We start from the raw sequence: 72,089 nt of genomic DNA on the forward strand, positions 1-72,089 counted from the left end.
TTAGGTCTCTTAGTGAAGAAAACTAGGAACTATTTAAAACACTATATGAGTATGAGTTCATATTGATATTTATAAGTCAAATTAAGGCTACAGATTTTTGCTTCTTTTGTGTGTATGTACTCATGTGTGCATGTGTATGTATGTATGTATGTATGTATATTTTTGTATTTTTTTTTTTTTTTTTTTTTTTTTTTTTTTTTTTTTGGTTTTTCGAGACAGGGTTTCTCTGTGTAGCTTTGCGCCTTTCCTGGAACTCACTTGGTAGCCCAGGCTGGCCTCGAACTCACAGAGATCCACCTGGCTCTGCCTCCCGAGTGCTGGGATTAAAGGCGTGCGCCACCACCGCCCGGCATATTTTTGTATTTTTAAAAATATTTTTATTTAATTGTACCTTGAAGTATTAACACACACTGCAAAACAAGGTCACTTCAGAAAATCCTGTGATGTCTATCATGTTCTCTCTGTTGTATTTTTCTCCCTGCAGTAATTTCTCATTTATTTAATTATTTTTTACAAAAACAAGCAGACGTGTGTGCTTTTCCGGTCATACACACTTCCTGTGCTTGGGCTGCACTTGGAAATGACTCTCTCTCTATGTCAGTACAAAGAGAACTCCACTCTGAGTGCTCTAGCTTTCCTTCATTCAGCCAGCCCCCTGCTGAGGAGACTGGGAGATTCCTGGCCTTTAACACTCCACATCAGCAGGAAAATCCTAGTGTGCATGCCTTTCTTTTTTTGAGAGGATAATTTTTGGAAGTGATTCCCAGTGGTGAGAATGCTGAACCAGAAGGCAATGCATGTAATTTTGCTAGCTATTTCCAAATTCTCTGAGAGGCCCGCACTACGGAGCATCCCACCAGCAAAGAGAATGTTACTCCACTTCTGGGTTTTGCTTCTCTGAGAAGTGAAAATTAGCACTTCAGTGAGGATTCATCTCCCTCTCCACATATGAACTGCAACCCATATACTAAGAAAGGACTCCTTTGGATATAACACCATTGGGTTGTAAAAGAAGAAAACTTGCTCCCTGGCCATGCTGCATATTGAGTAGGGAGTTTTTTCCCTCTTACAGATGGACTTGAATGGTTAAGTCCTCATTCAGAGTAGCTGAGGCAGGATGAGTTCATGAAAATGGAATATCCACCATTCATAAAACAAGATACTTTGCCTTTTTGCCGAAAGCAAAGAAGGAAGCTTCTGCCCCTCCCAAAGCTGAAGCCAAAGCAAAGGCCTTGAAAGCCAAGAAGGCACTACTGAAAGGCATCCACAGGCACAAGAAGATCTGCACATCACCCACCTTCCAACGGCCCAAGACTGTGGCTCTTGAGGCAGCCCAAATAGTCTGGAAAGAGCGTGCCCAGGAGAAACAAGCTTGACCACTATGCCATCATCCAATTCCCCCTGACCACTGAGTCAGCCCTGAAGAAGACAGAAGACAACACACTGTGGATGTTCATTGTGGATGTTGAGGCCAACAAGCAACAGATGGAATAGGCTATGAAGAAACTATGACATTGATGTGGCCAAAGTCAACACCCTCATAAGGCTGATGGAAAGGAGAAGGCATATGTTGGGCTGGCTCCTGATTATGATGCTCTGGATGTTGCCAATAAAATTGAGATCATCTAAAATGAGTCCAGCTGGATAATTCTAAATATACACTCTTTCACCAAAGGAAAAACGAAAAACAAGATGCTTCAAAGAGCTTTCTTAAGCAACATCTGCCATTGACTGCCAACAGAGGCATCCATACCCATCAAGTAGTCAGTGGATGTTCTTTAATAAAATTGAATCAAATTCTGGACTCAGAGGCCCTTGATGAAATCATGAGACTCTAGTGCTTGATAGCAAAAGATGAAGCAGCAAAAAGACATCATAACTTTGGTCAAAACCATGGGAATTTACTTTGGAAAGTCCTTTCTCTTCCTGCCCACACAGAAGGAATGTTTGCACGTTGTTTGTGTAATCTGTTTGTGTTTCAACAATGAAAAAGGTGTTTGAAAAAATTAAACTGTCAATTATTTTGTTTGATTTTGATAAAATTTAGCACTTTAACATTGTAAAGTGAGTCTTAAAATTGTTTTCTAATTATATTTTTTAATCTATTTCTCTGTGTGCTTGCACATACATGAGCGTGTGCAATGTTGCTGTGTGGAGGTCAGAGAACAATTTGTGTGAGTCCTTTACCGCATAGATCTGGGGAATCAAACACACACTGAGCCATCTCACGGGCCCAGACTGTGGGTCTTTTGTGTGAGCCGTTGCCTTTACAGAAGCAGCCAATGGCATGTGTTTACAGAAAGCACTTGCTCAGGATTTGCTTCTCCACAACACAACGGGCTAAGAACTGTGCTGGTGGCTGGAAGTATAAAGAGGACAACTCGGTTCTGTTCTTCAAGGATGTAACATGGCAGTCTGGTGAGGAAGCACATACATCAATGGAACCTCCTCCATGGGACCAGAGAGATCACACTGCAGTTGTTCAGTATGTTTCTGCTGGCAGCTCTCCTCTAAGGAAGTGTGCTGAGATGAAGTCCACACGCTGGATAACCTACACATGTAAAGTGCAATATGGTCGGGGTTGTATGCTCACACAGGCATAGAGCTATCGCCGCCTTCAACCTGAAACCGTTCATCACTCCCAAAGAGGGCATGCTTCTGCTACCATGACCCTCTACCTACCTTGGCCACCCCAGATCCTCTGTACTCCCTAAACCTATCTGTTCCTAGGACTGCGCAGTCTTCCATGGCTTTCTTCTCTCGGTGAAAACCATTTTGAAAACGGATCAGTGTTTTAGAGCACATCCTTTCACTCCTTATTGTAAAATCATATTCCATTAAATGGATATAGCACATTTTCTCTTTGCTATTCTTTCATTAGGAGGCATTTACAAATGACAAAATGTATATTTCCTCTTAAAATGTGACTGTGCCACATTTTTAACCCATTCACCCACTGAACACTTGAGCTGTTTCCCTTTGTGTATGTGTCTGTGGTGTATGTATGTGCACATGTATGTACAGCTGTATGTCTATGTGTGTGCATGCATGTGGAGGCTGGTGATCAACATCAAGTATTGTCTTTTATTGTTCTCTCCCTTATATTTTCAAATGCTTTGAAATATTTTACATGTGTGTGTATGTGCATGTACACGTGCATGTGTGTGTACAGGTACACACTGAAGTCAGAAGAAGGATGACAGATATCTTGGAGCTGGAGTTACAGGTGATTTTGTGAACTAATGTGGGTGCTGGGATCCAGGCTTTGGTCCTCTGACAGGTCTGAACTTCTGAGCAGTCTCCCTGGTCTTGTTGTTTGCGACAGGCGCTTGTCACTGGAGCTGGGGTTCACGAGGGACTGGAGCCTGCCTCTCTCCATCCCTCCCTCGTCCTGCGAGCTGTGGGGGATGGATAGACACAGCCACGCTTAACCTTTAATGTGGACCCAAGCCAAGGGCCTCATGCCTGTCTGACAAGCACGTTGCCCATTAAGCTGTGTCCCCACCCTGCTCCTCTTTTGTTTGGCTGCAGAGCAGTGCTACCGTGACTTACCAGCACCTGCTCTGAGCAGATTCGGTGAGATTCCTGGATTTCATCTCGTGGAGTCACTCAGGAGCACAGGCCTCTCTATGTACGCCCACCATCAAGATCAGGCATCTCTATGTACGCCCACCATCAAGATCAGGCCTCTCTGTGTACACCCACCATCAAGATCAAGCCTCTCTATGTATGTCCACCATCAAGAACAGGCCTCTCTATGTATGTCCACCATCAAGAACAGGCCTCTCTATGTACGTCCTCCATCAAGCACAATCATTGAAAAATTTCAACTTCTCAGCCTCCTGCTGAGAATTCATATAGCATTGATTTTCCTGTGTTTTGGAACTGGGAAGGTCCAATACTGTCAGTTTGTCTATGCTTCAAGTCAGGTACTGCCCAACACGTGGCTATAACATCAAGTTATCCATTTCATGTTTCCCTATCCACAGACATGATCTCTTTGAATCTCCCCTCTAGTAGTAATCACACAAAAAGACAAAATGTGTTTACCTTGGTACCATCCACTTTTTTTTTCTTTTCTTTTTTTGGTTTTTCGAGACAGGGTTTCTCTGTGTAGCAGCTTTGGAGCCTGTCCTGGAACTCACTCTGTAGACCAGGCTGGCCTCGAACTCACAGAGATCTGCCTGGCTCTGCCTCCCGAGTTCTGCCTGGCTCTGCCTCCTGAATGCTGGGATTGAAGGAGTGAGCCACCTCTGCCCAGCACCACCCACTCTTAATGCTTATACCCACAACTGCTTAATGGTAGGCTCCAATATTTAGCCAGGAAAAAACATCAACTTGTCTGGCCTTCCCAGGTTCTCCCTGCCTCTGTTCTTCAGACATCAGATCGTTTGGAGATGCACCTCTTCTCCCGTGGTGCCCTGCTTCCTCCGCTGAGCCCCCCCACCCTCCCACTGAGCTCTGTCAGACTGCTCTCACTATCTCGGCATTTATCAGAATGTTAAAGCTGCAGGGCTTCCTCTCTGGTTTCACATCTCTCCAAGTTTCTTTTTATTATACTTTCTCAGTAAGAAGATCATTTTCCCGATAGAGAACAAAAGCATTATTGAGTGATTCCGTGTTAGGTATTTACACGCCACTTTCCTCCCGCCTGGGAGTCGTCTTCCTGGTTCCCGGACTCCGGTGGGAAAATAAGAGTCCTTTAGGTTGGTCTCAACATTTTTCACAATTCCTGATCAAGAGAGCTTCCTCAAGCGGTTCTTAGGGGTCCAGTTCCGTGTGGCTTTTGTTTTGTTTTGCTTTTCGAGACAGGGTTTCTCTGTCTAGCCCTGGCAGTCCTGGAACTCACTCTGTAGACCAGGCTGCCTTCAAACTCAACAGAGATCCACCTGCCTCTGCCCCAGTGAAGGGATTAAAGGCGTCCGCCAACCGTACCTGGCTCCAGTTAGTGTTTTTCAATAGCTGGCTATAGGGCCACTGACCTTGGGCACTATGCATCTTGGAACCATTTCTAAATGTTAAAGGAGTCCTCTTGTTTCTCTGTGGAGAGCTCTAGGAATTGTCTAGCTGAGGTCTCTTACCTTCTCCTTCCACCTCTCACACATCCCAATTCTCCACTCCATTTCCAAATCTGTTGAGAAATACTTTTGTAGTCATCAAGGCAACGTAGTTCTGATTAGGGTAGAGAAACAGACAATGGGCGAAAAATCATGAGGAAATTATTTCGAAAATCTTTACCTTGTCTAAAGGTCAGTCCCAAAACCTACAGTGATGCAATTGACCTTTCTCATTCACCTTAGAGATGGACAGTGTGCTCCTCCCTCCCCTCAGTTCTGTGGGTGCTTGTAGTGAGGGAAAACAGTTTTCCTGTGGGGGACCTTGTTAGTATTCTGAACCGCCCCTTGGGGACCTGCCCAGCGTCCTAATATCATCTTACGTAAAGTCCCCTTTAAGAAGAAACCCTTCCCCTTCTCTCTCTCTCTCTCCCTCTCTCCCCTCTCCCCCTCCCCCCCATCTCCCCTCTCTCCCCCTCTCTCCCTCTCACCTCTCCCCTCTCTCCTCTCCTCTCCCCTCTCCTCTCCCTCTCTTCTCTCCTCTCTCCCATCCAATCTGTACCTGGCTCTCTCTAAACAAAAAATGTACACGCTTTAACACAATTCTGTAATTTTGCTGGGACTCAAGGGTATGAGTCTACTCCTGATGTTTTGCAGATACCCATTGCCTACTTTTCTATGATATGGAGTTCAATACTGATTGGCAATACTAATATATCTAAAACTTTTTTGTCCTTTATAAAAAAAGAATTCTGCCGGGCGGTGGTGGCGCACGCCTTTAATCCCAGCACTCAGGAGGCACAGCCAGGCGGATCTCTGTGAGTTCAAGGCCAGCCTGGGCTACCAAGTGAGCTCCAGGAAAGGCGCAAAGCTAAGCAGAGAAACCCTGTCTCGAAAAACAAAACAAAACAAAAAAAAAAAAAAGAATTCATATAAGCTTCAGAGGATCAAAAGAAATCATGAAACTTGGATCCACTTCCCAGAAGTCAAAAGAATTCCAGATAAATGAATTTTCTTCACTTGTCTATTCCTGAGGATGGCATCTTTCTCTCTCCTGGTCTCTGCTTCCTAAATACTAAGACCGTGAGCCTAAAAGTTCCAAATAAGTTCATGAATTTTAACTCTTGTCTCTAGTCTATATCTGTTTCAGCAGGCTTCCATTTATCTGACTGACACATCCAGGCATTGGCTACTAACTTCAACCTGTGAGCCATAGACTTACTGAAAGCTGATATGGACCAAGCCAGCCAATATGAATGCTCCTTGTTTCCAGCTGGGTCAAATTAGATGTTTCTGGTTAATGCCCCATTGCCTAAATTCCCTCCGTACCTTTGACTAGTCTCTCAGTTTTGTTGGGCTCTGACCACCTGTGCCCCATTTCAGCTTGAAGCAGTTATGGAAGAGAATACATCGTCCCATGCTCCCTGCCCCCAAAACAGGCTAAAAGCCTAAGTCAAAGGTAGACTCCTGGCACAGGGGAGAAAATGGTTACCTAATGCCCATTGATGTACCAGAAAACTGGACCTAATATTGTCAAGTGATAGATTTATTAACTAAAATGTTTCTGCAATAAGATAAGACACTTGGCCTTCTTTATGGCCTTCTTTACCTAAGATATGACCTTAAGAAATTATTATTTCTATATAAATTATTCAGAATTATATAATCTGGATGTACTCAAAGATCAGATCAAAACTACAGGGCCTTAAAATTGTAACAGATATAGATATCGCTGCCAATGACTTAAAAAATGTCTTTCCTTACTCATGGTCTATTCAGGCTTAAGAATGTAAGCCTCCTTGTCCTTGCTAATTTCATTAAGCTGTAACTAATTGGGAAAATTATATGTCCACATTTAATTTATGTTCTCTCAAAATTAAACCTAAATAACATTTGGTTTTGTTCCCCTGACCCCATCATGATGTAGACAGCCACGTGGCTGGCAGCCATCTTTTACTGAGGTTAACTAAGGTTTAAAAAAACTACATTTAGTCCTAAGGGGCTCTCTGTTCATTTTATCTCCTTCTAGAGTAAGGAAACAACAAGCCTCAGATATCTTAGATTGGTATGAAATTTATCTGTTCAGATTAACAAAAGCTAACTCAGAGATTTACACCTATGTCTTTGCCAAGTGTTCAACACCAAGCTCCTAGAAAATTTAAATAAATGATAGCATATGTTTGATAAATAAGATATCTTATAAACAAGATATATATGATGGAGTTTCTGGTCCCCTGAGAGGGTTCTTTTCTCAGAGGGTCTTTTTCTCAGAGTTGGGCCATACCCTGACTCATAAGTCCCTTTTCTCCTGTTCCCATTCTGCCCTGGGATCTTTCCCGTCACTCTTCTTTGTCTTCTCAGGAGACAGCGAGTCCTAGTCTAATGAAAGCTGCTAACTTATTGGAGACTTATGGAATACTAGTTAATCATTCACACCTAATGGAAGACAGTCCTCAAATGCTCAGAGATCTGCAGAATATGGCATTTAAAATGTTTAATTAAAAAGCTTATTGTGATAGAGAGACATGCTGGTTTCTGGCAGCATTCTTATTTCCTCCAAAGAAGACGGCTGGGCACAGAAGAGCCTCCACCAAGAACCTGCTCCAGAGTGGCAGCACCAGCCACTGAGATGGGCAGAGAACCTTGACTGCTGCCAGGGCCTTCTTCAGACCATGGACAACAGGACTCTGGGAGCCCACTGCCTCACTTCTGCCTAGGCAAGGTAGGCTGGTCCTCCCCACAAGTTCCTACCCCACAGCCATTGGATCTTCTGAGGCCTGGCAGGTCTAGGTCAGGCAAACAAAGACTGATGCTGAGACCTCTGCCCTCAGTGACCATGGAGGACCCCGGGGTGGCTGTCTAGGTGGCCAACAGTCAGTCTCTGTCACTCTCAATCGCTACCTCAGGTATAATTCATCCTTCTCAGATCTCTGATGCCATCTGACAGCCAGGCTCTGCTTCAGCTGCCTTCTCAGTTCTCTGTGTAAAATTCACAGCCTCGTTCTCTTAGGGATAATACCGCTCCCAGTGTCTCCTGGTGAATTAGATAAAAAGACACAGTTTTAAGGTTTGTTTATGTGAAGACAGGAAAGCTGTCTCACTTCTGTTCACTTACTTATCTTTCTCAGACCTGATGATGTTTGCCAGTTCTGTCCCCCAACTCCAAGGTTTCTGTTGACTTTACTGGTCCCAGGTTTAGAGACAGGCTAGCATTAGAGAGGGTAGGGATGCCTCCCTACTCCTTCTTCACTTACTCAACCACTTCCATTCAGTAAATTTCCTCTGGTTATAGATTGAAAGATGTGTTCCATTGGGCTGAAATGAGGCCTAAAAAAAAAAAAAATGTTCATACCTTTTTAATCCAAAGCCAGAGTCTTTTTCTATGACATAAAGACGTAAATCTGTTCCAGTTGTTTTACACACTTACCCCTCCTGCCAGACTTGTGCCAAGGCCAATCCATAGGGGGTCCTCCAGATATGCAGCCCCTGCACCAGCTCTGAGGATGCCAACCACCAACAGAGGATGCCAATGGGGGCATTTCCCACCTCCAGAGAAACAGCAAAAGTGTACTCCTGAACACATCATCCCTCAGTTTGACGTGCCATCCCCCCAAGCTCATGGAACATCACTGCTGGTACCACCACCCCAGACTCAAGGGCATATCTGCTCTTCCATCTGGCTCACTCACCCTTGCCTCTTCTGTACACCCAGGGCACTTCTCTATCCCATTCTTTCTGGCAGCCCCATGGCTAGCCCCACTCATGGGGCTGATGATAACAATCTAATTTTTCTCCTAGCAAGATGCCTTCTCAGCTCCCTCAAGGAACAGATGCCTGAGGTCTCCAGGATGGCAGCTAACTGAATGCTCCTTCACTCACACTTCCTGCTGTGTGTGACACAGACTTCCACTTTACCTCAAAATCAGCAGGAAGCAGTCTCAAGAATTCAGTGCCCTTATTCTCCCACTTGCTATCCATAACTCACTTTTCTATAATAATCAAAAATAGAAGAATGTTATGTCCCTTGGGGATCCACCCAGCATCCTGACATCATCTTATGTAAAGTCCCCTTTAAGAAAAAAATCCTCCTCCTCTCCTCCTTCTCTGTCTCTCTCTCTGTCTCTCTGTCTATGTCTCTGTCTCTCTGTCTTTCTGTGTCTCTCTCTTCTCCTCTCCTCTTCTCTCTCCTACCCCCCTTTAATAATAAACTTTCCACATGGGCATGCGTCTGCATGGTGTGAGTAACTTTTCACCGCTCCATGCTACAGTCTGCCTCCGCCACCACCACATCTGCATGGCATGTCTCCCTCACCCACCATGGCACCTTGGCCCAACCTGCCAAGGTCTCCCATGCACCATTTCATAACAGTCCTCTTTCTCTCTTGGCCTGTTGGCCATCAGTCTGAGAGAGGAAAGAGGCAGAAAGGGAAACAGAAAGCTTTGTACATGGTCCATGAGCACAAACTGAGACAGCCCTCCAGGAGACAGGTTTCGGTGAATCACCTCAATTGTATTCTGGAGTATAAAGAATATATATTACTGGGGGGCCTGGGGACAAACCCTAATTCACATCAAGTGGCACGCTCCTATCACAAGGGTCCGACAGCAGAGCTCCTAGCACAAGTCTTCTTAGCAGGAATCTATGCCAAGGGTCAAGCTAAAGATAAATCGGGCTTCCAGGCTTAGAGACAGCTTTTAGATAAGGTTAGCCCTCCGGGCCCAGGGACATTCTCCAGGTAAGGGCAGGTGGAGAGCAGGGAGCTTTGCTGGAAAGGAGGGATTTTCCATTTTGCCAACCTTAGAGAAAACTTCCAGGCCACGGCAGACTGTGACCTCTAACTGGCCAACACTTTCCTGATTTCCTTCCTCTCCTTATTTCTACCTGTGTCTTCCTGCCTTATATGAAAGATGTCAATCTCGGCGCATTTGGACTACCAGTCAGAAATCCCCTTCCATATCCAGTAACTTCTTTCTTCCAAGCTTAGTGGCCTTATTCCATAAGGCCCCTCCTCCTCCCTATGTGCATGTGACTCATTGGAGAGCTCACCCAGCTGCCACGGGGATCTTACGTCCATGGCAGTCCTGTTCAGGTTCATCTGCAATCCTTCTCATACTCTAATTTATGCACTCGAGGGTCACTCAAGCACAAACACAGAGTCAGTGCTTGCTATTCACAGTAGCCATCAGTCACCATGAAGACTGGCAAATATTAAATCATTGCCCCAAGGGAAGCACAGGTTGGACTCTGTGATCCTTTGGTCACGCTTTCCTTCATGTACAGTCGACACACAGCCCTACTTTGTGTGTATTTTCCATTTAAAGACTCCTCATTTAATACCTGTTGTTATTCACTAGCACGGAGCTATGACAAATCAGCACCACTTAACCCCTGCCTCCACCAACCTTCTCTGGCACATATATTTTCTCAAGAAGACACATTTCGGTCATCCTGGGCTTTGACTCATGAGACAGCATTTAGCATTATAAGCAGCAGAATCATTATAAAAAATATAAAACTGTGGTACTAAGTGGACTGGAGAGATAAATCAGTTAAGACTTGAAAAGTAAACTGAGAAGACAGAATTGGGCACATCAGGTGATTCACAATTGAGCCATTCTGTGTTTCAAATGACGCAGAAGAGCCGCAAGCACTGATTCTGAGATCATGAGTTCATTTCTGTGAAGAGGCTAATAGGGAATTTGCAAGCAATGAGAACTGATTGTGCACGCACGCACGCACGCACACCTTCCCTCCAAGGACCTACATCATATGTTTGCCACATACTTACCATAACGCAGGCCATGGTGTGAGCAGGGGGCCTCAGCCTTTGGTTCATTGGTACATACACCATGCCTAACACAGGACAGGGCTTTGGAGGCCGACAGTGATGTGTGTTTGGTAAGTAGATGAATCTCTGTGTCCAACAAGGTTGAGTGTACACTCACAGACTGCACACTCCAGGCCTGTAGTCTGTAGAGATTAGAAATTAACTTACAGAATCTACCACAGCTTCACCTGGATTGAGGTGAATAATAAATTATCCTGTGATGATGATGACCATGACCTTGGTATGGTTCTTTATGGGTTAAAACTGTATTGTGTATCAGTGGATGGCTGGTTCACTATCATCTACAATCTCTGTGGAACTATTTTACTTTTTATAAAGCCCAGGGAAACACTCAATAGCCCCAGCTGTGTTTGTCTGGTCTCCTTCAGATTCTATTTCTGCAGGCTATTTGGGCTTTGGAGGGCCCAAAGACAAACCAAGAGTTCATTAACTGTTTTGAAGGGCTGAAGATCTTTTGGAGAGAAAATTGGCATAGTGCCATCTAGTGGTCAACAGAAAAACATGTGTGGGTAAGTTTCATGTCAAATTGACAAAAGCTATAATTATCAGAGTTGAAGGAACTTCAGCTGAGAAACTGACTTTGTAAGATTGGGCTGTAGGCAAGCTATAGGGCATTTACTTAATAAGGGATGAGGGAGGGCCCAGCCCATAGTTGGTGGGGACACCTCTGGGCTGGTGGTCTTTGGAGCTATAAGAAAGCCTCCCCTGCGGGAAGAAGCCATCCATGAGGAGCAAGCCCGCCCACATCACTCCTCCACCGCCTCCACATTCCTGCCCTAACTGCTTTTCTCGATGAACTGTTGTGTGGACGCGTCAGTGAAATAAACCCTTTCCTCCCCACGCTGCCTTTGGTCTCAGTGTTTCATTGCCACAATAGAAACCCTGACTGGAATTAGATTCTCCTTATGCACCTAAACTTAGGTCGCTTTTCTTGTAAGCCAGAGGTTTATGGGTGCAGGAAACAAAAAGTGGGGAGGGGGTTGGAGATGGCTGAGTGGGTGAGGGGGCTTGCTGTGCAAGCCTGAGGACCCAAGTTCAAATCCCCAGCACTCAACCCCAGAGCAGTTGAGGGATGGGGATACAGACAGGAAGACCATTGGGGCTTGCCAGTTGCCAGCTTGTTAACAGTGGTCGAGTGAGAGAACCCCTGGTCCCCAGCTTCTGTTCAGGCTTTCTTTTTGGTGCTCAGGAGGAGTTTGGTTACTTAGGGGCAGAAAATGAATGTTTCTCTGCTTTGATTGATAGATTAGATCATATATTCACTTTTCCTACTGGATAGGTCTCTTCCCAGAATGCATCTGATTTTAATCATCTGCATCCCAATTTTGCATAGGCAACAGAGGATTCTGCTGAAAAGTTTACTGAAGAACACACCCCTAAAACTAGTTCAGGCTGGATGAGCCCTTCTGTTTTCCATATCCACATACATTGGAAATACACTTGAACAGAAACTGTTCAGTTAGACTCTCACTGGGGGTGAGGAAGATTATATATGGAAGTATATGTAGCCCAGTGCAGGTAGGGGATTGAGAAGCCCTGAGGTTGCTAGGTGTGTTGCCTGGAGGGTGTATGTGTGTACAGTGCCTGCAGGTGAAGGAACTGGGCTGCCCCATGCATTAATACAAGAGAAAATTTATGTACACAACCAAAACCCAGTGGGGTCCCAAGCTCAACTCTTTTCTATGCCTGCCTGCCTCAAACCCAGGTACAGGTTCAGTGAGAGACAGTGTTTCAAGAGAATATGGTGCATACATGTACAATACACTACACACACACACACACACACACACACACACACACACACACACGCGCAGGGGGGGTTGGTTAGTGACTGCAGAAATCATTAATAAATATATTTTTGAGCTTTACAATCATATATGTGATTTTAAACCCCAGCTCTGTTACAAAAAGCTTTGCAATTTGGGGCAAGATGCCTAGTTACCCAAGTCTCAGGTTCTTCCTTTGTAAAATGGGAATAATAATCATACCATGTTTATTTCAGGGATTAAACCAAATACTGCACACAAAGCAGCTAGCACCGTAGCTACGCTTAAGGAAATAATGAGCGAGGAACAGGTGATGCTTGAGCTGCCGCGTTCAGGGAAGAGTGCGATGCTCCCTAAGGAGGGGCTCACTGTTGCGTGCACGCTTGAGCCCTCAGCAACAAGGTGACACCGACTGCACAGGGTGTAAGCGGTCAGAGTGTTGCATGTTCAGAGCAGCTTCAGCTGAGCCATCTATTGAATAGATAATGTGTCCACAAAAGAGGAGTCCCGGATAGAGGGGCTCAGAGGACATGCATTTCTGGTGGGCTGTGTGTCAGGAGAAGCAAAGGGGTAGCGCTGCTTTCTCCACACCTGCCAAGCACATCAGGTAAATGTTAGGGACATACACACCTAAAGGTGTCCCCAAAATAACAGGCCCCAACAGCCTTCTGAGGAAAAGCATCTCTCGGGGGACGCAGAGGTGGCTCGGTGGCTAAAAGAGCATTTCGTTCTTGCAGAGGACTTGAGTTGGTTCCCAGCAACCACGTCAGGCAGCTCACAACTGCCCTGGAACTCCCACTCCAGGGACTCTGATCCTCTTTTGGACGCTGTGGGCACCTGCACCCATGTGTGCACATCCCCACACACTGACATACATATATACATGTAATTTAAAAACAAAATAAATGATAACTATCTACACTTTTGCGCCATCAAAGGTCAGAGTGGGACATTGTTCTCCTCTGGCATGCCTATCGTCCACAGTGGTCCATACAAACGGAATGTGGGAACCTGCACTGTAATCGGGTTAGGATCTGTGGCTCGTGACCTGTCCCTCCCTATTTCTTGTGGACAGATGTGTACGTCTTAACCTCCAGTTCTTCTGAAGGAAATGGGATCTTTCCTGATGCAACCAAGATGGAAGTTAAGGTGAGGTCATGGGGAGGAGTGTGGACCCCGATCCAGGATGAGCAGTGTCCTGTAAGAAGAGAGGAAGGAACGTACAGGCGAAGACGGATGTGCACAGAGGGAGACCATGAGGACATACACAGGACACCACGTGACCCGTAAGATTGGAGGAACAGGAGAGATTGCCACCCACACAGAGACAGAGACAGACATGTCTCCAGACAGAGAACAGCCACAGTGGCACCTTCGTGTCAGACTCAGGCCTGCGAGCTGTGTGACGATAAGACTGGGCTGTGTCCATCTACCAGTTGACACTGCTTAGTATAGCAGCTACAGGCAGGGACCTAGCAGAGAAAAGTTACTGCACGGATGGGCAGTGGATGTTGACCTGAGCAAAGGTTTTGTGGATTTCCCCTCACATGTTTGTGTACATATTCATGTATGTGCATGTATGTGCATGTGGTGTGTATGTGTGTGGGTGCACATGTGTGAACATGCAGTCATGCATGGGAGGCCAGAGGTTAACAGTCTGTTTCCTATTAAGGGAAGGTTGTTCATTTGAACCAAGCTTGACGATTCAGTCATCCTAGCTAGGCTGCATGCTCTCCAACCCCCTCCCCAAGTTCTGGGACTCCAGGCTGGACTGCTACCCTACCCCTGCTGGGAATTTGCATATGTACTAAGGATCCCAACTCACTTGAAAGGGCAATGCCTTAGCCACTGAGCCAGATCCCCAGCCTGCCGAGCAGTTTTTATTTGTATGGTATTCTAACTTCATGAGATTACAGCAAGTTGTCTCTAAACGGGAGGGCTGGAGGCTGAGTGCCCCTGTTCGGGCTACACTGAGCAGCTGTTAAAGTGGGAGCTTTGAGGTCCTCTGCAATACTGGCCCCACCGGAGTGGAGGAAGGTGGGGTCCCTCTGTTTCTGGGGCTTTCCATTGGCAGCCCATCTGTCCTCTGCTTGCTTGAGGAGGACATTCATTAATCTGACAGTGCCTGATCTCTTATGGAAACTTCCAGTCGCTTGACTTCTCTTTCCTCCTTACCTGGCTTTTCCGGGTAGCCAGGATCTCCATCCCAGGATACACTCTCTTCTTTGAAAAGTATGAACATTAAGTTCCTGAGCTTTGGAATACCCTTGCTCAATTAGCACGCACCGCCTTGCAGCCCAAGGCTGGAGCTTTGCCTTAGGAAATGCTCGCTCATCTGGTTGACCCAATGCCGAAAATCAGGGCTCCCCAGCCCAAGGCGCTTGTATTTAAGAGCAGCTCCACCAGGTGGCGCTCCGTCGAAGGTTAGGTGCGGGGCTCTTGAACCTCCCTCTCAGTGTCTGAAAATAATCGCAACAAAATCCCAGATCCAGGGAAGCTTCTAGAGGCTGATTTAGGAGACGTCACTTGCCCTTCTCTTCTGACTCGGTCTTTAGCGGGCAGAACTTTCTGTCGCTTCCCTCAGTAACAGCTTCCTCTGGATCAAGTTCCTCAGTAGGCCACAAGTGAAAACGTTCATCCAGGCTCTTGTAGCCAAGAGATGACATCGGAGGTGGCTGTCAGTGGGTGAGCCTGTCACTCTGGCAGGGCCTCATGGGATGCCATCTCTCCTCGGTTGCCACCCGGCACTGGCCAGGCACAGAGAACACTCTGTGCTCGCTGACACCCTCGGAACACTCAGAGAGCAGCCAACCCAGAAAAGGAGGATAGCTCCGATTTTACACCATGACAGGATGACTGCATTTCCAGTTGGACCTCAAATGCTCAAGACAGAAGAAGGAACCGAAGCCAGCGTCTCCTGTCAGAATCTCTAAGTGGTTCAGCATGGAAGCAAAGACAGCCCGCCAGCAAGCTTGGCCCGAGACCGGGGACTGAATAGCAATGAAACGAGGAGGCTCTCCTGGCTGCTGAGTGTGTGTGTGTGTTAAAACAGACATCCCCTTACGTCTACAGAAAGGTTTGCTTTTTATAAGTGACGCTGGCTTTGTGAGCGTCCTTTGTCATAAATTGAAAAAAAACAAAACAAAACATAGTTCCTTTTTCATTGTCCGTGGTTGAAGCTTGCAAATAAAAAAGAAATTTCTTAGCAAAGGGAAAAGCACACATTAGATCTACTATCAATAACCCTCACTCATCTTGTTGCTGACATTCAAAGAAGTTTGTGGGACTTCCTCGGAGACAGTGGCATAATTGTCACATGTTCAAAACCAAATCAAAATCCTGGTTCGTGAATGATGGAGAAGGGTACAGGTTCTGTGCTGTCTGCCAGTGTGCCTGCTGGGCGATCACAAAGAACGGGGGGCACACCCTCCAACTGGAGGAGCCCTTCAGTGCCTCAAAGGCAACTGCATTCTCTGGGCCTTCCCAGGAACTGTGAAACAGGTGGATCTGACCTAAAGTGGCGTCAGGTTCCCTTCGTGCGTCTCATTCTCTCCTTTGGCCCCAATATTGCGGCCCCCAACTTCTTTTGTTTGTTTCCTTTATCAAAATTTCATCTCAGGGGAAAAATTACCAGCAACTTTAAGACAATGAGAATTTGGAATTCTCTTGATTGCCCTCCCGATTCTTCTTTGTTTATTCATCACCAAGAAGGTGGTGGAAGCCTCTGGAAACACAGGGATATTCAGATGCCCTTGAACTCATTTCAAAAGACAAGATTGCCCTTTGCTCTATTCCAAAGCTCAGCACCACATCAGAGGTGTCCTGGGAATGATCCAGTTAATTCTCAAGTGTCACTCTGGTTAGGAGAGTTAGGAATCACCGTTTTCTGCTTTATATCTCTTGAAGCCCAGAGTTTTGGGATAAAGACATTCTGTTTGTTCTCTCAACAACATGGCTATGAGAGTCAGGGCAGAGAGCGACTCTCCAGAATTGTGTGTGTAATGACCAGCAGCAAAAGTTCACATATGCAGTCAGCATTGTACATTGCCCTGGTAAGCAGTGCTCGATGTGGCTGGCTGGGACTCCCAGAAGCCTGTCAATAATCCTTTTCACTCCAGGGTTGGAGCGTGCTAACTGCCTGTGCTCTAGCTTCCTGCCAGGAGAAAATCCAATAATGCCTGGAAGATAATAAAACCATCCCATGTCCATTCAGAGTACTCACCATAATGCTTTCAGTCCAAAATTGCTAGGGCTGCCAGAGTACAGAACCAAATGACCAAGAATCAAGAGAAAAATAATACTAAAATAAGATGATAAATGAGCCCTAATATTGGAGTTATCAGGCATGAACTCAAAAATAGATGTCTATGGTTTTTAAAACACCAAGTAGAATATTAGAAGAAGAAGAAGAAGAAGGAGGAGGAGGAGGAGGAGGAGGAGGAGGAGGAGGAGGAGGAGGAGAAGGAGGAGTAGAAACTAAAATTAAGAACTTGGGGGCTGACAAGACGGCTCAACAGGTAGAAGAGCTGCCATAAAGCTTCGTGTCCTGACTTTAATCCCAGGATCCGCGTAAAGGGGGAAGGACAGGATGGACTCCGTAAAGCTGCATGTGCTCAGTGGCACCTATGTCCTCTCGCGTGTCCTGTACACTGAATACATTTTTTTTAATTAAAACATTTAACCTTTGTTAATTGTAAATCGATGATGGCAACGTGCTTTTGGGACATGCTGGGGCTGCAGATGTTAGATTCAGGGGCTCTAACACATGCCTGGCGTACAGCAGAAAAGGCTTCTCTTACTGCTGTTCCCACTAACTAGGGTGGGGCTGATGAAGTATTTAATGGAAAGAGTTTACAGAAGAGTAGACACAGAAGAGCATTTGTGAAGTGCAAATTGTTGTCAAAGTAAAGATATCATTATGAAGCACTTTGATAAATGATAAATATACATTCACATAACATATGATGCATGGTAAGCATGTTCAACATATGTGACTGGAGTCCCATAAAGGCAGCAAACTGAGCATATGAGATACTTAGTGCTATGTTACCTGAAAAAATCATGAATAGAGGTATTAAATCTCTGGTTTAAGAATCCTTAAAATCTTCAAATATCAGAAACAGAAAGAAATGGCACACCAGGACACACTGTAAAGCAGATGGATTAAAAAGGAAACCTTGTGAGCAGCCAAGCAGGAAAGATTCATTACCTCCAAAGGATCGATGGTAAAACTAACTGTTAACCTCTCTGGCAGTAATGAGATAATGGAAGAGTGTGTTTAAAACACTAAACAGAAAAATATGTTCATCTATAATTCTGTTGGGATAAGAATCCTTTAAAATAGAAGGGAAATAACATTTTAGAAAAGCACAAGGTAAGTTTTCATCTGCATAGCTATACTAAAATAAATGCTTAAAATACTCTGAGAAAAGGAAGGAAGGAGAGGCCCAGCATGTGAGCTGGGGCAGTGGGATCCGAGCACTGTGCGGGCCGACCCTGCTTAGCTAAGGCCGTCAGAGGACAACAACAGCTACAAAGACCACAGCTGCTCATTAAGCTAACAATAATACGGTGGCACACGCCTTTATTCCCAGCACTTGGAGGCAAAGGCAGGGGGATCCCTGTGAGTTCTAGGCCAGCCAGGACTATACGTACAAACCCTGCCTCAAAACAAAACAAAAAACCATAAAAGACAGGTGCAAAAATAAACTCTCTTGTGCAGCCTGGACCTCATTGTTCAGTGTAAGTTTTGATGCATAAGACAGCTCAAAGTGGTGATGGCATTGAGAATGCCATCGAGAATGAAGAGCTGGTATTTTAAAAGCAGTAAATAGAGAGATGCTGGCTTCTGGGTAGAGAGCAGGCCGGGAAGTGCATGGGTGAGGTGTGCTGAGTCTGGGGGTCGTGGTTTGGTCTTTGATAGGCTCCATTGTGTGCAGGAAGCTCCTGGTCACTTCCTGTCCTAGTTTGCACATCTTCTCCAAGAGACAACTGGGAACTTGCTACTAGGACGCCTAAAAAGCAGCAGCAAGCACCCATAAGTGCATATTAGAAGCTAAATGCACAGCGCCTGGATTTAACCTGCTTCTGAAACGCGCCCGCCAGCACCTTTCCTCTTCGCTGTTGCCGGCAGCTCTTGATAATTTGGCCTGGCCCCACTTCTCCAACTGATTTCCGCTCAAAACAGCCAATTGTTATATTTTTGTTTGCTTAAATTTCCAGATTTTGTCCTCAGCATGTGCCAAGGCAAAGGGGAGCCTCAAGGTACCAGACACCACTCTGCTCTGATAACTGAGGCAGAAACAGACCCTGCAACGAGGAAGCCCGTTGACTGACACCCTTAGGTCCTTCTTCCACAGCAGGCATCGCTGATGGATCTGAGCCCTGGTCCTCACAGCCTCAGTGCAACCGCCTGGCAGGGGCACTGTTAGAGGGAGCCGTGGGCAAAACTCTGACTAGAGCTTGGTGTAGATCCCTAAAGACTGGGCCAAGGCCATGAGCCAATTGTTAATTCCTTGAGACCATGCAAGGCAAGTAACTGGTTATCCTTAAAATCCCTCCCCAGTCTACGCTGGAAACCTTGAGACTGAGAGAGTGGGTGGCTTAAGATTGTTTACCTAGTGAGTGACAACTGGAATGAATGAACTGAGCCTACTCACACCCGAGACCCTGCTTTCTCCAGTGCATCACACACACAGACTTCAGAGCGAGACTGAGAAGGAGCCAGGGTAAGAGGGTTCAGGGGTCAGACATACAGACAGAAATTTAATTCCTAGGCGAATGGAGAAGAGACAGAAGGAAGATGTCAAAATAAGACACTCTGCTTCCCCAGTCCAGCCTGGGCCTGGGCTGAAACAAGAGAACCCAAACGTGGAAGTCAGCAGTCTCGCCAGAATCCAGTGACTGCGCCGAGTGGGACTCAGGAAATCCCTTGTCAGCCGAGAGGAGAATTCGGGGCACAATAGCTGCTGTGTGGTAAGGGTAACCAGGACTCTGTCAACACTGGGGCTAGTTTTTCTAAAGGTTTATTCCTGTTTCTACGTAGGTATGTGCCTGTGTACTGTGTGTGTGACACATGAATGCAGGCGCCATCTGAGGCCAGAAGAGGCCACTGAAGCCCCTGGAGCTGCAGCTATAGGAAGCTGTGAGTTTTCCTACATGAGTCCTGGGAAAGGACCTCAGGTCCTCTGTAACCACTGAGCCACCAGCCCAGCCCGTGTTCTGGTGGTATTTTTAATGTAAAATTATATGTTGTTATTATTCTCATGAAAGGAGTGATATCACCCTTGATGGGCAGAATCACTCCCCAGTCTCAGAATGCTGTCTGTTCAAGCTAGAGTAGTGGATACCAGAATGGACTGGATTTTGACACCTCTTCTACCATATGACTAAATCAGCTTTATCAATACTTGTAAAATGAATCCAATAACAATAATGACAGGAAAAGAAGGCAATGAAAAATTGTCTTTATTAAACTTTCTTCGTACATATAACGATGGCAGGTAAGTAGTCCATTACCAGGGAAGGGGAGTGAATCCTTCTTTTCAGACAGGGCCTTACTGTGCACCCTAGGATAGCCTCAAATTCTAGATGCTTCTGCTTCTGCCTCCCCAATGGTGGGATTATAGGTGTGCGCCACTACACACAGTTTTAAGTGTAAGTAGTTTAAAACTAAAATGTTATTTAGATAATGAGAACAGTGTGCCTTTTGGTTTTGAGACTTCTGCAAATTTGCTAATATTTTCTCAAAATTGATCCGCACGTATTTGCAGTCTGTTTATCTTTAGTCACTATTGAGCAAGTGAAAATTTTCATCTCCTGTAACTTCTGAAGTTTTCTTTCCTTGTGGAGTTATGAAAGTCTTAGACGGGGAGATAAGTTAAAGCCAGACATGGTGGTGCATGCCTGTAATCCCACCCAGCACGTGGGAGGCTGAGGCAAGAAAATCACAAGTTCAAGACCAGCCTGAGAAAGACTCTGTCTCAGAAAAAAATTCTTGCAATATAGTTCAGTGGTTAGAGAGCTTGCTTAGCATGCTTAAGACAGTAGGTTCAATCTCTAGTAACACACACACACACACACATACATACATATAAATACACATATGTATGTATGTATGTACATATGAGATCCATTAAATCCAGTAAGTCTCACATCACAACAAATTCTGGAAATGCAGCAGCACCATTCATGAGTTTATTTCTTCTGAATTAATCCTAGAAGCTTTCTAATGCCACCACAAATGAAAGTTTTTCACTAGAAAACCCACCACCAGGAAAATGTTCATAAATTTCTATGCATTTCCTGGGGTCACACACGCTCACGTTGCTGTACCTGGCTCTTACATGGGTTCTGGGGCTGTGAACTCTGGTTCAAGCTTGCACAGCAAGCACTTACAGCCAATGATCCATCTCCCCTCCACTCTTTTTAAAAACCAATTGTCCACCTCTTCACTTTTTAGAAAGGTAGTGTTTTCTCTACAGTTTCCTGGCACACATCCTCAGTGAACAATGCAGCCTTTGATGGATCTGAGTGCATGGTCAGCTTCTTATTACCATAACAAAATACCAGAGAACAGTAACTCCTAAGGTTGGTTTATTCTGGCTTGAGGTTTCAGTCCATAGATACCTCAGTTGCCTTGGGCCTGTGATTGCACAGTTCATCATGGCTGAACACACGGACCTCTTCACTTCATACCAGCTGGGAAGCCAGAGAGAGGGAGAGAGAGAGAGAGAGAGAGAGAGAGAGAGAGAGAGAGAGAGAGAGAGAGAGAGAGAGAGAGAGAAATGGACCAGGATCCCATCATCTCTCCCAAGGATAAGCCCCTCAATGACCTAAATGCCTCCCACTGAGTACCACCAGTCAGATGCTCTACCACCTCCTGTAGGCTGGGGACCAAGCCTTTAATACCTAGCCCTGTGAGGACAAGCCCTAGGCCTGTTCATGACACAGTCTAGGGGCTGCAAACATCTTTGTATTGCTACCCATAGTGACAGAATTGAAGTCACCTAAGTTCCATTCCTCTGGCTCTGAAATCACTCGGTCATTGGCTTCTTTTCCATTTTTTTTGGAATGAACACACATAGCTGAGTCCAGTCAAATGAAATTCCACATGGAATCTGACATTTATCAAAGAAGAAACAATGAAAAATGTGCTAGTTTAGGCTTCTGTGTATACTTTTCAAATCAACAGGAGCCACAGCTTACTGAAGGAGGGCTGTGTTAGGGAAGTGTAGATTTTGTCAGGGCATCCTGACATCCAAAAGCAGACCTGCTTCACGACCGTCTTCTGTGTGTTGTGTCCTCCACAGAAAGTGACCCCAACCCACTGCAATGTCTGCTCCCATAGCTCACCCTTGCTGTACCACTGACACCCCACACACACACACACTTTAATCTACTATGGACTGACTTCAACACCATCCTTTGGATCTCAGGAAGCATCTCTTCCCATCACATCCTACCACACCTTGACTTTCTTTTTGGAAGCAGGGCCTCATGTACCTCAGACTGTCCTTGAACTCACTATGTAGCTGAGGGTGCTCTTGAGTCTGACCTTCTTACTGTGAGCTGCCGTTTCGGGTGTGCTCTACCACACCCAGTTTACGGCGTGTGTGCTGGGCACACTACCAGCTGAGCTCCTCCAGGTCACTCCTGACTGCCACACTGACTTCATCATGCTGGATTAAACAGATCTCAAGGTAAGTCCTCAGCTTTGTTTTCTGCTGCCTGGCCTAAGAAGGGACAGTTTCATGTCTCGTTAAGTCTTGCCCAACTCTTCTTTGGGAAACTAAGGGTTCTTGTCTGGAGCTTGCCTTGCTTGGCCTCATGCAGATTTTCTTTCTAAGGCACCTGGGAAGTGGGCTTCTTGTCCCCTTTCAGACACAGTTGACTCTGGGCTCCTAGTGGAATGGCCTTTCTCTCAAGAGCAAAGTTTTGCTGAGTGCTTCTAAGGTCCCTTCTGACGTCCTCACAGGATGCCTGGGAGGTCAAATGGCCTTGGCTGGCTGTCCTGGACTCTGGCAGATGGGTCCCTAGGCTGTCTCTTAGTGGCCTGGGAGCCACAATGACATCTCAGGGTGTCATGCTTTTCAAGTTTGGCACCTTTAGAGTGGCTGAGCCTTGGATACTTCCAGATGTCTGTCCCTAATATTTGAAGCTGGGTTTCCTGGGCAGTATCCTCATGCAAGCATCTGTTTGCTAGGACTCTGTCCACAGAACAGGTAAGGATGATGGCTTTGCCAGAGACCACTGCTGTTCCATCTCCAGACTCACACTGTCTTGTACCAGTCTGAGATCAGAGTTAGGGACAGACTCGTGATTCCTGTTTTTGAGGAGACGTTATGGTGCTGAAGGTTGGTGTAGTACCCACGGTGGTTCAACAGTTCTCTGGGACAGAACTAGAAGACCCTCACACCTAACTTCCCATCATTCATCCACATCAACTCCAACTCACTTAGTTTGGGTTTGGCTCAGACCCAGCAATCCTGGTTACACAACCAATATCAAGCATGTATAAATAGATGCAGTGCCTTGCCTCAGAGGATCTATGATTCAAAATCACAAGATTTGTACATTGCACAGCCAGATGTCTTCAGAAATATGGGAGAGAGTAAAGGCATGGAAATAGCTCCTTTCTGTGACTTTGTTGTTTGTATATTTTTATACCAGAGCACGAAAATCTGCTACCTATGTCTGGCAACAACAGCTTAGGGAATGGTCCTTTAAAAGCTACACACAGGATGGACAAATCTGGGGCATGAGTCCCTGGAGATGTTTGTGTGGTGCGACGTGACATGCTCATGGCTCTCTGCCATGCTGCCCAGATGCTGCCTCTGAATCTTTCTGAGCACAGACCTAAGCTCAGCCACACTTGTCACACGGAATTCTGTGTGGGCCAATCTCGGTTTGCCACATGGGTGCATGGCAGACTCGAAAATGCGAATTGAATGACGTGTGGACTGTCTTCCTTTGGACTCACTGCTCCTTGGTGATCTACCCTCTCTATCCCCCCTCCATGTGTCTATGTGTGTGTGCACAAATTCATGTGTACTCAGGTGCGCATCTACATGTGTGTGTGTGTGTGTGTGTGTGTGTGCGCGCACGCGCGCGAGCGAGCGAGCGAGCGAGAGAGAGAGAGAGAGAGAGAGAGAGAGAGAGAGCAGAGATCAAACTCAGGCACTATTCCTTAAGAGCCTCCCACCTTGTTTTCTGAGGCAGGGCCTCTCACTGAGACCTGGGACTTGGCAATTAGTCAGCCTGGATGGCCAGAGATCCTCCTGTCTTTGCCTAGCCAGCACCAGGATTATAAACACATGCCACCATGCCCTGCTTTCTACTTGGCTTCTGAGGATTGAGCTCAGGTCCTCAGCCCCAAGCTTTCCCCTTTCTCCATCCATGCCCTACCTCATTCCCCAAACAAGAGCAAGGAGAACGGACTCCAGGGAAGAGGCTGATTAATCAGTTTGAAACAGGTACAACACCTGAAGACTGCAAACATTGACAGAAGCAACAGCAGTTTCTCAGGGAAATTATTTAATTTGCTAGACTCTCTCTCCCAACTACTCAGTTCCTGGGGCAGATGGTTTTTGTGAAAAGCCTCTCCTATTCTGAAGCCAGATGACTCAAATTTGTGCCAGCCTCTTCAGGACTACTGGAGAAAAGTCCCTGGAGACCTTTCCTTTCCCCAGAGGACAGAGTCTTGAAGATTGAGTCAAATCGTTGAGAAATAATTTTGATCAGGGGGAATGCTTTCAGCCAAGAAGTGAGCAGGGAGGAAGGTCCTCGAAGTGCTTGCTGTGATCTTCACCCTCTTTGGAGACATGCACCTTTGCAAATCCCATTGTCAAGGTTAGGTTGTTCCAGAATAAAAATGTTGAAAGGAAATTCAAGACGTGAATTTGGTCCATATCCACCTGGAATCTCAGCATGGCAGCGTGTCTGTAAATAGGATGTTTTAAAAGGTTGTTAATGGGATGAGAAGAGACCCTACTGATGTTCAATGAGACTGTCCATGTAGCAGAAAAGGACATGGGAAGAAAACCCAGAAAGTTCTGGAACAGCAAAGGCAGAGGCTGGATGGTGTAAACACAAACTAAGGATGGTCAGCAGACCCCAGAAGCCAGAAGGGATAAAGAAGGACCCTCCCCCAGAATCTTCGGAGGGAGAATGGCCCTGCTAACATTTTCTGGCTTCTAGAATGGTGAGAGATGTGTTTCTGCTCCCTGATGACACCTGCCTTGTGGGCATTTTGTTCACTAGTACACCTTCCAAATTGTATAGCTGGCCCCAAAGCCTCGCTCACACATGGCTCTTAGATGCACAAACAACCACTCTACGACAGCAGATATAACCATAGTACGGGGAGGAAACTGGGCCAGCTCTGCTCACAGCAGTGGGTATGAGTGCCTGGCAGCCATGTTGCCTCTTGAATGAAGCTGACTTCATTCTTTAATCTGTCTGCTACAGAGCATCAAAGTTCTGAATGAGAACTGAAGGCCATGGCAACCCCCACCCAAGAAAAACAGAGGCAACCATGGCAACCACGGGCCACCATCTAGAAAGAGAGTGACAAACACATAAAAACAGGTTAGGGGTGTAGCTCAGTCAGGAGAGTGTTTACCTGGCATACACGAAGCCCTGGGTTTGATCTGCAGCACTGTATAAACTCCTATCTCTTAGGAGATGGAGACAGGGTCATCCTGAGCTACATAGTGAGTTTAAGGCTAGCCAAAGCTGCATGAAACCTTGCTTCAAAAACCAAATCACCAGAAAGACCACTGTGAAAATCAGAACCATATAAAAGGTAGCGGGTGAGCTCAGAAGAGCAGATCATCACGTGCCTCATCACCAGGCACTTTGTTTCCCGTCTGTTTTCACTAGTCATGAGGATTCAGTTGGTTGGGGCACCGTACCTGAGAAAGCTGCCCAGTAGTTAATAACTCAGAAGGAAACACGAAGGCACTTCTCTGTTTGTTATCTGATGTATTTTCCAAGGCACCATTTCTTACTGTTTTCGAGAGCCGCTGAATGCAGCCCATATTGGCTGCAGGGAACAAAAGGCCCTCATGTTTTCTTATCTATTCCTTGATTCACAATTCCTACTGAAAACAAAGAAAAGCCATCAGCTGCCTGCTCTGATGCTCTCATCAACTTAACCAGATGGCCTTTGTCCCCTTTGGGGAAAAACATATTTTTCCAATTTAAAAAGTCTTTGTTAATGATGATTTAAGTCTTTGTCCCAGTGTTTATCCCTTGTCAGTGGCCAGAGAAGAAGGCGTTTTCTTTCTTGGTAGATTCCAAACACAACAGCCACCCAGTGTTCCAGGGCTTCCCAGGTAGGGGTATGGCACCTGACCTGATCAAGAACAGAGGAATCACTGGGAGCTAAGCTGAGCAGGTGCACCACAGAGCATCGGACACCAGTGTCATTAGGCGGGTTGTGTTTCCTCTCCTCCTCCAGCATCAGGTCCAGCTGGATTTAATACGTATGCTTCATGGTCTTTAGAACTTCCATATCAGCATCTCAGAGGCACTGGGCTAACATTTGTCTGCAGGCTCTGAGCTAGCCCATGGCCTTGTAGGATGAAAGACAGAGGGAGGACTGTCTTTGGAAAGATGGGGAGCTCTGGCTTCAGTGTTCCAAAAAGGCAGTGCCGTGGCTGCTGAGATGCCATAGGATCTGCTGACCACAGAGGACCTCAGCTCCCAAGGAAAGAAAGAGAAGCATTGCTGTCATCTGGAACAACTCAGAAGGCTAGCACAGAGCTCAGGACACACTGGGGATCCTAAAGAGCAGCCAGTAAGCCCTCCCATAGCACTGGTGCTGGATGCAGAATGAAGGCTTGTTGGTAGTGCGGGCAGATGCAACGCGGAGACAATCCTGAGAGAGAGACCATCTTCCCTCTGGATATAAGACATCAAGTCAAGGCCTTGTGTCTATGACTGGTGTGCATTCAGCTCTCGATTGCCAACAGATAATGAAAGGATCAAGTGTTTCCAGGGACTGGGCACAGAATGGCCAGTGCCCTGCATTAAGATGTAGCAAACCCAAGGTACAGCCTACATTCTGGGCTCCTTGTAGGGCAGAGCTAAAGGTACACTCCAGTGAAGAGCTTGTCTTGACTTAAGTTTCTTCTCTTGCCCTGTCCTGTTCCCTCACTCTCTTTCTGCCTTCGTTAAGGTTTCTATTGCTGTGAAGAGACACCATGACCACAAGAGTTCTTATAAAGGAAACCATTTCATTAGGGCTGACTTACAGTTTCAGAGATTTAGGCCATTATCATCATGACCGATGGCTTACAGGCAGATATGGTGCTGGAGAAGGAGCTGAGAGTTCTACATCTTGATCTGCAGGCAGCAGAAGCAACTGTGTGTCATACTGAGCATAACCTGAGTGAAAGGGACCTCAGAGCCCACCCCTACAGTGACACACTTCCTTCAACAAAGCCACAACTCCTAATAATGCCATTTCTTATAGGGGCCATTTTCTCTCAAACCACCACACCTTCTCAAGAGCGTATCTCCTCTATTAATGAGGTCCACAAGGACACCCCCTTTAGCTCCAGTTCTAGAAGCTGACCTCGAAGAGGGTGTCAGTCAGAAGACAAGGTTCCCTGAGTCTACCTGCAGGAGGGATTCAACAGCCAGAATGAGTTTTGCAAGCTGGGTTTTTATTACTCTCAGAAGGGAATTCTGGTGATCATGAGTCAGGCAACTCTCCTGGGCCAGAGCCAGGGCTGCCCTGGTGAAGTGAGTCTGTATCCACCTGGCCTACAGGGCTGTAGGTTCTGGGGGTGGATGCTCTGACTTCCGTTCCAGATCTGAAAAAAGAAAGCAGACTCTTCTCTGAGTTGAGTGACCTTAGGTCCTAGTAATTCCCTACAAGTTTTATGCAAGAATCCAGCTCTAAAGGACAGAGACCAGATTCTTGCACTGGTAAGAAAGATGCTTAATGTTTAGCACAACTGTGCCAAGGCTCACACCTACTCATCAGTAAGATGCTCCCAGTGGAGCCGATGCCCAGCTTCCCAGAGCAGTGCTGAGTGCTGGGTGGAAGGCATCAAGAAACCAGGCCTTCTTACAAAGGCCAAAGCTTTGATTTATAATGGGCACTATTTTTACATAATTACTACAACACTGATTACACCCTCAGCGATGTGCTTGAAGACAATTCAAGCTTGGTAACAACCCCAGAAGAATCTTACTGCAAACGTTTACCATTCAGACCTTGTCCACAATCATTTGTTGGAACCTTGTAGGATGCCATCCAATTTATTGAGCATTGATTTTAATGATTATGGAGTTGCTGTTGTCCTTCAGTGCTCCTGACTGAGGGCCTGAGGTGGACACCATAGTACCGTGTCTGCCCCACAAACAGAGCAGGAAACAGAAACAGGGATGGTGGTCAACAATAAATCCCACAGAAAGTGTCTGGAAAGTCCTCCAAGAGGAGGGCCTGGGAGAAAGGGAGGACCTTAGCCAGGAAGGAATCCCAGGCTAGCCAGGATGAAAGCTTTCAGGAACAACTTGCAAACCACATTTTATAGTAAATTCCAAAGTCATATTCACAGGAGCTGAAGGGATGGCTCAGAGGGAAGCAGCACTCAATGCTCTACAAAGGACCATTTTGGCCCCAGGTACCCACATCAAGTGGTTCACAACTGCCTATAACTCCAGCTCTAAATGAATCCACACCATCTTATGGCTTCTGTAGAGACGTACACTCATGTGCACAAACCACCACACAGACACACCTAAAACACACGATTTGAAAGTAAAATAAAATGCCAAAGGTGTGTAAAGTTACACCCATAACCACTTCTTCCAGTGGGCTTTCAGAGAGCTATCTGCAGCTGGCCTCTCTGAACACGTCATCTGTGTTTAGGGACGGAGGCCTGACTGTCCCCCACAGTAAGACAATAAAGGTACACACAATATCTTTCCAGCTACACCCCAATTCGTTGCTTTATTCACTTGCCTAGTAGTTTTTTTTTTAATTTCAGTCCTGTACTTTTGTTTTTTAAATTTCCATTTTAATTTTTTTCAAAATCTTTCTGCCTTGTCATTTTTATAGCCTTGATTATTTCTGTGATCTCCTTTCTAGCTTTTAAATATTTATTTTTAATTGTGAGTGTGCATATGTGTCTGTGTGCAGTATGCACTTGAGTCCAGGTGACCATGGAGGCCAGAAAGGATCCCCTGGAACTGGAATTATAGGTGGTTGTAAGTCTCTCAATGTGGGTGCAGTAGATGCCCTTAACCACTGGGCCTCTCTCGAGTCCCTCAGCATTTTATCTTCTGTTATATCTCCACTCACACAGTTTTAGTATCTGAAGAAGAAGCTTAACTGTGTTACTCATTGTCTCTGCTGATCCTCACTCACGGTGGCTGGCTTGTTGGTGTTTTCCACATTCTGTGGTTTGGCACTCATTTTGTTGATCTCATTTCCTGGGAATCCTGCGGGCCTAAGGCTGGAATGCTTCAGTCCAGAGAGGCCTTGGGTTTGCCTGTGCTGAGGGAGGGGGACCATCCCAGTACAATGAGATTCCACATCTCCACTTCCTCCTATTGGCCCCTGCTTAGACTACCAACCCATGGTGGATGCAGCTTTAGCTTGAGGCAAATCCTCTTTCCCATTCTTCATGCTCCATGTTTCCATTCAGATCCACCTCTTTTCCTGCCTGGCACTGACTTTTTTACCTATGGACACTTGTAAACACTCGTCTCCTTCCGATTAGCCACGTGACTGCTCTCTGTGTGTTGTAGGGAGGGAAGGAACATGTCCCCACTCACCTTCCCAATCAAGCACAGGCCTTTGGATAGAGGAAGTGTCCATCATGTAACTAACGGTTTCTTAGTTAATATTTAAACATGGGCTAATTAGCATATTTCATGCCTATTTTCCTCTCGAACCAATGCCCTGTCCTGTGTGGCTTAGCCTTTCCTAATTATCTGAGCTTGTAATTATCTGAAGAGCTTCGGCCCTTCGCTCACAAGTGATTAATTCATTGTTGTTGGTTCTGTTTCGCCCACCACCACCACCTCCCAGCCTGTTGCCAACGGTGGCTTCCAGTGGCTGGGCCCACGTCCCGGAGGCCTGTTTGTTTGTCCTGGTGTTCATTACTGGTTGGCTCTTTTCCATCTGCTGCCAGAGCAGAACTATTTATATCAACACAGAGAAGCCTTGGTGAGCTTTGCTGAGAAAACTCACAACCTCAGAATGCCTTTCATCACAAAGGACTTTCCTGAGCTATCCTCCCAGAACACCTCTGCCGGCACTGGCCCAGGGGCTCTCCTCTTCCCCAAGGAAGTGGCAGCTCCTGGCCCATCAGCCTAGATGATAAAGTCTTTGCCTCTGATTAAGAGCCCTGGCCACGAGACATGCTGTGGAACTTGCCCAAAGAGGTCATGACTGCTGAGTCACACAGAATGGCATTGAAACTGGGGTTCTGAGGGAAGGAGAATGCCCACTGGGAGCAGAGCCAAGGTGCTGAGTCATGGTCCTGGCCTCTGCATGACTTGCTGTGCGGCCAAGCTTCTAGAAGAAGGGGATGTTGCCCTTCCTTGAACATCACTATACCACAGAGACACATGCCCAAACATTACACAGCACCCCAGAAACATGTACGTCTGATGTGTCAAATTTTAAATATTTAACATGTGAGTGAGTGTGTGCATGTGTGTGGGGAGGTGTGGGTCAAACAACAACTTGGGGGAGTCTTTTTTCTTTTCACCCTGGGATACCGGATGAGGATTCTGGGAATTGAATTCCTGTCATCGGTCTTGGTAGCAAATGTCTTTACACTGAGCTGTCTTGCTAGCTCAAGTATCAGTTGTTTACAACAAAATTAGTTGATTAAAAAACAACTAGCATTTCCTATCCAAATTTATTTTTTATGGTAATCTTCTTTTGATTTAAATCAGGAAAGAGGCGTAGAACACTGGTTAGCCTTCCCCACCTTCCCACTGCCAAGGCCTGAGCCAACACGGAAAACACTGAGACCCTCTGATTCAGCCCATGTTATTCATTACCGTCCTTAGACACAGGGGAGAGCCCCATTCTCGGTCTGCTGTCTTGGCAGCAGTCTAGTGTCTTAACTATAGGACTCCACAGTCACAGGTCTGAAGAAATCAGGCTGAGGGAGGGGAGCCAATCATCATTTTCAACTGAACTGAACAAATTCATATTCTTGTTAGCATTCACAGCAGGTGATATATGGAATATGCCTGGGAGAAGGGCCAAAGAGAAAAATTTAAGACCTAGCACAATTTTGTGCTAAAAATAAAATTACCAATCAAATCTATTTATTTATAAGTCAGTTGTACCAGTGTAGGCCTGTGTTTCTAACACAGGAATATTAACTTTGTACCACTAGGTCAGGGTTGAAATTGAGAGAGTGGTAAGTTTCAAAACAGCCTAGAAACAGCCACAGGAGCCTAGAAACAGCTCTCAGGCTCTGGATTGGTAGAATATTGGTGCTATTTGCAACCCTGTGGAGGTTGCTGTCATGAAAACATCATGAATTCTGTGGGAGCAAACCTGTTCCTGACTCCATTTCTTTTTCTCTGGCTCACTGGCTATGTATGTTCTTTTGTCCTTAGGTAAGTTTCCCTATGCTCTGAAAGGTTAGGTCATGCCTCTAATGGTTGCCCAAATCAATATGACAGCGTGGACTTTCAGCTTGAATGACCAGGTGTCAGTTGTCCCATTCTCCTCATTTCCAAAGAAAGATAAATAGACGGGGAGGTGCCGAGTCCACAGGAGCCCACGCAGCGCTTAGACCAACTGTGCTTGATGGCCGGCTTCCCCAGGATAAAGCGGTCAACAGTATCTGCAGCCTGCTTTGTTCATTGTAAACAATTTGAGGGATTTTTTTTTTCCATTTGATTTTTCTCATGGAATATTTTTAAAACTAGGAATAAAAATACAAGCTTTTAAAATTTAATTGCTGGTCCTATTTCTTTCTTGCTCTCAAGATTTCCTTGCTATTTCCTTTTTTAATTATCAACAATCGACCTTGCTTTTTTCAGAGACCAAATAAATGGAACTCGGAACAAGTCTTCACACCCTGCCCCCATCTGTTCTCAGGCATCACAGCCTCTCTGCATCTGAAGGGCTAGGCTTCCCCAAATTGTACTTGACCCTGTGTCTGCCTTTACCTCTAAATGGGTCCTTTCTTGTCTTCCCTTTACAGGACTTGTCCATAGGGAGAGGCTGTTTGCACTGCCTTTCCACCTCGTCTCTCCAATACTCAATCAAACAAGCTTCAATAGAGTAACAACCACCCTGGTCACAGTCATCAGTAAGGTCCCCAACACCAATGTCAACAGCAGTGTCCAGTGTATGGGTTGAGGGTAGCTACAATGTGTGGAGCCAGTGGTCTCTTTCCTGGGCCAGTCCTGTAGATGACTGTGGGCTCCTGTGTACACCTGGTTCTTCAGCCCACTCCCTCTTTCCTGCACCTTTCAATAAATGCAACTCGGGGCTGGTGAGACGGCACTTGCTGTCCAGTCTGATGACCTGCGTTCAACCTCTGGGACACACACACACACACACACACACACACACACACAATGTTCTTTTCGTAATCCCATTTTTGTCTTAAGGTAGTCAGAATAGGCCTCTAATGTTTATAGTAAAGAGTTCTTAGCCAATTTACTTTGGAGGGAGGCCTGAGGGATTGGGGTGGGACTAGACTGGCCAACTCCTATAAAGAGACTAATTTCTAAAGTATATAAGCAGGAAGGGCTGTGGTTCAATGACAGAGAACTTGCCCAGCATGTGAAAGTGAGAGGACCGAGCAGACGCCATAACAGGCTGCTCAGTCTTCTCTCAGAGTTCAGGCCTCCATTTCAGTTTCCTGAGACTTGAGCAAGCAGTCTCTGGGAGGGCCGTGAACAAAAGACATAGTCCTTGCAGTAGCTCCCTTTCTGCATTTACTGTGACTGTTCAAGGTTCAGTCAGTTGTTTACTGTCTGGGACCCCTCACCAACTTAGAGCTACGTGCATGGGTCAATGTAAATGTGTGAGGCCAGCCAGCCCCATGGCAGCTCAAGGACAAAGCCTGGGACTTGTCCAGGCCTACCCCCCAAATGATAACTGTAACCCCCAACCAGTAAATTCAAAGGTTACACACCCTTACATAATCATATGATGCTAAGGCTTGTGCCACCCACTTGCAGTTTTTCCCTTTAAAAACCCTTCACCCTGAGAGCTCAGGGCCGTCCTCCTTCACCTGGCTAGCTAGTGTGTTGGACGTGGACCAAGCCGGGGCTTGTAATAAATCCCTGTGTGATTTTCATCCGATATCAGCTCTGTGGTGGTCTTGCTCAGGGGTCTCGAGTGATGGCCACAACAAAAGGCCTTGGGTTCAATTTTCCAATACCCCCCCAAATTAATTAATTAATTAAAATAAAGTAAAGTAGAGAAGATTTGGGAGAAATCATTGGTCCTCTGCCTCTGCCACCAGAAGGAGTGGGAGAATCACTATGGTTCTGCCTTGATGGCTAAGTGACTGTCGGCTACTGCCCAAACCATCAGCTCCCCAGGAGGATTGCCTTCTGGTGATGGATTTCTCTGTTAGGCTTGACCATGATGCTCATCTTGTGCCAGTGTGCTCATTCAAAACTGGGACAAACAACCTAAATAGCATAATGGACAGATGCTATGAACACAAAAGAGTTCACACTAATAACAAAGCAAACATTCATAGGAGTGAAAACTCCTTAATAACTAGAAGCAAACAAATTAAACCCAATTCCATTAAAGAACTTTAAATCTGGCTCCACAAAATTGATGAGGCTGTGGGAAATCCAACACAGTTTTCTTGAAGACAAAATGAGCAGGATCCACAAATGATTACCACAGCTGTAGAAACCCAGAGGAACCTACACACAATGTTGTACATAGCGGCATATAACATCTCTGTTTTTAATAAGGAAAAGCTGGACACTTCTCAGTATCCACATTAGGAGACTAAATACATAAACAGTACCTGTACATAAGCAAGTACCACACAGCAGTGAAAGGGGAACTTCAAGGTGCTGGGAGGTGGGCCAGCAGTTAAAATTCTTACTGAGCAAGCACTGGAACTGAAGTTTGGACCCTTAGAACCCACAGGAATACTGGGCAGGTATGGCAGCCCACCTGTATTTCTAACCTCATAAAAAGGCTTAAGAAACATCAAAGAGGAGGCAGTGAAAAGATTGTTAATGTCATGGGCCAGGAAATCAGATTCTAGATCATGTCTTTTAGATAAGACCCATGAAAGCGCACGGCATGGATGCCTAAACAAAGCCTGAGCAATGGCAACACCAGCAGGCCTCCCTATGAAGATGAAAGAAATCTCACAAGGCCCTGCCCCTAGGTCAAGAGCTACGGCAGTTATGGACTTCTGAGAGAGGGAGATTTAGTCTTCTCCAGGCATAAGGCCCCTAAGTGCTTATCCAATACCGAGTGGTTCGATATAAAATCATAAACACATAAGAAACATGAAATGGACTCAGCAGGTTGTGCTTGAGAGGCAGTGGAGAGGAGAGAGATAGGAGAGCTTAAATGAAGGAGAGGAGGAAATGATGTAAGTATACTTTAACTAAAAATAGGATAATAAAAAACAGTTTTTATAGCCAGAATGACATGTTTTTTGTTTTTTGTTTTTGTTTTTGTTTTTGTTTTTTTTTTTTAAAAAAGGTGCAGGGAGGTGGGCTAAGACTCCCAGAATAAAGGAATGGGCATGTCTCATCATGTTGTTAATGTTTTATTTAACAAGCCGGATTTCAGGTACATCTCACGGATTTACAGTATTCCCCAGTAAAGGAATGATTGAAACAAAGGGATCAGGAAAGAGGGGTTAGCTGGAGAGGCTTTCTCAGTTCTCAGGCGTGGTGTGCTGCTTTCCCCAAACAGCCTTGAGGTTGTTCCCCTTCACACTGCCCAGTTTCCCAGTGCATGAAATCCGAGTCTGTTGACACTAAGGATTTGCCTTCCACCTTTTATATTCTGTGACCACGGAGAGAAATGTGAGCCACTGTCAATCAGGTTAACTCATTACATTTCCTGCTTCCTGTTATGGGTGAGACTTATTTAGGGTCAAAAAAAAAAAAGGGCAACTGGTTTCTGACAGTGTGCTCACAATGGCTGGTTTTAATTGCCAACTTGACACAATCTTGAATTACCCAGGTTTTAGTGAGGGCTTGTCTAGGTCAGGTTGATCTATAGACTTGTTTTCAGGGAGCGGAGGGGAGGGAGCATTTCAATTATGGCAACTAAGTTGGAAAACCAACCCATTGTGCGGTCAGCATTCCCTAGGCAGGGAATCCTGAACTGTATGAATAGAGAAATTGAGCCAAGCAACAGGAAAGGGAATTAAGAACTACTCTTCCCCTAAAAGCCCAAAATATTTGAATAGAAGGGATGTATAGCTACTGTAGATTTCATGATGGAAAACTATGGGCTGTAATTGACCTTGATTATTTACCAGGCCAGTCATCTGTTACAGCTGAGAGAAATGAAATCAGGCCAGGGTTGGGGTTGGGGGCACAAGTGAGGCTGTGACAATTTTATTGGGAGCAATCAGACTTTTATACCTTTTTCAGAAACAGAATATAATGGCAATTGCCAGGATCGATACACTTGTAGTTGCCAGGATACAGTGAAGTTTTCAAGCTATATTGGGTACACAAGATTAATGTCTAAGACTAATTGTCTTATCAAGTTTCCATGTTTCCATGACTACTAAGGGATCATACAGAGAAACACAAGGTGACCTGGATGCTTACCACCTGAGAGAGTGCATCAGTCTCTCAGGAACTGAAAGACACATCGAGCCCCAGGAGCCATGGACTCTAACTTGAAAACCCTATGATGCACCTCTCAAGGCAGCTAGGCCAAGCCAACTCCACAGTTCCCTGCAATGGGGAAATTATCTCTGTTTCCTCCACAGTATAACAATGGTTGTTGACCTCTCACTTCATGAAGAACTGTCTGCACACATGGTGGACAGCTGTAACACAAACACATCACTAGAATATAGCTAGAGATAACAGCAATAAATTAGCACGTTTATCAATATCCCATGACCATCAACTCAGACTTTACACTTTTAGGATATTAGCCAAGGGTAATCATTAAATGTTTTCAAATATTTATGTTCCTCCCAATCATAAAACAAAGGAATAGTTAGTAAAAACATAGAAATCCCATGTGGTGTTATGAGATCATCACATAGGACATGCATGAGTACTGATGGCCTAGAGATAACTCTGTCCACTCTGTGGAAGCATTTCAATGGGAACAAACAGGATATGAAAGTGTAACCTAAACTTAGCAGTCCTAAGTGTCTAAATGTCTCTAGTGTCTACCAGTCTACACAGATACATAAAAGAAAAAAACAGTCAAAGGTCCAAACAGAAGCCACCACTGGGTGAAAGGGTCATAAGAGGAAAAACCATGCTTGAAGTTTTTCTGGAATTTTTCGAGGGAAAGTAGTTTTTCAGACAGGATCTTCTTTTCTAATTTTTAAAAATTTATTGTGTGCATGGTACAAGTCATGGCACCAGTATAGACAACTATGTGCAATGGTTCTCTCCTTCCACCTTTATGTGCATCCCAAGGATTGAATTCAGGTCACCAAACTTGTACAACACACACCTTTGCCTGCTAAGCCTTTTCACAAGCCCAGAATCTTCTTATATAGATTGCCTCAAATTTGAAATCCTCCTCTCTCTACCTCCCAAGGGATGGAATCACAGAAACATCTAACCACAGTTAACCACAGTTAACATCTAACCACAGTCAAAGTTTTATCAACTAAATAAGTATTACTTGTTTAAAATTAGGGGGTAAGGTATTAGGGACCCAAGCAGGGTCTCAGGAATGGCCTACTCCAAAATGCTTGAAGGAAGGAATGCTAACTGGGCCTGTGATATCCTCGTGGGCAGAATGTTTCAGAATCCATGAATGTGTGGTGAGAGGTCACCACACCAGTCCTCAGGAGATTCTGGTTTCTCAGTCAAGGGGGAAATGTTCCCACTCATCACTTTCCCGTTGTTGTCAGAACGTTTGATATGAGGCAGGAACCCTTTGCTGTAGGAGCCTTAACTTTTAACTGTGATGTGAGAGACCTCATAACCCACCATGCTTCCCATCCCTCGAAACTCTAGCCCATTCAGTTACCACAGCCCAGAATCCCACTGTGGACATTCATTCACTTGCTTGAAGCACTGATAACTATGACACTAGTAGAAAAAAAAAATTAGAGTAGGTGACCTGAGATAGTGAATTCTAAGGTCCCATGATTTGTAAATAAATTTCAGATAATTTTCCTTATTCTAAAAAAATTTACTTGATTACTTTATTTATTACTTTATTACTTTATTTATTTATTTATTCGTTGTGTGTACATTACTTCCTCAGAATACAATTTCAAAAATAGATATACAAAAAGGTATAAAAATTGATTTTTTAAAAAATACTACGTTTTTATTTAGTGTGTGTTGGTATATGTAGGCAAGGGTGCCACTGTGTGCATGTAGAGGTCAGAGGACAGCTTGAGAAGTCAGTTCTCTCCTTCTACTAACCAGTTCTGGTTCAGATACATGCCATCAGGCATGGCAGTCTGCAACTTTACCTGCTGAGCCATCTCATCAGGCCCCCAGATTATTCTTTTTTAAAATTAATTTATTTATTTTGCATCCTAACTGAATTTTTCCCTTCCTCCTCTCCTCCTACTCCCTCCCCCTACCCCCCAATTCACTCCTCCTCTGTTTCTGTACAGAAAGGGGCAGGCCTCCAGTGGGTATCAACAAAGCATGGCATATCAAGTTGCCATAAGACTAAGCACCTCCCCTTGTGTTAAGGCTGGGTAAGGCAATCCAGTATGAGGAATATGTTCCTAAGAGGCAGCCAAAGTGTTTAGAGACAACATCTGCTCCCATTGATAGGAGTTCCACAAAAGGACCAAGCTACACAACTGTCACATATGTGTAGAGGGCCTAGGTTGGTCACATACAGGCTCCCTAACTAAACCAGGTTAGTTGTTTTTGTGGGCTTTCTTGTGATGTCCTTGATCCTTCTGGCTCCTACAACCCTTCCTTCCTGTCTTCAGCAAGATTCCCCACACTCAGGTATTAATGTTTGACTGGGTCTCTGCATCTGTTTTCATCAGTTACCCAAGTCATTCTTTAACCAAGACTGGGTAGAAATCAAATTGGAGTAGCTGCAGTGTGATAAATGAGGCATGAAAACAGGGTCAAAGTGAAGTGAACACTGTCAAGATTGGATCTTCTCACCAATGCCTGGGCTTCCTACCAAATGGATCTTTTCCTCTCCAAGAGGCAATCATGCAGAAGAGAACTAGTCTGTTTGTTTGTTTCTATAGTTGAAGACCCTATGGCCTATGTAACAACTTAGCTGCAACTTTTGGAGGGAAAGCCTGGCAGCACATTACCTGGGAAATGGAGTCAGTTGGATTGTGTCTTATCCCAATTTCTATGTTGAAGTCCTTGTGCCCCAGCACCACAGAATTGGAGCACATTTGGAATTAGGATTCTTGAGAAGCAATAAATTAAGACTAGGCAATTTTGGAGAAGGATGAGTCCCTCATCTACTATTACTGAGGTCCTTTTAATAAGGAGCAATTTGGGAAACAGCAGACAAAAAACTGCCTCCACATGATGCAGTGAAGGAGAAGAATCAGAATAAGAAAAAATAGAATCCATTTCAAATACAGACAGTGCTTCAGGGTACACAGCAGTCATGGTAAGATTCCTAAAAAGTATGGAGAAAAGAATGGTCAATGCATGAGAAATAAGCTGAATCAAGGGTACTGTCACTGCACAGCACCCAGAAAAGTATAAGAAGCAGAAAATCAGCCTCCATCACAGAAGTCTAGGAAAAATCAATTCTAAATCCTTGAAAGAAGTAGATTAAAAAACTGAGAATTTAAAAGGAATCCACTATATCCATCATAGTTACCCAGCAAATCCCTAAAACTAATGGGGAGAGAAAAAAAAAAGATAAGCAATAATCCAACATGTAAAGCAATCTGTGAAATTACCATAAATAATAAATGTCTCTAATTAGGATATCTTAAATGCAAATGATCTCAATTGACCAACAATCATAAGCCAGCCAGGCATGGTAGTTCACACATTTAATCTCAGAATTTGGGAGGCAGAGGCAGGTAGATTTTTATGAATTCAAGGCCAGTTTGGTCTGCAAAATGAATTCCAGGCCAGGGCTGCACAATGAGACCCTGAAGACCCTGTCTCCAAAGGAGGAGGAGGAGACACAGATTGGGTAGACTGAAAAACTAGACCCAACAAGCTATTTTCGCCAAGAAGTGGTGTGCCTGCTGGTGAAGATACCCAAAGACTGGTAGTCAAAGGATAGAAGTCAAACTATCAAGTTTTAAATGGAAGCCTCAAACAAGCTGGTTTATATTTGTTAAGTTAGTTTTCAAAGCAAAATTACATAGAAGTTATAAAGAAAGCTACTACACATTAATAATGGAACAATTCAACAAGAAGATGTAACAAGTGTAAATATACACACTGAATATTGAAGCTTCTAATTTCATAAAAAAATTAGTAGCATAAAAAGTCAGATGGATTCTAACAATCATAGTAAGTGACTGCAGCACTGAACACCTTTGATTGGTCATCTAAAGGTCAACAAAGAAATTTCTGAGTTAAACTACATCATATCTAACACTCTAACAGATATCTACAGAATATTTCATCTATAGAAATGGACTATACATTATTCTTAGCTGCCCATGGAACTGTTGCATGAATCCTAAATGGTCTTATAATAAAAACCTGGAGCCAGATATCAAGGTGCAAGCTGAAAGATCAGAGAAGCAGAGCAAGCCACAGCCACCACCTCTTACCTCATCAACTTCTCAGCCTCCAAGATCCTGAAAGAGTGAGTTCCTGACTCCTCCCGATTTATATTCCTTTCCCGACCCAGCCATATCACTTCCTGTCTCAACCTTCCTAGTACTGGGATTAAAGGTGTGTGATCCCAAGTGTTGGAATTAAAGGTGTGTGCCACCACTACCTGGCTCTGTTTCTCTTTTAAATTGGATTTATCTCATGAAGCCCAGTGCGGCCTTGAATTCACAGAAATCCAGACAGATTTCTGCCTCAGCCTCCTGAGTGCTAGGATTAAAGGTGTGTGCCACCACTGCCTAACCTCTGAGGCTAACTCTATGGTTGGTCCTTCCCTCTGATCTTCAGGCAAGTTTTGTTTGTTCAAAATATCACCACATGGAACCTTCTCAAATATACCACATTCTAGATCACAAAGCAATCCTGAACAAATAGAAAAGAACCAACCATATCTTATCAGATCACAATGGACTAAAACTTAGACAAAAACACAGATAATACACAAATACCTGAAAGCTCACGAATGACCAGTATGTCATTGAAAAGATCATGGAGGAAATTTAAAAGTTTCTGGAATCCAATAAAATTAAAGTGTGTATTATTAGTATAAGTAAATTTGTTGCAACTCTGTGGGTTTGGTCCCAGGTTTTGGCACCAAAATGTGAGTTCTGCAACTCTGGGAAAGGTATCCTGACTACTTGGGGAGGCAGGCAACACCCTGAGCTACTTAGGACAGCTCTGATGGCTGGATCTGCAAAGAGATAGCTCAACCCTGGAGGACGAGGTATCCTGGACACCTCAAGCTGCTTAGGGCAGCTCTGCCCTGGACACCTGGAGCTGCTTAGGACAGCTCTGATGGCTGGAGCTGCAAAGAGACAGCTCAGCCCTGGAAGGGAAGTTTTTCTGACGGCTTGGGAGAGTCAGATATGGAACTGCTTCAGCAGGGAAGGGTATTCTGACTGTTTGAGAGAGTCAGGCTATACCTGGTGTGGTGGGGGATGGTCTCACAGCAGGATATAGCAATCCTGCTCCTCTCCTGGAGAGCCACTACAGCTGAGCTTTGCTCAGCTCCCACTTAAGGGGTCTTCCTAGCAGAGCTCTGCTTCTGTGGCCTAAGAAATTGCAGATATGTAGAAATCTCCTCTGGCTCCGGAAAGAAGTGTTACTTTTTCAGCTTTCCCTTGTCTTGTCCACTGAGGGATGTCTCAGCAAGGGTCTTCTCTATGCCAGTGAATGAAGATCTTCACACCCAAAACTCTTTTGAGAAAGAAACTTATTTGGGAAGGAGTAGTCCAGGAGAGTAGCTACCTCTACCAGGGTGGAGAGACCAGCTTTTTAAAAAACTAACCAGGCAGGGCAGTTTATATAGGATGTCTTGGGGGTAGAGTCAACCAAGGGTTGACTTGGGGCTCAGTGTTTTACTGTCCTTCTCTGTTATTGGTTGGTTTCACAAGTCAGTTGGCCAGGGGCAGAGTTGGCTCTGATTTGTGTTTCTTTCACTGTCCTTATCTGAGTCATCTTTTCCTAGTTCTGGACTCCAGGGTCAGAATGAGTTTTTTTAGCCAATCCATTTCCCCTACAACTAGAACCTTTGGGATACAACTAAAACAGCTTTAAGAAGAAAGTTATAAGTATTTTAGGTAAAAAAATAATCAGAGATTTTTCAAATACATAACCTAATGATGCACCTCATTGTTTTAGGGGGAAAATCACAAGAAAAAGCCATACCCAACAAAGCACCACATGGTCAAATTAATTAATTAATTAATTAATAAAGATCAGGGCAAAAATTAATTAAGTGGAAATTACATAAAGAAAAAAGATTAAAATTAAAATTTAAAAATAGCAACATGTGGAGTTAATCCTTAAATTAAAAATGCTATCCTTGCAGAAAAAAATATTCCTGAGCTTTGATACAAATAAGGAATTCATGTGGACCTCATTTCTATATGGCTTCTATTTATATGAAAACTTCTAGAAAGTTCTCCAGTAAAATAATAATCTCTATTTTTTATTATTTGATTTAAATTTACTATGTGCTTTTCTCAAACTTAAAATTAAAATTTGAAGCTGGAAAAAACACAGAATCATTCAAAGAGTTGGATCTTTGAAAAAATAAACAAGTTTGACAAACACCAAGCCAAACTGACAAAGGGAAAGAAAAAGACTCAAATAACAGTATTCTCTACAGATTCCTGTAGCTAGAGTTTTCCTGCCTTGCCCACAGTCAGGACAAATCTCTGTCACTCGCCAGTCCCACAGCCGCTCAGACCCAACCAAGTAAACACAGAAACTTATATTGCTTACAAACTGTATGGCCGTGGCAGGCTTCTTGCTAACTGTTCTTATAGCTTAAATTAATCCATTTCCATAAATCTATACCTTGCCACATGGCTCGTGGCTTACCAGCATCTTCACATGCTGCTTGTCATGGCAGTGGCTGGCAGTGACCCCTTCTGCCTTCCTGTTCTTTCTTTTCTCCTCTCTGTTAGTCCCACCTATACTTCCTGCCTAGCCACTGGCCAATCAGTATTTTATTTATTGACCAATCAGAGTAATTTGACATACAGAACATCCCACAGCAGATTCTAGTGAAATCCATAAGACCATTAAGAAATACTTTAAAAACTTGTGTTCTAAAAAAGCCTAAAAAAATCTAGGATAGATTAATATAGATAAATGTATAAATTTTTGTAACTCACCAAAATTTAGACAGGAAGGTATAACAACTTAAATAATACATAACAAGTGATAACCTTAAAGCAGTAATAAAATCTGCTCACAAAGGAAAGCCCAGGATGGGATGGATTCTCTGCTGAATTCTACTGGGCCTTAAGAAACACCTACCATCAGTAATCTTCAAGCTGTTCCACAAATCTGAACAGGAGGACACACTGCCACACCATTTTATGAATCCAGTTTTGTACTAATACCAAAAATAGGGCAAAGATACAGCATGAAAAGAAAATAATAGATCAAGATCTTTGACAAATGTAGATTCAAATATTTTCTGTTTTTAAGAATTTTTTTCTTCATTTTACATACCAATCATAGATCCCCATCTTCCTTCCTCCTGCCCCTTTAGCCTCCCCTTCCTAACCCACCACCCATTCCCTCCTACAAGAAGGTAAGGCCTCCCATGGGGAAGTACATTTAGTGGAAGCAGGTTCAAGCCCCTCCCCATGTCTCAAGGCTGTGCAAGGTGTCCCATCATAGGTAGTGGACTCCAAAAAGCCTGCTCATGCACCAGAGATGGATTCTGATCCTACTGCCAGGGGGCCCTTTAAGCAGATCAAGCTACACAACTGTCTCACTATGCAGAAGGCCTAGACCAGTCCCATGCAGGCTCCACAACTGTTCTAAATTTCATGAGTTCCCACTGGTTTGGTTTGATTGTCTCTGTAGGTTTCCCCATCATGATTTTGATGCCCCTTGCTCAGAGAATCCCTCTTCCCTCTTTTCAACTGGACTCCTGGAGCTTAGCCTGGTGCTTGGCTGTGCATCTCTGCATCTGCTTCCATCAGTTACTGCATGAAGGCTCTATGATGACAGTTAGGGTGTTCATCAATCTGATTACTGGGGTAAGCCAGCCAAGGCACCCTCTCCACTATTGCTAGTACTCTAAGTTTGGGTTATCCTTGTGGGTTCCTGGTAGTTTCTCTTACCATCAGGTTTCTCCTTATTCCCATGATGACTCTATCAAGGTATCTATTTTATTGCTCTCCCACTCTGTCTTTGTTCCAGCTCGACCATCCTATTCCCTTATGTTCTCTTCCCCATCCCCTATGCTTTGTTGCCCTTCCCCAACCCCAGTTTACTCAGGAGATCTCATCTATTTTCCCTTCCCAGGGCAATCCATGTGTCCCTCTCAGGGTTCTCCTTGTTAGCTAGGCTCTTGGGGGCTGTGGGTTGTAGTCTGATTATCCTTTGCTTTACTTTTATCCACTTATGAGTGAGTACATACCATGTTTGTCCTTCTGAGTCTGGGTTACCTCACTCAGGATGATAATTTCTAGATCCATCCATTTGCCTGCAAATTTCATGATGTCATTGTTTTTCTCTGCTGAGCAGTACTCCATTGTGTATATGTGCCACATTTTCTTTATCCATTATTTGGTCAAGGGGCATCTAGGTTATTTCCAGGTTCTCGCTGTTATGAATAATGCTGCTATGAACATAGATGAGCAAATGTCCTTGCAATATGATTGAGCATTCCTTGAGTATATGTCCAAGAATGGTATCATTGGGTTTTAAGGTAGATTGATTCCCAATTTTCTGAGAAACCACCATACTGATTTCCAAAGTGGCTATACAAGTTTGCACTCCCACAAACAGTGGAGGAGTGTTCCCCTTGCTCCACGTCCTCTCCAACATAAGCTGTCTTCAGTGTTTTTATCTTAGCCATTCTGACAGGCATAAGGTGGTATCTCAGAATCATTTTGATTTGCATTTCCCTGATGGCTAAGAATACTGAGCAATTCCTTAAATGTCTTTCTGCCATTTGAAATTCTTCTGTTGAGAATTCTCTGTTTAGTTCTGTACCCCATTTTTTAATTGGATTGTTTGGTATTTTGCTGTCTAGTTTCTTGAGTTCTTAATGTATTTTGGAGATCAGCACTCTGTCATATGTGCAGTTGGTGAAGATCTTTTCCCATTCTGTAGGCTGTTGTTTTGTCCTTTGCCCAACAAAGCTTCTTAGTTTTATGAGGTCTCATTTATTAGTTGTTTCTCTCAGTGTCTGTGCTACTAGTGGTATATTTAGGAAGTGCTCTACTGTGCCAATGAGTTCAAGGCTACCTTCTACTTTTTCTTCTATCAGGTTCAGTGTAACTGGATTCATGTTGAGGTCTTTGATCCACTTGGACTTAAGTTTTGTGCAAGGCAATAGATATGGATCTATTTGCAATCTTCTACATGTTGACATCCAGTTATGCCAGCACCATTTGTTGAAGATGCTTTCTTTTTTCCATTGTACAGTTTTGGCTTCTTTGTCAAAAATCAGGTGTTCATAGGTGTGGTGGTATTGTGTTCCCCAAAATATTGTGTACTCTAATAAATTTATCTGGGGTCAGAGAACAGACAACCAGTAGATACAAAGGCTAGAAAATGGTGGCACTCACACCTTTAATCCTAGCATTCCAGAGATAGAAATCCCTCTGGATCTCTGTGAGTTCAAGGCCACATTGGAAATAGCCAAGCATGGTGACACACGCCTTTAATCCCAGAAAGCCAGCCTTTAATCCCAGGGAGTGGTGGTAGAAAGCAAAAAGATATATAAGGCGTGAGGACCAGAAACTAGATTTGGGCTGGCTAAGCATTCAGGCTTTTGAGCAGTAATTCAGCTGAGACCCATTCCAGATGAGGACTCAGAGGCCTCCAGTCTGAGGAGACAAGACCAGCTGAAGATCTGGCGAGGTGAGATAGCTGTGGCTTGTTCTGTCTCTCTGATCTACCAGCTTTGACCCCAATAACTGGCCTTGGGTTTGATTTTATTAATAAGAACTTTTAAGATTCATGCTACACATAGGTGTGTGGATTACTGTCAGGGTCCTCAATTCTATTCCATTGGTACACATGTTGGTTTTTATGCTAATACCAAGCTGGTTTTATTACTATTGCTCTATAGTAGAGTTGAGGTCAGGGATGGTGATGACTCTTGAAGTTGCTTTATTTTAAATGATTGTTTTAGCTATCCTGGATTTTTTGTTTTTTTTCATATAAAGTTAAGTATTGTTCTTTTGAGGTCTGTGAAGAATTGTGTTGGAATTTTGATGGGGATTGCATTGAATCTGTAGATTGCTTTTGGTAAGATTGCCATTTTCACTATGTTAATCTTATCTATCCATGAGCATGGGGGATCTTTCCATTTTCTGATATCTTCTTCAATTACTTTCTTCAGAGACTTAAAGTTCTTGTCATACAGATCTTTCACTTGCTTAGAGTTACCTCAAGTTATTTTATATTGTTTGTCACTATTGTAAAGGGTGATGCTTCTCTGATTTCTTTCTTGGCTCGTTTATCACTTGTATATAGGAGGGTTACTAATTTTTTTATTTAATCTTGTATCCTGCCACATTACTGAAGGTATTTATCAACTGTAGGAGTTCCCTGGTAGAATTTTTGGGGTCACTTATGTATACTATCAGATCATCTGCAAATAGCAAAAGTTTGACTCCTTCCTTTCCAATTTGTATCCCCTTGATCTCCTTTTGTTGTCTTATTGCTCTAGCTAGAACTTTGAATACTGTATTAAATAGATAGGGGAAGAGTGGACAGCCTTGTCTTGTTCCAGATCTTAGTGGAATCACTTTGAGTTTCTCTCCATTTAATTTGACCTTGGCTGTTGGCTTGCTGTAAATTGCCTTTATTATGTTCAGGTATGTTCCTTATATTCCTGATCTCTCCAAGACCTTTACCATGAAGGGGTACTGGATTTTGTCAAAGACTTTTTCAGTATCTAATGAGATGATCATGTGTTCGTTTTTCTTTCAGTTTGCTTATATGGTGTATTACAATGATACGTTTTCATATGTTGAATCATTCTTGCATTTCTGGGATGACGCCTACTTAATCACAGTTGATAATTGTTTTTGATGTGTTCTTGGATTGGGTTTGCCAGTATTTTATTGAGTATTTTTGCATCAATGTTCATGAGGGAGATTGGTCTGTAATTCTCTTTGTTCATCATTGTGTGGTTTGGATATCAGGGTAACCGTAGCCTCTTAAAAAGCAGTTGGCAATGCTCCTTCTGTTTCTATTTTGTGGAATAATTTGAAGAACATTGGTATTAGCTCTTCTTTGAAATCCTGGTAGAATTCTGCATTGAAACCATCTGCTTCTGTTTTTTTTTTTTTTTTTTTTCTGGTTGGGAGACTTTTAATGACTGTTTCTATTTCCTTAGGAGTTATAGGTCTACTTAAATTGCTTATCTGGTCTTGATTTAATTTTGGTATGTGGTACCTATCCAGAAAATTGTCCCTTTCTTTTAGATTTTCCAACTTCGTGGAGTACAGATGTTTGAAGTATGACCTAATGATTCTCTGGATTTTTTCATTGTCTGTTATGTCTTCCTTTTCATTTCTGATTTTGTTAATTTGAATGTTCTCTCTCTGCCTTTTGGTTAGTTTGGATAAGAGTTTGTCTATCTTGTTGATTTTCTCAAAGAACCAAGTCTTTGTTTCATTGATTCTTTGTATTCTCTTTGTTTCTATTTTATTGATTTCAGCCCTCAGTGTGAATATTTCCTGTTGTCTAATCCTCCTGGGTGACGTTTTTTGTTGTTGTTGTTGTTTTTCTAGAGCTTTCAGGTGTGCTGTTAAGTTGCTAGTGTGAGATTTCTCCAACCTCTTTATGTGGGCACTTAGTGCTGACTTTCCTCTTAGCACTGTTTTCATTGTATCTCATAAGTTTGGGTATGTTGTACATTCATTTTCATTGATTATTTTCTTTCTTTATTTCTTCCTTGACCCATTGGTGATTCAGTTGATCATTATTTGTTTTCCATGGGTTTGTAGGTTTTCTGTAATTTTTGTTGTAGTTGAAATCTAACTTTAAGCCATGGTAGTCTGATAAAATACAAGAGGTTATTCCAATTTTTTTTTATATCTGTTGAGATTTGCTTTGTGACTGAGTACATGGTCAGTTTTAGAGAGGGTTACATGGAGTGGTGAAAAGAGGGTATATTATTTTGTGTCAGGGTAGAATGTTCTGTAGATATCTATTAAGTCCATTTGAGTCATAACATCTGTTAGATCCCTTATTTCTCTGTTAAGTTTCTGTCTGGTAGACCTGTCCATTGGTGAGCATGGGACATTGAAGTCTCCCACTACTAGTGTGTGGGATTTGATGTGTGATTTAAACTTTAATATTGCTTTTTTTACATATGTGGGTGCCCTTTTTTTTAGGGCATAAATGTTCAGAATTGAGACTTCATCTTGGTGGATTTTTCCTGTGATGAATATGTAATGTTTTTCCTGATCTCTTTTGATTGATTTTAGTCTGAAGTCTATTTTGTAAGATATAAGGATAGCTACCCCGGCTTGCTTCTTAATTCCATTTGATTAGAAAGTCTCTCCCCAACTTTTTACTCTGAGTTAGTGTCTGTCCTTGAAGCTGAGGTGTGTTTCTTGTATGCAGCAGAAAGATGGATCCTATTTTCATATCAATTCTGTTAGCCTGTGTCTTTTAATAGATGAATTGTGTCCATTGATATTAAAGGGTATTATTGACCAGTGGTTGTTAATTCCTGGGTTTTTTGTTTGTTTGTTTGTTTTTTGTGGTAGTGTCTGTATTTCCTTTCTTTGGGATTTGCTGCTGTGGGATTATCTATTGCCTGTGTTTTCATGGGTGCATCTAACTTCCTTAGGTTGGAGTTTTCCTTCTAGTGCTTTCTGTAGGGCTGGATTTGTGGGTCGGTATTGTTTAAATCTGGTTTTGTCTTAGAATATCTTGTGCACTCTGTCTATGGTGATTGAAAATTTTGCTGAGTATAGTAGTCTGGGCTGGCATCCATGGTCTCTTAGTGTCTGCATTATGTCTGTCCAGGACCTTCCTGCTTTCAGGGTCTTCATTGAGAAGTTGGGTGTTATTCTGATAGATCAGCCTTTATAAGTCACTTGTTCTTTTTCTGTTGCTGCTCTTAATATTCTTTCTTTATTCTGTATGTTTAGTGGCTTAATTATTATGTGGTGAGGGGAGTTTTGGGGAAGGGGTCTAGTTTATTTGGTGCTCTGTAAGCTTCTTGTATCTTCATAGGCATTTCCTTCTTTATGTTGGGAAAATTTTCTTCTATGTCTTTGTTGAATATATTTTCTGTGCTTTTGAGTTGATATTCTTCTCCTTCTTCTATGCCTATCATTCTTAGGTTTAACCTTTTCATGTCATCCCAGATTTCCTGGATGTTTTGTGCTATTACTTTTTTAACTTTAGTGTTCTCTTTGACTGAAGAATCTATTTCTTCTTTTATATCCTCCATACCAGAGATTCTCTCTTCCATCTCCCATATTCTGTTGGTTATGCTTGCATCTGTAGTTTCTGTTCCTTTACTTAGATTTTCTATTTCTAGCATTGCCTCAGTTTGTGTCCTCTTCATTTCTTCTAATTCAATTTTCAGGTCTTGAACTGTTTCCTTCACCTGTTTAATTGCTTTTTCTTTTTCTTTTTCTTTTTTAAGGAATTTATTGATTTCTCCAATTTTTGTTTGTCTCTTCCTCAATTTCTTTACAGGAATTTTTCATTTCCTCCTTAAAGGCCTCTATTATCTTCATAAAGTTATTTTTTAAGGTCACTTTCTTTTGCTTCCTCTATGTTGTGATGTTCAGGTCTTTCTGTTGTAGAAGGACTAGGTTCTGATGATGCCATATTGCTCTTTATGTTGTTGTATGTATTTTTGCACTGGCATCTACCCATCTCTTCCTCCAATAGGTGCAAGAGGTGCCTGTGTCTGAGGAAGTTGCACTTAGTCCAATCTGTTGCACTTAGTCCAATCTGTGCTTGCTGTGTCTGTGTCTCAGTGGGCCACTCTTGTCCAATCAGAACTCTTTTTTTTTTTTTTTTTTTTTGGTTTTTCGAGACAGGGTTTCTCTGTGTAGCTTTGCGCCTTTCCTGGAGCTCACTTGGTAGCCCAGGCTGGCCTCGAACTCACAGAGATCCGCCTGGCTCTGCCTCCCGAGTGCTGGGATTAAAGGCGTGCGCCACCACCGCCCGGCCCAATCAGAACTCTTAATCTAATTGGAGCTGGTGGATTCTGTGTCTCAGAGAGCTGCTCTTGATCCAATCAGAGATGGAGGATTCTGTGTCTCAGGGAGCCTCTGAGGTTGCAGGGGGATGTGTGGGTTTGGGGTAGGGAGTGGGTCTTGTAGATTGCAGGGTCCAATGGAGGTAATGGTAGGGAGATGTGCCTGAGGGAGTCTTCCCTGCTTACATGCAACTGGGGCAGCGATGGGTGGGGGTGGAGGGGCACAGGTTGTGCCTCAAGGCCTAGGTCCTAGAGACAGGACTCTCTAGGTGGGAGAAGAGTCACTCAGCTCTTGGTCCAATCAGAGCTGGATGCCCTACTCTTAAACTATTCTTATTCAATGTAATGCTCAAAGTCTTATCTAGAGCAATAAGATAACAGAAAACAGAATGGACACATGGAGGAAAGAAAGGGGTCAAAGGATATCATGACTCTAGACTTAAAAAACTCTAATACTCCACCAAAAAACTCTAGGAAAGAACGCACACTTTTGACAAGGGGCAAATTGCACAGCATAAAAATTAGTACCTATTTTATATTCCAAAAATAAATGTACTAAGGAAGAAATCAGGAAAATAATCCCACCCACAATAGGTATTTGTGTGTGTGTGTGTGTGTGTGTGTGTGTTTGTGTGTGTATCTAGAAATAAAGGAGATAAAATCTGCAATGAAAACCTTAGGCACTGAAGATGACACCAGACAATGGAAATATTTCCCAAACTTATTGACTAGCTGAATTGAAACAACAAAAGTGGCTGTGTTACTGAGAACATTCTGTATATGTAATGCAAGCTCCATTGAAATGCCAGTTAAATTCTTTATAGAACTAGAAAAAAAATCAATCATAAAATTCATATAGAAGTCAAAGAGATCCCACACAACCAAAATCCTAAGCAGAAAGAGTGATGCTGGAGGTATCACAAATTGTGATCTCAAAATGTACTATGGAGCAATAGTAACAAGGACAGCACACTACATGCACACACACACACACACACACACACACACACACACACACACACACCCTCAAATGAATGGAGTAGACTGGAAGGTCCATAAATAAAGCCATATAGCCACAGCCATCTGGTTTTAACAGAGGTGTCAAAAACATACACTGTAAAAAAAGAAAAGTAGCTAGCAGCTTTAACAGATGGTGCTAAGAAAGTGGATATCCACATGCACAAACATGAAATTAAATCCATATCTCTCACCCTGTAAAAAAAAAAAAGCTCAATTTAAAGTGAATCAGAAAACCTCCCTTAGAACATGAAACTTTGAAACTTCTAGAGAAAATATAAGAACACTTCAAGATTTAAGCAGTGATAAGAATGTTCTGAAAAACACCTCAATAGCCTGGAAAACAACACTGAGAAATGATGTAATTGGATGACACAAAATTGTAGGGCTTCTTCACAGCAAAGGAAACAACCACTGTCGTGAAGGGACAGCTATAGGATGGGAACATCTGCCAAGTATACATCATACAGGACATTAATATCTAGCATGAATAAATAACTGCAAGAATTAAACACCGCAAAAATAATCAACAGATCATCCAGACAAAAAACTGGCTAATGAACATAATAGTTGTCAGAAGAAGAAAAAAATGATCAATAACTATTTGAAAAGAATGTGCAAAAACCTTAGCCATTAAGGTGAGGCAAAGTAAAAGTCACAATGGCTGTCATCAACAAATAACAACAAATGCTGGCGGAGATGTGGGGAAAGAGGAACCTTATCACTGTTAGAGTGCTAACCAGAGTCTTCATGATGGAAGTCAGTGTGCAGGTGACTCGGGAAATCAAAATCAGAACTACTGTATGACCCAACTATACCGTAACTTTGGCACATCCAGTTGAAGAACCCTACTGACTCATTACAGAGATAATTCACACAGCACTATTGTACTATTGGCAATAGCTAAGAAGTAAAAGCAGCCTAGGTATCCATCAGCAGGTGAATGGGTGAAGAGAATGTGGTACATACAGACAATGGAATTTTATTCAGCCATAAAGAAAAATGAAATCATGACATTTGCAGAAAAATGGATACAAGTGGAGAGTTTTATTTTAAGTAAAATCAGGTAGATACAGAAACCAAATATTGTATGTACTCTCTAATATGATGTGTGTGTGAGTGTGAGTGTGTGTGTGTGTGTGTGTGTGTGTGTGTGTGTGTGTGTGTGTGTGTGTGTGTAGGTCATGAAATTAGAAAAGTAGCCACAGGAGGAAAGGAGGGGATCTCTGTAAGTTCCTAGAAGCACACGAGGGTCCAGGCCCCTCCCTGAGGACCTCTAACTGCCAGGATCCACTCATAGAACACTCTAACTGCCCTAAAGCTGGACCCAACCCTCTCTCTACAGAGCAAGAAGTCCAAGCTCTGGACTTGGAATCCCATCAATCCCCCACCAGAAACTCTAAGTAAACCCTGCCTTCTGCTCAGTTCCCTGCTACAGAGGCAGCCACTTTTCTGGTTCCTTCCCTCCCAATAAATCTTTTGAGTGAGGTTTATTCTGTGGTGTGACTTTGTGGTTTTCCTTGGCTCCCGACTGCCAGGATACCTTTCCATCCAAATGGTAACATTTACAACCTATCTTAAGGGAGGAGACAGGGAGGGGAGAGAGAGAGAGAGAGAGAGAGAGAGAGAGAGAGAGAGAGAGAGAGAGAGAGAGAGAGAGAGAGAGAGAAAGGGAGGGGAAGAGGGAGAGAGGGAGAGGGAGGGAGGGAGGGAGAGAGGGAGAGGGAGAGAGAGAGAGGGAGAGAGAGAGAGAGAGAGAGAGAGAGAGAGAGAGAGAGAGAGAGGAGGCTACATGTGATATGGAAGATGTGATATGGAAGAAGGGAGGACCTCTTTGGGGAAGAAAAGGCACTAGCAAATGGTAACTCTTCAAGGGATGGGAATGGAAGTGGGGGAGAGAGGGGTGACTATGAACAATAGAATGACATCTAGTTATAAAGATGCCATATGATGCTCATACTTTATCTACTCACTTAAAATTGAAATTTAAATTCCTTTTATAAAAAATGAGCAATTTAGACATAGACACGCCCACAGAGAGATCTCTGTGTGAAGACTGGATTTAAATTGCCACAATCCAAGGAGCTAGCAGAAGCTAGGTGAGCCACCTGGAGCAGACCCTTCCTGGCAACCTTTAGAGGAAGCACTGTGCTGGTGACCTTGTGAAGACTGGTGACTTCCAGAGCTGTGAGATGGGTCCCTGTTGTCTTAAAGCACTCATGGTCCCTTAGCATAGTTGCCTTTGCACAATAACACAGAAAGCCTGAGCTGGTGAGAGGGCCCAGTTTCACACCCAGAGATGGGCTGCAGCAGTGGTCTCCACAGCACTGGCCTCTCCTACGGGAGCACAGGGGCCTGTGTCAGGAAGAAGGCTCTTCTAGAGTCACCTGGCACACAGGAAACTTGCTGCTGAGCACAGCTATCCATTTTTATACTCGTGATACACCATCATGCAAGTAACTCATAACATTGAATGTAAAAGGAAGGTAGTGTCACGTATTCCATCTAATGTAATGTGGAAGTTGGTCATTTGTTATAGCAGACAATTGAACACCGCTCAGAAAGTGTTCTCACCATCTTGAAATTTGGCAGTGGAAGGTTTGTGTCCCATGTATCTTTTCCATCTTTGGCAAAGGAAACATCAGATAATTTAAACAAGGTGTTTGTGTTTTTTGTTTATTTCCTTTAAAAGCTTCTTTGTTGAAGAAAGCCCCAAGAAGCCAGCTGAATGCTGGGAATGGGAGACAACCCACAGAAATCAGCATTCTGGGATTTCCTTGTGGAGTTGAAAGCTAGTGAATTACCTGCAGGTCACCACTGCTCAACTTCTAACTCATTACCCATGCTTAACAGCTATCCTCTCATTTCCACCAAGGAACTCAGAGTAGTTTGCAAAGGGAATTGGAACTTCAGAGTGACCCATAGGACAGATGTTAGATTGCTAAATTTACAACCAAGCAGGGCCAGGGAAGAAACAAAGAGGGCTGTGTGGTCCAGGTGGTTACCCAGGTTGGCTGGATACCTGATCCACTGCCAGTCCTCGCCAGCTAGGCCTGACTGATCAAACTACAGTTGCTTGAAGAAATTGCAACTCAGTCTGAATAAGGAGGTCTTTAGCATTGCCACAAACACTGGCGCACCCACCCTGCTGCTGTTACTGCTCAGGCCTGAGCCAGAGCACATGCCACTGTCTGCCAGAACAAGGCCAAGGTGACATTGTGACGTGTGGTCATGGGCTGCTGAGATGGATGTCATTCAAACTCTGCAGATGCAGCTCCTGCTGTCCGGCTGTGTGTGTCACCGAGCTTCTCGAGGGCAATGAACACCTGCTCCCAGCAAACCTAAGGAACCAGACCAGTCCAATAGCAGGGCGTCTGTTAAAGCTACCAAAACAAAAACGGGGCCCCGGCCTTGGTAACCTCTGACGGATTCAAGCGATGAAGGATAGTCACACTTCCAGGAAAGGTTTACTCCAAGGGTAAATGCTGCTTCCAATATCCGGTCTCTGAAGAACGAGAGTCAGGGAAAGTATTGATAAAACGAGTGATATCCTAGTTGATCTTGTAGAGTGACTGGCTACAAGCCCTGATATACCAAGGCACCATAAAACTGGGCATGTTGGTGTAACCCTGTAATGATCCCAGCATTGGGAAGTAGAGGCAGGAGGATCAGAAGTTTCAGGTCATCGCTCATCATCTAATGAGTTCAAGACCAACATGGGCTACATGAGACTGTCTCAAAAAATTATGGCTCAGCCCCAACATGAGGTGCATGGATCCAGCACACAATGCCTAGGGGTCTTCAGCAACCTCCTTTGTTAACCAAGTGTGAAAGTTAGATGGAAGACCCCGGAAGTATCGATCCACTCAGTCCTGAGATGCTTTTTCTCATGTCCTTTGAAGACCTTGCCCCAGTGTGTAGTTAAACTCCCTTCTAAATACTTACGTCTTTACTCATGGACTAACGCAGCTCCCAGGCCAGTGGAGAGAAGCCTTTTTTTGGCAGTGAGCACTGGGCAGAGCTGGGACCCCATCACTGGTCAAAGTGCTGAGAATAAGGGATTACTGACTGCTTTGCCCAAACAACCCATCTGTGTCATTCCCTTTGAGGCCCAGGGAGTGTCTCAGACGACGAGGTTGGGAGGACTGTAGGAACCGAAGGCTGACGGGGAGTGCAGTAGGGTGCTGTCTTTTGGATGCATCATGGCCATTGCCATACTGAACACAGAAGCTGTGATTGCTTCCACAGGGCCAGGAAAACAAAGAGGGCCAGAGGGAAAGAAGGAGGTTGGCGGAAATGGGAGAGCTTGGGAGAGGGCAGTGTACGTGCCACAGGCGGGAGTGAGTATAATCACAATGATTTATACAAACACAATACTGTCAAAACATTTAAATATCTATTTAACAGAACAGTCTCTCCCCCAGGGCTTCTGGACCTCAACATGCTCTCCTCAGGCCTCTGCTGGAATGCCGAAGAGCCTCCTGTTCAGTCATCAGTACAGCTTTCTGCTGTTCCTTACACAGTGACAGGCCAGGTTACACTCAGTTTTGAAAAATGTCTCCTGTTAACAACATCACGTACTTCATACAGAAGCATGCCTTCAAGCAATTCATTACCCAATTTTAAAAAGCAACGGCGAGAGGTAGCCATGAACAGCCCCTCCCATGCAGCTCTGTTTTATAAAATTTTATGTAAATTATTGAATTAGTGAGTAATAAGAAATAAAAGTTTTATACAAAGGAAGAAAAGATGCTCCCAGAAAAGCTAGACTGCTAGAAGCCCAAAACAACATCAGGTATCTAAGACTTGTAATCTTAAAAACATGAACTGGACACAAACCCCTTTCCAGGAGTGGGTTTCCTTGTATATTTGAATGCTATCTTTTGAGTACTCTAAATAATATAAATAATACATTTTTTAAAATAGTGAGGGCTGACAAGGTGATTTAGTAGAGTGTTTGCCTAGCATGCACAAAGCCCCGGCTTCCACCCAGCATGGCATAAAGCTAGACACGAAGGCACACAGACGTGTAACTGACATTGGGAGGTGGGGGAGGAAGGACAGAAGTTCAAGGTCACTGTCAGCCACACAGCCAGTGCAAAGCTGACTCGGGTAGTGTTGGTTTCAATGTCAACTTACCACAGATCAGAGTTGCCTGGGCTCTAGTTCCTTTGACTGACGAGGGCAGACTTACCCCAGTTGTGGGTGACACCTCTTATAGGACCCCCGATTAAAAAGGGGTGCCTCGCAGGAGGACTATTATCTCAGCCTACACTCTCTTGCCTTCCCTCTTGTCCCCAAGTTGATTTCCTCTGTTGCTGCTGCCGATCCCTTCACTGACATCAAAAACAGCACTTCCAGCTTCTGTCGTGGATGAAGGGCCGGTGGCTCTTCAGAACCTGGCATGTTTGGGACCTAGATTGGGACCAGTGAGGCACCCAAACTGTGGACTGAGCAACCACTGTATTGTCAGCTCTCCAGTAAGAGACAGTGACTGTGGGACCCGCTCCAGCTGCTGAGCACCCAGGCTCAAGGACCGAGCAACTGCCTGGGCCTCCAAAGTGCGATTCAACTGTCTCCAGTATTTTACCTCCAATTAATAAACACACACACACACACACACACACACACACACACACACACACACACCATTGTTTCTGATTCCAGAGAGACTAGTACATCGTCATGAGACCCTGTCTCAAATTTTCCCTGAAAGTCAACTATTTTCTTCTCTGTTTCCCACTAGTCTCATTTTAAAAGTAGGAAATGCTTTGTTCATAATTGTGCAACATAGATAGGATTTCCCTCTATCTGAAGTCCCAGTGCATTAGTGTTGCTGCGCATTCCAGACTTGTCCATGTTTGCTGACCGGCCACATCCAGCACAGTGAAAACACTCCTGTCCACTTGCCTCCCTTTCCTCTTACACCAACAGGAAGGCCTTCCCTGTGAGTTATTTTCTGTGTTTTGAGTGTTAGGAACATTCCCGGGATTGTGGTGATTGGCCTAATAGGTATTTGTCTTATTTGTGCTCAGTGAATCAAAATTAGTTTTCTTTGGAAAATGTCACAATAGCTCTGGAGGTCACAGGGAGCATGAGGGTGTTGCAAAACCAAGGCTGTTGACCCAGCAGCTGGCATGGAGTGTGCCCAGGCCAGAGTGGCCTCCACGGACAGAGGAGTGTTTTAAAGACACAGACAGAAAAGGAGCGCTCTGAGACAATGCAGATGCAGCCCACAGATGACTAGGAAAATGGTCTCTTACCTTCACGTTTTTTTCCTGTTGCTGTACATCATGTTATGAAAATGGAGTTCCCTGTTTTAATAGCTCTGTGACTCATCAGAAAACCTTCCCAACTACTTTCAGGGTTAGCAGTTTGACTTATAATCACACAAACTCGATAAATTTTTGGTGACTTGAAGGAAGTGACTTTTTAATGTGACTTCAGTTCACTTTTCCATTTTCACAGTGGAAAGATAGCACACGCTGGTGACAAGCTGTTGTCATAAACATAGCTTCAGTCATTCTCTGCTAGTGCAGAATAACGTAGACTCTAGGCTGGTGAACCACCTGTCAAGGGCCTTGACTTGTTCAAATGCACAAAGATGTTTAAAATGGCATCTCTCTCTCTCTCTCTCTCTCTCTCTCTCTGTGTGTGTGTGTGTGTGTGTGTGTGTGTGTGTGTGTGTTTTACATGTTTAAGCATGCATGTGAATGCCAGAGAATTAGCCTGGAGTGTCGTTCCTCAGGTGATGTCTACCTTTGGATGTCTATCGTGTTGTTTTGACAGGATCACTTGTATCCCAGGCTAGTCTCTAATTCTACATTGCTGCAGATGATTTCGAACCAATTCTCCTGCCTTTACTTCCCAAGTAACGAGGTTGCTGGAACAGGCCATTCTGCCTGTGCTTTTGAGACAGGAGTTCTCACTGGCATAGAGCGCATCACATACGCAAGTCTGGTTGGCCAGGGAGGCTCAGGGCTGCACGGCTCTCCATTTCCCTAGTGCCGGGATTTTAAGGTGCAGGTCACCACACTTGGTCTTTTCTAAAATGTACGTCTAGCGACTGAACTCAATTCCTCAGGTCTACCTAACAAGCACTTTGCTGATTGGCTAGCATCCAAGCATCCATAATAACATTACTTAAAATTGCAAACAAAAGAAACTACTCTAGGAATTAATAATACACATGAGCCACTCAATTTATTATACAATCATAATATTCACAAAGACCTTGGATTTACATAGCACAGCCATATAAGGCAGATTAACTTTAAAAGTATTATATGTACATATATGATACTAGATATAAAGTGAGTTATGTTATATACAGTTATATGTACAATGGTGCTATATATATTGCTAACATTACATTTTAAAAGCTATGAGTATGTGCTGGGGAGATGGCTCTGTGGGTCAAGTGCTTACTGTGTAGGCACGAGGCCCAGAGTTCAGATCCCCGGCACTCAGTGTCAAATCCAGGCTCTGTGGCACGTACTTGTAACCCCAGTGCTGGGGATAGCAGTGGAGAGATCTCCAGGACTCCCAGGCCATCCAGACTGGCCAAAACAGCAAGCTTCAGGCTCAGTGAAAGACCCTGTCTCAAAAATGAAGGTGGAGAGTGATAGGAAAAGACATTTAATATCAAACACTTGAAAATTAAAACACACAAAAAATTAGTGGGACACTCCATCTGTTTTTTAATAACCATTTTTTTACTGATTATAAAATAATGTATGTTCTTTTTAGAACTACAACTAATATAGGAATTTAGGCACGATCTAACTCTTCTGTAGCCATGCTGCACAGCTCCGGCACCACTAAGAGTGGTGAACCTGCCCTGCAGAACAAGCTGGGAAATCCCTGCTGGTGTAAGGCCAAGCCAGGTTTTAGGTCCTGCAGGCTTGCTCTCACACTCTCCTGCACTGACTCAGCCGGGCTTTGTGTAATAGGATCAGCTGTAAACAACACCTGAATGAACCAGTGTGGCTTAATCCCCCCAAACTGCTTTACAGCTTGCACGTGGAACAAGCCTTTTAGTTCTAGCACTGGAGAACAGGGTCAGGTTGATCTTTGGAGTTCCAGGTCAACCTGGTCTATATTTCATGTCCCAGCCAGGGCAACCAAGTGAGGCCCTGCCTCAACACACACACACACACACACACACACACACACACACACACACACACACACACACACACTGTGAGACCAAAACAAGAACAATATCCCTTGTAGGTTAAGGTTTCTGTTAGCAGTTAAGACAGTTAAGAATAAGTTCCTTTTTGCCCCAGGCATGTTAAGGTTTGTTTGTAGTTAAAGAATAAATTCCTGTTTGCCCTGTGTAAATCCTCACAATAATTAAAGAATAAGTTCTTGTTTGCCCTCTGTTAAGTCTTTGCAAGTTAAGGTTTCTATTTGTAATTGAGAATAAGTGCCTGTTTCTTAGATCTGATTTAAACTGCAAAACATGTTTTTCCATCTACACTAAACTTGGGACCCTACCACACGATGTACATCCTTACCCTTGTTCCTTCATGTATAACAGCCAACTCTCTTGCCTAGTGAGTGTCTTATCTCTCCTATAAAAAGGACCTTAAGATGGGCAGTGGTGGTGCACACCTTTAACCCCTGCACTCATGAGGCAGAAGCAGATGGATCTCTGCGTTCAAGGCCAGCCTCATCTACAGAGTGAGTTCTATAAGCCCCTGGAGGTACACGAGTGTCCAGACTCCTCCCCTGAGGACCTCCAACTGCCAGGTTCTACCCCATAGAACACTAAATGCCTTAATGGCTGGATTCTGCCCCCACCCTTCTGGACTTGAAATCTCACCAATCCCCACCCTGGAAAGCCTCACCCTGAAAAGTTCCAACCCTTCACCCCAAGAAACTCTGTATAAACCCTGCCTTCTGCTCAGTTCCCTGCTCTTTCTTGCCCAAGCAGAGGCAGATACCTCCTTGTTTTTCCCTCCCAATAAATCTCTGTGTGAGGGTTGTTGTGTGGTGTGACTTTGTGGTATTCCTTGGCTCCAAACTGCCAGAATACCTTTATATCTGAGCTGTAAGCTGTAATGCTAACATTTGGTGCCCAAACTGGGGATAGGCTTTCCTAGTGCCCGAGTTCCCCTCGGGGGCCTAAGCTGCACTGGGACCCTATTTCTCATCTCTAGTCCACCCCGACAGACTCACCTTCTGGCTCACTGATCACTCAGCACCCCGTCCACCAGCAGTAATTAGGTAAGTTTCCCCTATGGTCGGTGTAAACATTTTCCTGAGTCAGAGGAAGGGACTGTTGAGTGTCTGGTACCCCTCTAGTACTCTTGGAGGTGGAGGTACCCCCCAGCTACAGTCTCTTCATCTGACCCCATCTCCCGCCCTTGGAGCTGCAGTTCTGCAGTTTCCTTAGACCCAGCCGGGCTACTGCGCCCCTTCTTGCTCTCTCCTCCTGCCTTCCCTTTGGAGCTGCCTGTGACCCCACAGCCCCTCTAGGCCTCGTGGCTTCTGCAACCCCATTCAGGACCCGTTCCCGTGGATGAGAACCCCCCTCATAGAGCTCCTTCTGGCCTCCATAAAAGCTCTGGTGCCAGGCACCAAGGCTCTCCTCTGAGTGCTGATGACCCACCGAAGGCTTGTGACTTCCTCTACTATCTCCCTGAGTCCTCGGGATACCCTTAACTACAGGCTGCAGTGACATTTCCTTCTCCTCTCTTATCTATGGGAACATGTTTTCCATGCCCTCTCATTCCCCCTTGGGATGTCTCTTAGAAAACCTCCAGCCTCTACGCCTGACACCTGACTTAAAGAGTCCTAAGTTTATTTGCTTTTGCAATTGAGTTTGGCATCAATACCTGTTAGATAATCAGAACAAAGGGCCACCTAATGGCACCCTAGTTCCTAATATTATTCAGGACCTTTATGAATACTGTAAGTGACGGGAGAAATGGAGAGAGAGTCCTCATTGCTGATTGCTCTTTTCTCTGCTTCAAGACTTGAAGACTTGTTTGTTCTGTCTGGTTTACCCAACCCCTCATGCTGTAAATGTCCTGTCTTTTCAGTTCTGGTTGATGGCTCTGTAAGTTTGTTGCAAAGTGGGATCCAAAAGCCGGACCTAGCAGGAGGGGAGAAACCAGTTGTAATGGGCACACACCCTGCACACACACACACTGGCTGGTGCATCTCTCAGCTCCCACCTGCAGTCAGAGCTCAAAACTTTCCTGTCTCTAGGTCTTTCTTGTTCTCAGCTTACCGGATTCAGTTATACAGTGATCTGGGTGTCTTTTAGGTACGAGTGACATTAAATTGTTTTATACTGTACCACTTCAATTAAAAGCTGTATCTGGAGTTGGGGTATAGCTCCCCCTCTTCTAGATCCAAGCATGCTTGTTTAAAAGTTTCCTCCAAGCCAGGCGGCGGTGGTGCATGCCTTTAATCCCAGCACTCGGGAGGCAGAGGCAGGCGGATCTCTGTGAGTTCTTGGCCAGCCTGGTCTATAGCGTGAGTTCCAGGAAAGGCACCAAAGTTGCTACACAGAGAAACCCTGTCTCAAAAAACAAAACAAAACAAAACAAACAAACAAACAAAAAAAAAACAAAAAAAAAGTTTCCTCCAAAATCTCTGTCCCGTATCAGACGAGTCACCTGACTATGTGACAGAGAAAGGGGAGCAAAACAAAATAAAGGGACAGACTATTCCCGGTAGGGGCTAGTATTACTCATCTCATACTCTTTGGATTTTGGTTTCTTCTCCAAAACTTTTGCTAAGATATAAATCTTATCTCAAGATTTGTAATACCATTGTGTAAACTTCCTGTACCTCAGATTTGTAAGCATATTAGGTCTGATTAAAACCCTGTAAAATCTGTAGCAAAGGGTTAATTTAAAACTCACCACACCGGGGTTGGTAGTTTAAAGTCTATACATAGGTAATCTTAAAGGAAATCTGTCACCTGCTGCCGTCTTACCTGCTGTCCTCACATTGGGATGGGTGCAGCCACGTGACTGACAGCCATCTTTGCTAGGGTTGGAAAGGATGGACTTTGCCATGTGACCTCACTCCCATTTTTATTGAAAGTTTGCATAAACCAACCAAGGAAAAAGCAATTCCTCCTAGCTATGAGGCCCAAACCAGATGATTCTACTACTATTTTCAATCACACTGTACTGGGTGGTTTTCTGTCAACTTGACACGAGCTAGAGTCATCAGAGGAAGGAGCCCCAGCTGAGAAAATGCCCTCTTGATATGCAGCTATAAGGCATTTTCTCAATTAGTGATGAAGGGGGAAGGGCCCAGCACATGTTGGATGGTGCCATCCCTGGGCTGCTGGTCCTGGGTTCTATAAGAAAGCAGGCTGAGCAAGCCATTATGAGCAAGCCAGTAAGCAGCTCTCCTCCACGGCCTCTGCATCAGCTCCTGCCTCTGTGATCCTGCTGTGTTTGAGTTCCTGTCCTGATTTCCTTCAGCGATGAACAGCAATGCTGAAATGTAAGCCAAATAAACCCTTTCCTCCCCAACTTGATTTTTGGTGATGGTGTTTGTTGCAGCAATAGAAACTCTGACTAAGACACACACTAACAAGCCTCCCCCTTATCATCCTCAACCCACAGTCCTTTCTCTTTCTTCCTCTCCAGCCTCTCTGGTTTCCCTTTCTCCCTCCTCAGCAATAGGCTACTCACATAGTCAGGGATGAGGCAATCCCTGACAGGGACCCTGGATGGAATTACAATGCTCCAGGGGGCATCCTTGCTTGGGATCAATGTATAACGATGTAGCGGGAATCTTAAAAGTTCTTATTAATAAAATCAAACCCGAGGCCAGTAATTAGGGTGAACACTGGAAGATCAGAGAGACAGAACAAGCCACAGCTATCTCACCTCGCCGGATCCTCAGCTAGTCTTGTCTCCTCAGACTGGAGGCCTCTGAGTCCTCATCCGGAATGGGTCTCAGCTGAACTGCTGCTCAGAAGCCTGAAGCTTAACCAGCCAAATGCTGAACCAGCCAAATGCTGAACCAGCCAAATGCTGCTAGTTTCTGGTCCTCATGCCTTATATACCTTTCTGCTTTCTACCACCACTCCCTGGGATTAAAAGGCTCTCTTTCTGGGATTAAAGGTGTGAGTCACCATGCCTGGCTGTTTCCAATGTGTCCTTGAACTCGCAGAGATCCAGAGAGATTTCTACCTCTGAAATGCTAGGATTAAAGGCGTGTGCTATCACTGCCTAACTAGTGGCTTTTCTGTTCTCTGACCCCAGATAAGTTTATTAAGGTTCACAATATTTTGGGGAACGCAATACCACCACATTTCCTCTCTTTTTGTCTAAAATTAGAGAAAGCTTATAACTAATACAAGAAAAACTATTCAATAAGTATATACAATATATACAGCCAAAAATTACATTAATGATGTCTAGTCCATTAACATTTGACAGATTCAGATAAAAACTCCATTATATATATTAACAATGTCCAGTCCAGTAACATCTGATAAACCCAGACCAAAAAATTTGCATTACTTATCTTATTTAAAACAAGTAGTTCTTTTTTAAAAGTAGATTCCATGATCTCCCTTTTTATCTTATTATATCCATATTCTCTCTTTTTTCTTTTCATAATACATTCAAGTAGTCTGTCAGGCTGGATCATCTCAGCTAGCCATCTCAAAATTGTCCTAAGCAGTTTGTAGTCCAAAGCAGATCTTTCCTTGGTGCTAATCAGCTTAATGGCTTTACCATAGTCCTTTTGAAGATTTCAAAGTTGCTGCTAGGTGTGGTCATGGTTCCATGAAGACTTTTTTTTTTGTGCCTCCTCTGTGGTTTGGAGCAGTCACAGTCTGACAAATGTCTGTCTCTCGGAACCATGAACATTCTTCCCTAGAACAGAACATCTTCACAACAATTTCTCCCCACCATTTGTCTTGCCAAACTTTTCCAAACTGACCTTTGCCGATGCTTTCTTGTAACACGATGGTCCTGGCAATTCTTCTCTGAACCAGCAGCAGTAAACCCTTCGTCCCTGGTAGCAGCATCACCAACACGATGAGAAGGAGCTGGCAACGTGGAGCAGTAGCCACTGCTTCCATGGTCCCACCACTGTTTGTGGCTCAGTCCGGGCCAAAGCTTCTCCCAAGCCTCCTAGGCCGGCCTCAAACTCGGGATCTTCCTGCCTCTGTCTCCTTCAGCAAATCCTACCAGTGTGCGCCACCACAACCGGCTGAATGTAGCTTGGGCCTGAGCTGGGGCTCACAAGGCCACAGTCAAACAGCTTTTTCATGAATTCGTAACATGAACGTTGTGCGCCAGATGTAGCAGGAATCTTAAAAGTTCTTTTTAATAAAATCAAACCCGAGGCCAGTAATTGGGGTGAACACTGGAAGATCAGAGAGACAGAACAAGCCACAGCTATCTCACCTCACCGGATCCTCAGCTAGTCTTGTCTCCTCAGACTGGAGGCCTCTGAGTCCTCATCCGGAATGGGTCTCAGCTGAACTGCTGCTCAGAAGCCTGAAGCTTAACCAGCCAAATGCTGAACCAGCCAAATGCTGCTAGTTTCTGGTCCTCATGCCTTATATACCTTTCTGCTTTCTACTACCACTCCCTGGGATTAAAGGCTGGCTTTCTGGGATTAAAGGTGTGAGTCACCATGCTTGGCTGTTTCCAATGTGTCCTTGAACTCACAGAGATCCAGAGAGATTTCTGCCTCTGAAATGCTAGGATTAAAGGCATGTGCTATCACTGCCTAACTAATGGCTTTTCTGTTCTCTGACCCCAGATAAGTTTATTAAGGTACACAATATTTTGGGGAACACAATACCACCACATAACTTGCCTCCCAGCTGGTCTTCACAAGGTCACACTTACAGTGGTAAGTTATCAGAAAATCCAACAGGTCATCCAGGTCAAACACAATAACCCATCTCAGTTCCTAGACTGCCTCACAAAGGCCATCTTACCATATGCCAATCTGGATCCCGAGACCCCAGATGGAAAACAACTCCTTATGACTTACTTCTTCTCCCAGAGTTTCCCTGATACTAGGGCCAAACTTAAGCATTTGAGAGGACCCCAGACTCCACAGGCAGAAGTCTTAGTGGTGACCTTCAAGATGTACCATGGGAAAGATGAAAAAGCCCCAAAACAAAAACACCTGCTGTGGCTAAGGCCTTTCGGCTCCCACAGCAACTGCCTAGGCTCCCTGGCCTCCCAAAGCCTGCGAAGCTCCAGGTCTGTTCCAAATGTAGTCAGGAGGGACACTGAACCTGTCTGAACCTCAGAAACCACCCAGACCATGTCCATAGTGCCACCAAGCAGGAAGGGCGTTAGGGTGTTGACTGCCCTCGTGTCCTTCACCGCATGGGGACATCAAGTCTAGATGGTCCTTCAGCTGACCTCCTAGGTCTGGCCAGGACAACCGAGGGGACCTGGGCTCCCTTGGCCTGGCCACCACCATCTCCAACAGGGAGCCTCGGGTAGGCATCACAGTATCAGGGTGATCTATCTCTCTCCTTCTGGACACTGAGGCCTCTGTGGGTGACCCACCCCCACCTTTTCCCCCCAGAGTACTCTTGAGTGAGGGATAAGAGATTTAGATAGAAGTATGGAGGGAAGAGAGACAGAAACACAGGATCCTTGTCCACCTGCCTCTTCTGTCTCTTCTAAAGAGCTTTTTAAAGGAATGCCAAGAGGTGGACAAAAGACATCCCCCCCCCAGCACAACCAAGTACAGACCCTTCCAAACACCTGGTAATCACACACATGCTGGGTAAAGCAAGCTCAGACCTCACTAGGAAACCTCTGTGGGCTCCCACAGGCCACCTACTTAGTCCTGATGGAGTTTTAGGGACCACCTCTCCTTCTTGTTCCACTATTGTCAGAGTAGGGTAACAGCCTCACCAAACCACACCAAATATATCACCTAGGCTCCATACCACACTCTCTCCACAGCCTCAGGGGACTTAAGCCTCTTATCTCTGACCTCTAAGAAAGAATCTTCTGTGTCCCATTTCTTCCCCCTTTAATACTCCCATACTCTTGGGGGGGGGGGGAATGGAACCTACCACTTGGTTCAGGATCTCTGACTTATCAACTCAACAGTGGTTCCTCTTCACCCCACAGTACCCAAACTCTATCCTCTCCTCTCCACCGTCCCCTCAGAGACCTTCCACTTCTCTGTCCTAGACCTCAAGGGTGCCTTCTTTTCCATACTTCTGAATCCTTAGTCCACTATCCTGGACTGTCCCACCCCATGGGTTCCAGGACATCCCACAATCTATTTCGCCAGGCTCTAGCTTGTTCTCTGACTTGTTCTCGCTGTCTCTTCCTAAATCCAGGTTTATACAATACACCGCTGATCGCCTTTGTAGTCCACCCCTGCAATTTAGCCAGGCTGACACCTCTACCTTACTGAACTTTCTGTCCAGCCAGGGATATAGGGTCTTATCACCCAAGGTCCAGCTGTCCACTCCTCAGGTTACTTATCTGGGATTAGCTATTGCTCTAACTCACAGGGGCATTACCCTAGAGAGAAAGCACTTAATTCAGTCACTCATAGTCCTCACCACCAAGGATGGAATTCTATCCTTCCTAGGGATGGCCAGATTCTTACACTCTTGGATTCTTTCTTTCTCTTTTTTCAACTGACCCTTATATGAGGTGGCCCTTGGCCCCTCACATGAACCCTTTCTTGTATCCATTTCTAAGCCATTTTGTAAGCTTTACCGGGCCGTCCTCCAGGCTTCCAGGCTTCAGCCTGACATCTTCTGGACTTAACTCATCCCTTCTCTCTCTGGGTTACAGAAAAGGAGGGATATGCCCTTAAGTCCCGGGTAACCAACTGGGACCTTCCTTTGTGCCCACTGCATACTCACACACAAAAAAAATTGGAATGTACTGTCAAAGGATGGGCACACTGCCTGTGTGCTCTGACTGCAGCCAAACTTCTTATATGCAAATAAAAAGGTTAATCTTCAGGTCACCCATTACTGTCTTCTCTCTTCACCACCTGTTCCACCTCCTGACATACTGGGGTCTCCAAACACTACCCCCTTCCAGAGTTCTCTCTCTTCAGGTAGCGTTGCTCATGTCTCAACATTTGAAACTGACTCAAGTTGCTGATTTAACTCTCTTAAGGTATGTATGCGTCATTTATCACTGCTGGCCTCTGCCACACACCATATTTGATTTCAAATTCTGGAGTCGGCCTCTTCGGGCACTTCTCACCACCTGCCCTCTCCATCCATCTCTCCTCCCCGACTCCGTAAGCAGTCTCCCTGCGGCTCCTGAAGCCTGCTACACTCTCTGGGGACCCCCTGTGAACAGCTCCACTCACTAAGACACTTGCTCCTCTCCCTCTCCCTCTCTGGAGCCTCCCTGTTACACTCTCTGGGGACCCCCTGTGAACAGCTCCACTTCCTAAGACACTTGCTCCTCTCCCTCTCTGGAGCCTCCCTGTTACACTCTCTGGGGACCCCCTGTGAACAGCTCCACTCACTAAGACACTTGCTCCTCTCCCTCTCCCTCTCTTGGAGCCTCCCTGTTACACTCTCTGGGGACCCCCTGTGAACAGCTCCACTTCCTAAGAAGCTTGCTCCTTTCCCTCTCTGGAGCCTCCCTGTTTCCTAGCCTCTTCCCCCCAGGAGCTGCCTGCCAAGCCCCGAAGCTTCATCAACCCCTCAGGGCCTCTGCATCCTCTCCCTTCTGTCTCTCTGCTCCCTCCTGGAAGTCTCACAGCTTCTCTACGCCCTCCTGGGCTTCCCTCCTGTCTCTCCCTCCTGGAAGTCTCACAGCTTCTCTACGCCCTCCTGGGCTTCCCTCTTGTCTCTCAGCTCCCACTCGGAGCTTGTAGAAACTCCCGCCAGTGGAGTTCATTTTGAGATCCTTCTTCTCTTCCTCCACAGACTCGGATTTTATCAAAGCCTTACTCTGTTACTACAAACAGCTTGACCTCAGGACATTTCGATGGCCTAAACTGGCATGCTCAGTTTTCAAGGGTGACGACTTCTGCCACTGTACATCTTTTATATCTATGCTTGCTCTCTCTTCCTCCATTTCTTCCTAACTACACCTGTCCAGGGTAGCTCTTACATATGGATGTTTATTGTCCAAGAGACTCCCCCACACACACACCCTAACTAAGAGCCTGTCCTAATAGGGTCAGAAAATTGCTCTATATCAGGATGTCAAAGGCCGGTTCAGTTCCCTATGACTCCCTTATCCATCTCCTCTTCACTGGGGCCTACACCATGCCTGTTTTCTCTACTTTTGTATAATTCCTGTCATGAAAACAAAAATCATAGAAATAGAGTTTATGATAGGATTTTAAAAAACAATGCTTATTAAAATAAGGTATTAAAGCTACATCTCCACATACTTATACAAGATATACCTCATCCTGGTAGCCAAACTTGGTAACATAAGAGTCACCCAGGTGGTATTATTAGTTTTAAGAAGACATGCAGGGGTCATCAAGAGCAACTGAGGCACCGTGGGACAGGACTGAAGTTCCTAAAGAGAGCCCAGGAGAGGCTGCTGGTGAGAACACAGCCCACGCAATGAGAGTCTAACGAAGCTGTGAAGGTCTGAGAATGTGAAAGCTTCAGTGAGTTCGGCGGGTCTAAGAAAGTCTATAAAGATCTGAGGATACAAAAGCTTAAGAAGTTCTGAAGGTATAAGAAAATGTTTTAAGGCATGTAAATGAAAGTTCTAAAAGTATAAAAAAGTGATTTAAGGTAATGAAAGATGTTGCAGATTTCTTTCCCCCTCTAAGCTATTGTTAAATTAAGATTTCAAAGGTTTAGGAAACCTATACTTAATGATTCCACCAGACCTCTCGCTTGGTGGGTCTGGAGACTGCTCGCCAGCAGGCTGCCAGAGGAGACAGTTGTCCCTGTGACACCTACACTGACATCTGAAGCCCCTGTCCCCTGTGCAAAGGAGACAGTTGACCCTGTGACACCTACACTGACATCTGAAGCCCCTGTGCAAAGGAGACAGTTGTCCCTGTGACACCTACACTGACATCTGAAGCACCTGTCCCCCTGTGCAAAGGAGACAGTTGTCCCTGTGACACCGACACTGACATCTGAAGCCCCTGTCCCCTGTGCAAAGGAGACAGTTGTCCCTGTGACACCTACACTGACACCTGAAGCACCTGTCCCCATGCCTGCTTTCTCTATGGTCAAACTAGAGACCACTGTCCATGTTGGCCAGAGACTCGTGGAGGCTGCCCTTACTAGTCCTGTAGGAGATATGAGTCACATTCAAGAAGGCATTCTACCTTTCATGCAAAGTAGTCAATCTTTTATATTCTAATTAATGACCCATGGCACCCATTATGGGAGTTGGGAGTAACTGGTGAGCTTTACTATAGCACTTATCACAGCTGTCCATCAGGCACAATAAATATACAGAAGGTACACATCCCGTTCTCTCAACCCCTAGGTATAGGCATGGTAAAGTAGTTCTAAGCTCCTCAAAGGCCCTTACGTTCATAATATCACCCCCTTTTCACTATTTTGATCCCACTTCCCTTTCATGCATCTATTTCAAACCTTAACATCTTCATATGAGCTACTGAATAATGCTTTGCCTGACTGCTTTGGAGAATACAGGTTGTATGTCCCCCCTGGCTCAAACTCCCAATCACCATCTGTGGCCTCCATTGACTTATTAGACTCTCTCACCTTGCCTCTTGTTAATTGCTCTAAGCCAAATATTGTAGCTGAAAGTTTTCCTGTGTCCCACCCTGTCCTCAGCCACTCAGACCCAAGTAAATACACAGAGGCATATATTAATTAAAACTGCTTGGCCATTAGCTCAGGCTTACTACTGACTAGCTCTTGCACTTAAACTCAGCCCATTTCTGTTAATCTATATGTTGCCACGTGTTCTGTGGCTTTACCTGTGTGCCATTACATGCCTATCCCTGGACGGTAGGCTGGTGTCTCCCGATTCAGCCTTTCTCTTCCCAGAATTCTCCTTGTCTGCTTATCTCGCTTATACTTGCTGCCTGGCTACTGGCCAATCAGTGTTTTATTAAACCAGTGTACAAAAGCATTATCCTACAACATTTCCCCTTTTCTGTTTAATTAAAAAGGAAGGTTTTAACTTTAACATAGTAAAATTACATATAACAAACAAGAATTACAGTTACAATATCTAGTCTATTTGTATTTTGTAAAATTAAAGAAAATATTCTATCTATCCTATATTTGTGATTCTAAAGTTTCATATCTTCTTTATCTCTTATAACCAAGGAAAACCATAATTATAACTATCTAGTCTTCAGCTACATCAAAGACCTCAGAAGGTTTACCTAAGTAAATAGGAAGTACATTGTGAGCAACTTTCAAAAATCTAGAATGACAGAGACAGCTGGCTGCCTGGACAGTCACTCAAAGTTCTTCTGCAATGTTGGGGCATCCACTTTCAGCCCATAGGCTTAGAGTCTCTTAGTCACTTCTCTCTGTGTCCTGTAGAGTGTCTGACTGTTTTTTTCCTTGAAGCAGAAACCTGAAGGACCCTTTTGCTTTGCAAAGTTCAGTGGTCACCTTCCTATGGGTTCTGCATGTCCAGTTTATACAACATTTTTTCAAGCAGTCCAGGCAAGAACAGTTTTTGGCCCAAATGGCTATTTTTGCCAAAAAAGAAGATAAATTCCATATGGAGTCTTCAACACCCATCTTTCTTTTTGAAATAAATTTGTGCTGCCAGGAGCAGACGTGTCTCACTGTCCAGAAAGTCTAAGTTTAAAAAAAAAACATTTTAAATGCCATATTCTGTAGGTCTTTGAAATGTTTGAAGATTACCTACCTAATTAAAATATATCTATATATATCTAGAAAACTTAACTAACATGACTATGAGTTTGATTATCATAGATGACAAATTATTAATCTGTATTTCTCAACTATACACTACAATTTCAAATGAGTTGTGTTGGGTCTTGACCTCCGTTCCTTGAGTAGCTGTTGCCTTGCTTGCTGACCTTGATCAGATGTCCTCCCTATGCTAATTCCCTGCCAGTTTCCTTCCTCCTAAACAGCTTACCTTGTTTGTGTATCCTGCTTTTGGTGTAAGCAGCTAGGATGCAAGAATGTAAAACATTTGTAGCGAACTTCTGCCTTCCAGGGTTTCCCACCGTGTTGTAAGTCTGTATTTAAGGCCTCTTCCCTCCTTCAATAAACGGCATTCGGCATTCTGATGAGAGGAATGAATTCTGCTGAGACGAATGACCGGCTGTCTTGTCTCTGTTTTTAATCCTCAGCCCCTCTCTCGGACATGGTGAACGGGTGGTAGTGCGGGAGCTACAGATTTGAACAAACAAAATACTTTAAATAAGAGTAGAAATATACATACAGTATAACAAAATTAACTTTAAATTTGTATCAATAAACTAAAATCCATAGAAATGTAAAACATTTCAAAGAAGTTGTTGCTCTTTAAAAGTAGATTCAATAATCTACTCTTTCATTCTATCATATCTATATCCTATATTTCTATACCAAAATATCACCACCACCCCTTATCTCTCCCACATCTGTCTCTTTGGTAATACAGACTGCTTTAGCTCCTCAGGAACATGTTTTGTGGGCACACTGGATTCCACAGACTGCAATAATACCTTAACTCTTAGTACTACCCCCCACCCAGCCCCTATGCCCAAACAGTCACAATGCCTCAATTCTCGGCAGCTCTCAAGCTTATCCCTGCCTACCGGCTGGCTGGTCTGGAACTTGTGCCCTGGTGTTCTTTCTTCCAAAACTAGAGGTGGTACCCGGTGAAGAACCCTTGCTAGTTCCCATCACAGGTTGATAGCATCAGGACATGACAGAGGAACAGCTCAGGTCAGATCCTCTTGGGCAGTCCTGGCCATCACCACTGGTTCTTCCACTGGAGTGGAGGGACAGACTACTTCCTGGCTATTTACCATTGATTTTCCTCTCAGTTCACCCAGGATCTCCAGTGGGTGGCTCAGCCCATCCAAGACCAAATAGACTCACTGCCAATGTAGTGCTACAAAAATCAGTGAGGATTAGAGTTACTAAGAGCAGAGGGAGGTGGTATGTGTCTCTTCCTCAGGAGGAATGTTGCTCCTATGTCAACCAATTAGATATAGTAAAAGACAAGATCTGACAACTCCAGATGAAGCTCCAAAAATGTAAGAAACAGCTCGATGCCTCTGGCCAGTGACTCACTGACAGTCCGACATGGACTTGGATACTACCCTTCTTAACCCCCTTTTTCCTTCGACAACAGACTCAAAGATTTCTAACCAGACTTTTAATCACTTGCTAATATAGGATCACCAGCCTGTAGCTACAGAATCGGAGGCCCGTGACTCCTGGTTATCCCAATGGTGAAGGTCAAGTTCACCCCAAGAACTGCGATGCCCGATTCAATAGGAAGTAGTCTAATGTCAACAACACCTCCCTTTCCCATAACCTGATTATTACTGAGTAACAAAAAAGGGGGGAATGTAAGCCGCTTGAGGCACAGACGTGTCCAGGCTCCTCCCCTGAGGACTTCCAACTGCCAGATTCCACCCACAAAGCACTCTAACTGCCCTAAACAGCTGGACCCATCCTCTGCCCTACAGAGTAAAAACCCAAAGCTCTGGACTTGAAATCTGACCAGTCCCAACCCTGGAAAGTTCCACCCTACCCCACACCCCAAGAAACTCTATACAAACCCTGCCTTCTGCTCAGTTCCCTGCTGTTTCTCACCTCTGCAGAGGCAGTCACCTCCTTGTTTTTCCCTCCCAAGAAATCTCTTGTGTGAGGTTTGTT

At 44.4% G+C, this 72,089-nt stretch overlaps 1 long non-coding RNA gene and 1 pseudogene across 2 annotated transcripts; one reads left to right on the top strand and one right to left on the bottom strand.

Annotated features, from left to right (window-relative positions):
- Positions 1-1,033: 1,033 nt before the first annotated feature.
- Positions 1,034-1,629, top strand: LOC121821199 (large ribosomal subunit protein uL23 pseudogene; annotated as a pseudogene).
- A 22,558-nt stretch (positions 1,630-24,187) lies between these two features.
- LOC143267708 (uncharacterized) lies at positions 24,188-29,509 on the bottom strand. Of its 2 annotated transcripts, none has more exons than XR_013043129.1 (2): positions 29,464-29,509; positions 24,188-24,609 (listed from the first exon to the last, which is right to left on the bottom strand). It is a non-coding gene; the product is annotated as an uncharacterized LOC143267708 (long non-coding RNA). The 2 variants fall into 2 exon arrangements; XR_013043128.1 differs by lacking the exon at positions 29,464-29,509 and adding an exon at positions 24,974-25,112.
- Positions 29,510-72,089: the final 42,580 nt, after the last annotated feature.

The sequence above is a fragment of the Peromyscus maniculatus genome, chromosome 11 (genome assembly GCF_049852395.1).
Source record: "Peromyscus maniculatus bairdii isolate BWxNUB_F1_BW_parent chromosome 11, HU_Pman_BW_mat_3.1, whole genome shotgun sequence".
Taxonomy (NCBI): domain Eukaryota; kingdom Metazoa; phylum Chordata; class Mammalia; order Rodentia; family Cricetidae; genus Peromyscus; species Peromyscus maniculatus.